General features: G+C 41.9%; 2 protein-coding genes across 22 annotated transcripts; one reads left to right on the top strand and one right to left on the bottom strand.

The window, feature by feature from the left end:
• Window positions 1-14,316: 14,316 nt before the first annotated feature.
• On the top strand, window positions 14,317-27,861 carry LOC112288141 (uncharacterized). 12 transcript variants are annotated; one of them, XM_090254257.1, is made up of 11 exons: window positions 14,332-14,483; window positions 14,644-14,778; window positions 16,273-17,513; window positions 18,453-19,353; window positions 19,719-20,080; window positions 20,627-21,318; window positions 21,584-22,780; window positions 23,351-23,678; window positions 23,892-24,285; window positions 24,386-25,577; window positions 26,118-27,861. In XM_090254257.1, the coding sequence occupies exons 4-11, from the start codon at window positions 18,476-18,478 to the stop codon at window positions 27,315-27,317; spliced, it is 6,243 nt and encodes a 2,080-aa protein (XP_090110383.1). In that variant the 5' UTR covers window positions 14,332-14,483; window positions 14,644-14,778; window positions 16,273-17,513; window positions 18,453-18,475; the 3' UTR covers window positions 27,318-27,861. The 12 variants fall into 12 exon arrangements, with proteins under 12 accessions (XP_090110380.1, XP_090110379.1, XP_024387773.1 ...); XM_090254255.1 differs by having other exon boundaries at window positions 16,123-17,513; XM_090254258.1 differs by adding an exon at window positions 17,645-17,719 and having other exon boundaries at window positions 14,644-17,513.
• A 2,626-nt stretch (window positions 27,862-30,487) lies between these two features.
• Window positions 30,488-44,019, bottom strand: LOC112289086 (uncharacterized). 10 transcript variants are annotated; one of them, XM_090254264.1, is made up of 10 exons: window positions 43,882-44,019; window positions 40,836-42,076; window positions 38,996-39,896; window positions 38,269-38,630; window positions 37,031-37,722; window positions 35,569-36,765; window positions 34,671-34,998; window positions 34,064-34,457; window positions 32,772-33,963; window positions 30,488-32,231 (listed from the first exon to the last, which is right to left on the bottom strand). In XM_090254264.1, the coding sequence occupies exons 3-10, from the start codon at window positions 39,871-39,873 to the stop codon at window positions 31,032-31,034; spliced, it is 6,243 nt and encodes a 2,080-aa protein (XP_090110390.1). In that variant the 5' UTR covers window positions 39,874-39,896; window positions 40,836-42,076; window positions 43,882-44,019; the 3' UTR covers window positions 30,488-31,031. The 10 variants fall into 10 exon arrangements, with proteins under 10 accessions (XP_090110390.1, XP_090110389.1, XP_090110387.1 ...); XM_090254263.1 differs by having other exon boundaries at window positions 40,836-42,226; window positions 43,882-44,013; XM_090254261.1 differs by lacking the exon at window positions 43,882-44,019 and adding an exon at window positions 43,554-43,693.
• Between the last annotated feature and the right edge of the window lie 28,070 nt (window positions 44,020-72,089).

Below are 72,089 nucleotides of genomic sequence, written 5' to 3'. Positions count from 1 at the left end.
TTTTGGATCTGCTGATCTCAATTATTGAAATTGAACGGAGCATTACATTGCTGATAAGTATGTTCCGACTGCTTGCAATTTACACACACTGATGCATAATTGTCACTGGCTCTGGGATTGAAACATTTACTAGCATAATGACTAATCTCTCTACAACAGAAATAACGAAGTGGTCTTCTTGCACCTCCATCCAACATATTGGGTGTCTCCACTGGTATATACTTACTAGGCTTCTTCTATGTAGGATTAGAAAATAATCCTGGTTGTCCCATTGTCAAGGACAAGAACTCGATGAAAGCTAAAGAGTAAGTGAGACTTTTCTCAAAAAAGAAATAGGACAAAATAGAAATATGTATATTAAGAAAGAAACTGGAATGGCTATTGCCAAAATACAAGAAAACTAGAGACCCTTGAAACTTAGACTAGAAGCAAGAAAGGAGTTGACAAGAGTGAAGAGGGCTTCACTCTTGCCTCTATATATACTATCTAACTAGAAGCCACGTGGCGATGTTCTATAAGACCTCCAATATATGTTGACTTTCTAGGCCACATGCCTTTGCTTGCAAGGCAAGTTTTCTATGGATGGACCACGTAGTTAGCTTGTTCTTTAAGCTTCCAACATGTGTGGCACATGGCTAACTTGTTGACCAAGTTTCTAACCTAAAAGTCAACTATAGACTCCTATAAAGTCAAAGCAGCGTCTATGAAGCTTCTAAGAAGCTTCTCTAGAAGATATTACACAATTAACCTACTTTTATCTACTTTTACATACTTTTATCTATTCATATAGGTAATTATATGTATGTCCGTGACATTACCCCCCCTTCTAGGGACGAGTTCCACGAGGAGCGGTGATTATATATTGAGAAAATCTAATATGCGGCGAATTGTATTTGCTACATACTCTGATCTTTGTTCTCTTCGAAGATAGTTGATGGGTCCTCTTAGCCATCGATAGTGTCCCATTCCAGGGCGAGAAGACCACCCTGTTATTTGATCACTGTTGAGGCCTTCATAACTTCCTTCAAATAATACATTTGAAACACCATCAGGAGTCGTTTCTATCTCCAATAATATCACCAAACATCGAGAATCTCTTCCAAGGTCGTGATACCAAACGCGTTGTATCTCACCATCTATTCGAGGAAGAACATGTCGTTCTTGAGGATCTTCATCTCGGTTGCGTCGTCTTGAAGGTTGTGACAATCGTAATGTCTCATCCGGTAAGTCAACAAACGAAGGTTCTTGAGTTGAATCCGCTGGTTGTTGGCTCTCCATCTAATTAGCGTCACAAATGCAAAGAAGTTACAAACAAGGATAGGAATTTGAATGTTATCTTGCCTCAATCTTGTCTCTTTTATAAGAGAGGTTTTCATCTTGGTTTTGATGGATGTCGTTGATGAAAAACTTTGACTTTAGCTGATGCATTTGCTAGATTCCTGGATGGCTCCCATGTGCGCTCACTAATATCATATCCGCGCCAATGAACAAGATATTCTAGCTTATTTCGGCACCGCCTTGAGTCTAATATCTCTTCCACCTCAAATTCTTCATTATTATCTACTTCTATAGGAGGCGGTGGCATTTGTCTTCTTCCTTGTATATCCACTGTCTTATATGGTTCAAGAAGAGACACGTGGAATACAGGATGGATCTTCATTGACTCCGGTAGATGTAACCGATATGCAACTGGGTTGATCTGTTCAGAAACAGAAAAGGGGCCAAGCCTACGATAGTCCAATTTGTCACAAGGTCGAGTGGTCTTGATATTGCGACGAAGTAGCCATACCTTATCACCCACGTTGAGTTGTGGTTGCTCTTTACGATATACATCTGCATTTATCTTTTGTCGTTCTTGAGCTTTCTTCAACTGCGCCTTCATTATTGCATGTAACTCTGACAACCGATTTGCCATATCTTCTGCTGCAGGATTATCAACTTTTGAAAAATCAAAAGTATCAAGTCGTGGATGATAGCCATAATTGGCAAAGAAAGGTGTTTGTTGCGTGGAGGAATGTACCGTATTATTATAAGCAAACTCTGCCAATGGCAGAAGGTTTGTCCAATCATCTTGTTGGTAGTTGATGGTACACCTTAAATACTGTTCCAAGACTTGGTTTACGCGCTCTGTTTGTCCATCAGTTTGAGGATGGAAAGCTGAAGATAGCTTTATGTCCACTTTTAAAATCTTGAAAAGAGTCCTCCAGAATCTCGACACAAATTGAGTTCCCCTATCCGATATGATATCTTTAGGTAATCCATGATAGCGATAGATATTATCAATGAAAAGCTTAGCTGTTTCTTCACCTGTGATAGATTTTGTACATGGCATAAAATGTGCCATCTTGGTGAAACGATCTACTATCACAAATATAGAATCATAAGATCTTGAGTTTGGAAGATCTGTGATGAAATCCATAGAAACAGAAGACCATGGTTGTTCTGGTATAGGTAATGGCTGAAGAAGTCCGTAAGGTCGATGTCGAGGAATTTTTGATCTTGAACAAATATCACATGATTGTACAAAGTCTTTGACTGACTTCCACATTTGTGGCCACCAAAAATCTCTTGATATGAGTTCCAGAGTCTTATTATATCCAAAGTGCCCTGCTGCTGGAAAGTCATGACGTGCTTGAAGAACACGCAAACGTGCTTTTCCTTCTGGAACATATAGGCGTCCTTCAAAATATAATAGATTATTCTTGAACTCGAACTTAGAAGAATCATGAGACTTGGAAGAATTATTCTCGATATCATGAACAAGAGGGTCTGAGGACATACTGGACTGGATTTGCTTGAGAAAAGTTGAATCAACAGTCAATGTTGATTTCACTGCTCGGAGATGAAATTGCTCCGGTTTCAAGAGGACCGTTCTTTGTTGCTCAAAAGCTGCATCTCCTTCTTTTGGTGCAAAATAAGAACGTCTAGACAGGGCATCGGACAAACCTTGTTGTTTTCCTGGCCGATAAGTGATAATGAAGTCGAATCTTGACAAAGACATACTCCAACGAGCTTGACGACGATTCAACACGCGTGCTGACATGAAATACTCGAGGTTCTTGTGATCTGTATACACAGTGACTGGACTAGAAGCGCCTTCTAGATAATGACGCCATTCTTGAAAGGAATCCACGATCGCAAGAAGTTCTTTATCGTGGATCTCATAATTGATCTCGGCTGCTGAGAATTTTCTTGAATGAAAAGCTATCGGATGAAGTTTGTCATCTGTTCCCATTTGTGATAAAACTGCACCCAAGGCAAAATCCGATGCGTCTGTTTCCATAAAAAATACCTTGGAAAAGTCAACACGATATAAGACTGGTGCAGAGACAAACGATGTCTTCAAGGCTTCAAATGCTGCTTCCGCTTCTTGATTCCATTGAAATTTATCTTTACTAGTCAAGCGTGTAAGTGGAGCTGCAACTCGTGAGAAGTCTTTGATGAAGATCCGATAGTAATTGGCAAATCCCAAGAAACATTGGACATCTCTTACAGTCTTTGGAATCTTCCAATCCATGATTGTTTGGACTTTCTTAGAATCCATCATGAGACCATCATTTGAAATGATGTATCCTAAAAAGTCAACTTGAGTAGTGTGAAATACACACTTTTCCATCTTGGCGTACAATCCTGCATCTCTAAGTTTTTGTAATACTTGACGAACATGTATTTCATGTTCTTCAACGTTCTTGGAATAGATCAGGATATCGTCTAGATAGCAGACGACAAAATTGTCTAAGAATTCACGAAATACATCATTCATGAGATGTTGAAAAGCAGCTGGTGCATTCGTGAGTCCAAAAGGCATGACATTGTATTCAAAGTGTCCGTACCTGGTTCGAAACGCAGTCTTCCATTCATCTCCTTCTTTGATCCGTACTAGATTATATGCTCCTCTTAGATCTATTTTTGTATAGATCTTAGCTTGATTTAACTGGTCAAGGAGTCCTGATATCAAAGGTAATGGATACCTGTTCTTGATTGTGATCTTGTTGAGTCCTCGATAGTCAACACACATTCGTAAAGATCCATCTTTTTTCTTTACGAATAAAATTGGAGCTCCTGCTGGAGATTTTGAATGACGTATGAAATTCTTCGCTAAATTCTCGTCAATATATGTCTTGAGTTCAGCCAACTCATCTTGCGATAAACTGTAAATTGGTCCAAATGGTGGCTGAGTTCCTTCCTTGAGATCGATTGAACAATCGTATGGGCGATGCTCAGGAAGAATATCTGCATTCTTTTTCTCAAAAACGTCTTGATAATCCTGATATTGACTTGGAATGCCACTTGAAGTCTTTACGCTTTCAGAAATAGGTGCAGCATAAATAGCAAAAGTTGATCCTTCTTTTGCTGCGTGTATAAACGCTTTTGCACCTATAAGTGCGGGTTTTTCTATACTAGACTCATGGTTTTTTACTTGATTAATAGAACTGTTACTAATGCTCCGAGGAAAATCAAGTTTACGAGAAATCCAATCTATTCGAGGATTATACTTTTCTAACCATGATAAGCCTAAAATTACTGGATTAGAGGGAGATCTAATTATATTAAAAATTACGCAACTACTATGACCATTTATTACTACATCTACAGGAAGTGTTTCGTGAGTTACATCTCCAGAAGACAACGGACGACCATCTATAACTTCTACGTGTACAGGTTTAGTTTTTTGTATTAATGATATTCTATGACATCTAGCAAATTCTTCATCTAAAAAACAAGCTGAGGCTCCTGAATCTATCAAGGCAGAGGCTTTGTAATTATTAGGTCCTAAACGCACATCTATTATAAAACAAGGAGATGGTTCTGAGGAGAGGATAGGACCTTCATTAGAAGTTGTACAAGATTCCAGCCGCACGGTCCCTATTGTAGCTGGACGTACTCGTTTTCCGACATACTGTCTTCTTTCACAGTCGTACTCCTCATTTTGTAGTTACGTCGCTTCTTTGGACAATGTTGAGCAGTGTGCTTAGGTTCTCCACAATATAAGCACAATCCTCCTTGTCGACGACGAGACTTTTCTTGCTCAGTAAGAGGTTTGAAACGTACCGCATCAATTTGCATATCCTCTACTTCCGAAGGTATGTGTTGAGGAGACGTCGGTGTTGCCATTGAATTGTAGTAACGTTGAGGCCCACTTGTACGACTCTCGGATCGAAATTCAAAAAGTCGATTGTCGCACTTCACAGCAAAGTCAATTGCTTGACTCAATGTTTGAGGATCAGGTAAATTAAGCATCAATTTCTTTACCTCATATTGTAATCCGTAGAGAAATTGACTCACAAGTGCGGCATCATCCCACTTGATATCAGTTGCAAGTTGTCGAAATTGCGAAGCATATAATGTTACTGATCGATTGCCTTGTCGCAAAATACGGATCTTGTTGGTTGCAACACGAATTGCATCATGTTCTCCAAACATGGATCGAAACTCCGCCAAAAAAGCCTCCAGATTATCCAATATTGGATCTCGTCGTTCAAGAAAAGATGAAAACCATGACAATGCTGAACCTGAAAGGAGTGTACCAATGAATCTAACTTGTGACCCTGGAGTTGGATAGCTCTGGGGTTGAAGTTCAATTACTAGTTGGACCTGATTGATGAATCCTCGAAACTTGGATCTGGTACCATCAAACTTCTCGGGCAAGGCAACTCTCGGTTCTCTAACACTCGAAGGGTGTTCCATTCTGGGAGAAGGGACATGGTTTGGTGTAGATGTTGAAGCAGCCCCAATCATCTCTATATCTTCACTTCCTACCATTCTTGTTGCTCCTTGTGGTGGTAAATTGAGTTGATGCATCGCAAGCATTAACTCCCTCAATTGCTCTTGCATCTGTGCCATTGCACTCTTCATTTCAACAAGCTCTGCCATAGTAGCACTTAGAAAAGAGAAGATGTCTAATAACGCTCAAAACAAATAGAAGAGAGGAATTGATAACAAAGAAAATACTAAGAACAATATCAGTTTAAAAGAGGGTAATCCGCAACTTCTAATGCGCTTATGTCTTATCAAGAAAAAGGGGTAATCCACTCTTAATCAAGAAAAGACAAAGCTCTGATATTGTAAGTGTACTCTTGTCAATCTGTCAAGGACAAGAACTCGATGAAAGCTAAAGAGTAAGTGAGACTTTTCTCAAAAAAGAAATAGGACAAAATAGAAATATGTATATTAAGAAAGAAACTGGAATGGCTATTGCCAAAATACAAGAAAACTAGAGACCCTTGAAACTTAGACTAGAAGCAAGAAAGGAGTTGACAAGAGTGAAGAGGGCTTCACTCTTGCCTCTATATATACTATCTAACTAGAAGCCACGTGGCGATGTTCTATAAGACCTCCAATATATGTTGACTTTCTAGGCCACATGCCTTTGCTTGCAAGGCAAGTTTTCTATGGATGGACCACGTAGTTAGCTTGTTCTTTAAGCTTCCAACATGTGTGGCACATGGCTAACTTGTTGACCAAGTTTCTAACCTAAAAGTCAACTATAGACTCCTATAAAGTCAAAGCAGCGTCTATGAAGCTTCTAAGAAGCTTCTCTAGAAGATATTACACAATTAACCTACTTTTATCTACTTTTACATACTTTTATCTATTCATATAGGTAATTATATGTATGTCCGTGACACCCATTGGTATAGAGGATATTTGGTTTGATGACGCCAATGGAGTATATTGCTAATACCTCTGCTGCTCCTTCTTGTAGTTCTGGGGGTTTGATGAAGACTCCTGATTAAAATTGGAACTTTGAAAGTTATTGAATGTTTAATTTTGTCAATTAGATCGATTTCCATTCCATCCATACGTATTTCTCATTTGAACTTGATTGACTTCTCACTCAGTCGGTGGAATCATGGTTTGATTACTGATTTGTTGTTGCCTTTGTAAATGCCAACAATTTTGGGTAGGGTACTTTCCTCTACAAAATGTACATTGAACACCCGTTTGTCTAGGTGATGGATATTTTGTATCAAAATGACCTTATCCCTTATAATTATTATAGCATATATTAGGTCTCGTATTAGAAGGCTTATGTCATTTCTCCTTATCTTTAGCTAAATTCAAGGCCAATTCTTCCATTTTCTTTGTTAGATTTAATAACAAGGCTTCATTTGGATCTTTAACAGTTACATTTGTACACAACTTTGACGATGTAAAATAAGGTGTTATTGTTATTGGTGCTATCGCTTGAAGTGGTGTAGCATTAACTGGTTGTTATAACATAACATTCTTCACATTGGAGGCAGCCATTTGTGGATAATTACCCATCGATATATTTTCTGGTTGTATTTTTTGGCTTCTTGAACTTGGAATCATCGTGGCCCCTACTGTTAACAATTGGTCATAATGACATTCTTCCCACACCTTTGCTCGTGCCAACGATGCCTCTACCGTAGCTGGTCGAGCCTCTTTTACAAACATTTTTAATTCTGGTGGATGCAAACTGTTAATTAATATCGACAATATAAATGCATCTGGCATTTGGTTATTTGACCATTTACGAAGTATATTCGTGATCTGGCCATAATAGGATTCTACAGATTTCTCCACAAACATCTTACTATTCATAAAACTTTCTCAAAGCCGATCTTCAAATCCAATTGGTCTAAAATAGGTTAGGAAGGCATTCCTCAAGGCCTTCCAATTGGAAAATCTACCCATTGGTTGCCGAATATACCATTCAAAAGCTGTATCTTTTAAAGTTGTTGGCAACCATCTCAACCAAATGTCTTCAGTTCTACCATTATTAGTCAATCAAGCTATTAAGAATTGAGATATATGGTGATCGAGATCAGAGCCCGTCCAACCACTAAAAGTAGATAATGGTGCCATACTTGTAGTTTGGTCTCCTACTACTCCTATTTGTACTGCAATTGGTACTTCTTGCACTTTCGCGGCCATTGGTGTTATCATTGGTCTCCTTACTATTTGAATCTGAATTTTTTTTCCTTTGGTTTTTCTTAGACCTGCAATTCTTTTTTGTTGTTCCCGTAGGCTATTTCTTATGCATAATCACTCCTATCTTTTTTTTACTTGTCGATTAATTCTTTAATAATCCTCCCCCTCCCCTCTCCCCGTGATTATCACTTATAATCTTTCATTCTTCTCATACAATCAATTTCTAACATTTCATATTGTTATCATTTCCTCGACAACGGCGCCAAAATGTTGTTCTTGTTGTGTTCAAGCTTTAGTATACCAAAGCTATTGAACTAATAGAGGTGGGTTCGAACACGAGGAAAGATTGGTTATATGAATGGAATTTGTTAGTGTCACAATTGATTGTACTCTGGCTATTTGAAATCAATTATCAAACTACAAAATACCAAGGCTTACTACTTCCATCTTGATTCAACGCATAATCCATTGTACGACTATCAATTCAACAATACTTCTCTCAATCACAATTCTTCATAACCAAATAATAAAAGCAAAGAAAACAAAGAGGTAGTACCAAGCTTACCCCGACTTACGACTCTCACAACCTGGCTTCGATGTCTCTTTCCTCAACCTATTTATCCTACCAAGAGATGATCTGCCAGTGAGCGGATTCCAAAGGTTATGACCCTTTAAATTCTTAACCATTTATTCCACTAACAACCTATTGTTACCAACTAAACTGCCTAACCATCAATTTAATTCTCAAGATTATCAATAACCAACTAGTAACTTACCACAAAGTTTATTTGCCTATTCTATAGTACGTTGTCGTGTTGTGGTTCAGCTACTATATGAAAATAATGTAATTATGTACTTAATATATAATTTATTTAGTAACATGGTGAGAGCCATATTAATAGATTTTAGTTGGTTGTAGAATATGATTTGATTATTATCTTGAGAAGAGGTTGTTTAAAAAGATTACTATAGAATTTGTATAACTTTAATTTCTTTTGATAGTAGCTTTTAAGATTGGTTTTGGTTGATAGTAACTTCTAAATATTTAGAATCACCTTTGTTAGACATTGGTGACCTTTGAAAACTTCTTTTGGTTCTTTTATTTGATGTTTAGAACATAAATTATGTAAATCTTATAAGAAAAAGGATTGAAGAAGGATTTTGGTAGAAAAGGGAGTAATTATGGCACCAATATAGATGAATGGAGATGAATGATGAAAATCTCCATTCCTATTGGTCAAAAATCATGACCAATTGGCTTTGAGGAGGCTGCCCGAGGCCATATTAGGGATTAGGGTTAGTTTCTCGAGCCATTCGAGTTTTAAAGGCTCGGATTAGAAGGTTTAGGTTTTTGGCTATAATTTTGGTGCAAGTTTTGTATCATTTGGGGTTTTCATAAAGAAGTTATAGGCGCTCAAAGTTAAGGTGTTAGTTTTGGACCTACTGTCACTCTTTTGGGCATAATGCATGCTTACAAATAGCAATTGAGGATCAGCGATAGCGACTGGAGAGAGCACTTTTGCGGCTATATTTTTTATATATTTCTTACTGGATTCTAAGTTGGAATGAAGGAGTTATTGGATTTTGAAGTCAGTGCATGCAATCTAAGAGTAGTAAGTAAACCGATTTACTAGTGGTTGTCTCTTGAGCTATATCTTGAGCAATTTGACAAGGTTTTGGCTCAAAATTTCAGAAAATGTGTAATTTCATGTTGGTAAACTTTGTGCATAAGTTTTATGACATTTGAAGTTTGGATTTTTGAGATATAAGGAAAATAGTTTTTCGGGTGCTTGTAAATTATTGTTTAGAGTGCCTGCTAGGGTTTCATAGATGCCAAGAGATCGGGAGTGAATTTGTAGTTGGTTTTTTTGTGGTAAAATTTAAGGGTGAATTCTACCTATCTTGCAAATTTGAGATAAACTGAATGGTTAGATCAAGTGTTATGATTTTCTAAAGTTTGGGTAAGAAAATCCTTCGCAAGAAAAATATATTTTGAAGGGATTTTATTATATTTGGAGTTTTATACAAAAATAAAGGAGTTTTGGAAGCTAAGACAAGAATCATATAAAGGTTTAAGCTACACTCTCTATATCTAGATACCCAATGTATTCCCAGATAGCAAATCACGCCATATGACAATGCGACAAATATAATTTGACACATCTTGGACTTTATTAATATGTAATCACCGTTCTTCAAGGAACTCATTCTTAGAAGGGGGGATAATGTCAAAAACATACATATTTATCCTAATAATTATCTAGATAATAAGAATAAGTAGAAATAAATCAAAATAGATAAATATGATAATATCTTGTAGAAAGCTTCATAGAAGCTTCATAGATACTATTTTCTCTTTATACATGCCTATAGGTGATTGATAGGTGAAAACTTGGCCAACAAGGATGCCACATGTCAACATGTTGACCACTTGTAGTAGAAGTTGGACATATAGCACACACCTAAGAAATTTGCCTTGCAAATTAGACATGTATCTTACAAGTTGGAAATATATTAGAGGTCTTATCGCATGTCGCCACTAAAGACTTCTGTCCTAATAGCTGTAGGATTTGATCAATAGGATTAGATATATGAGTCTTGATATAGTATAAGTAATCTATTTCGAGATTGTGAGGCATTACTAAGTGAGGTAGACACATTTTGTACCCTTGTAGCTTAAATTCTTGTTTGGTCTTAACAAATACAAAATCAAGTTTATCACCAAGCCTTGCTTCAATACCTAGATCTTTCAATCTATTGCTATACACTAGCAAAGGTATGCTAGCACTAAAGTATTCCTTTCCTAATGTCTTTGTAATTACTAAACTTTCTAAAAGGATGTGACCTCTTACTATAGACAACAGCTCAGCTCTAACAAACTCCATTATGTGTTCATATGGTAATGAGTTCATAATCATCTCTACTAATGATGAATACATGTGCTTGAAAAATATGCAACTATCTCTTCTGGACACAACAACTCCCTTGTATACCATCTTACGTTCACCAGCTATAAGTCCTATATATCTCTTCTTTATTATTAAAAAGAATATTTCAAACACAGCTTCAAACTCAAGCTTTACAAGTGCAAGAAACTCTTTTGATACTTCATTAGATATACGTACAGCTAATGCTTTACATGACTCATAATACTAAGCAGTATCAGATGTGAACATACACGAGTCGGTATCACCATACACCAACTGTACTAGATATCTGGATGATATGATGCTTGATGCGTACATGAGCATGGATCTACCTATTGTTGTTGTAGACTCTGTACCTTCTATAAATTGTAAGTATGAAGAATTGTGAGTCCCATATGAACCATATACAGAATTAGCTAATATCTTTAGAGGGAGTTGTCTCCTTTCAAGAACTACCTTTTCTATTCCTATAGCCGTACTAGATTGTATCTTAACTTCCTTTCTCTTTAGTATTAATGTCCTTAATAGAGATGGTACCAATCCTAAAGGCTCTTTAGCAAACATGTAAGACTTCTTGTCAAATACTTGCACAATGAAATAAGATTGATTAGAATTTCTTTTAATAAATATTGAGTAGCATATATTATGATTTATTATAACAAAAGGATACAAACTTGAGAAGTCAAGTAAAGAACACCATTTATAAAGTCCAGAAGTAGGATTTGATACTATAGCTCCTTCATACTCAAACTCTTCAAGTAGAGAATCTGTTCTGTCAAATACAACACCTTTGTCATAACATTCTTTGTATAGTTAGGACTTTACTCTTATTTGTTGACCTCTAGTATAGAGATCTCTAATCCTTGTTCTTGCAACAATTGACATTTCTGTCACGCTAACCTATATATTCATATTATCAAACAATGCAATAGTTAGTAATGAATCTATTATATCATATATACTTCTTAATTAAGTAGTATATATAGAGAGAAGAGAGAGGCCTTCCTTACTCTTGTCAACTCCTTTCTTGCTTTTAGTTTAGTTTCAAGAGTCTTATATTTTTTAGTCTTTGGCAATAGCCATTACAATTCTTCTTTGAATATACATACTTTCTTTTATTTTGTCATTTTTTTTTTTATACAGATTCTACAAGTTTATGTATCTTTTCCAATTTGTGTTCTTGACACCAGATTTCAAATCTTGTAAGAATCAATCTATCATCTCCACCTCTGAAGTATTGCTAATTTAGAGATATAAGAACTTGAATTGGGAGACATAAGCTTGCATCGACCTAACTTGTGTAAGATTTCCCAACTGATCTGATGCTATCTTCTTCGCATTGATGGATCAAAATTGATTTTTAAACTCAGTCTCAAATTCCTTCTAGTCACAAAATTTATCTTAAATTCTATAATTTTGAACTTGATGTTATCATCAAATGGCTACAGCATCTCTCAAATAGTTGGCTACATATATAATTCCTTCAATGATATTTGTCTCTAATAGTTAGAGGTATTGTCGCATGTTCAAGAGCCATTGACATACAACTTCTTGTCTTAAACTTCCAAAGTATGTACTACGCTTATTCAATTTCAACTTAGTAGATGTTGACTCTCTTATCTTCAAGGCTTCTATTTGTCCTTGTAAAGTAGTTGTCTAGCTTAAGAGATATTATATTTGAGCCTCCATCTGGGATTGCTCCACTATATCTCCTATACTGTAATTTCTCCGCTAGATTCTATTATTATAATGCCTTTTCATCTCCCAATTGACTTTTAAGAGTATCTTATGATAGCTTCAACATATATCCAATGTGACCATAAGAATTGACCTTGGACTAAAACATAATTATTGATATGCTACCAAAAATAAACAGCCTAATACTCACTTTCATACTAATGAAATATGGCTAGACTATCTCAAAAACCTAAGATCCTTCTAATCCACAGCAATATAAAGCCTTATCACAAAATAATATAAAACAAATTAGAAAAAAATTCAACAAAACTAAACAAACAAAAATAGAACAAAACATATTCAAATAGAAAGAATATACTTTTACTTTAATTTAGAATATATTAAAATAAGTTACAAAAAATATTATAATTAATTTTTAAGTTTTAATTTTGTTATCAAAATGATATACAAAAAATATTTTTTTAAAACAATGAAGGATTTTTATATAAAAAAATATAAAAAATAGCCATGTTAGAATATAGAAGATAATAAAATTTAGATTAAAATATTTTTAAAATAATATTTTTTAGTTATTTTTTAAGTAGAAAAAGAAGAAAATTAATGAACAAGGAAATCCATGTTATCAGGCAATGCAATCTTAAGCTCATCCATCCATTTCCTTGTTAATCCATGTTCCCTAGTTCCTATGTTCTTGTATTTTTTGATTCCCATGTTCCCTTCTTCCTATGTTTTTTAAGTTTCTTGCATTTTCTAATTTCTCTTCTTCACAACCAATCAAAAGACTTCTTTGTCTCTTTATATTATATCCAAGTTGTCTCATATAATAGATATATTTCAATTTTATAGTTAAATAAGTTATAATAGATTATGTTCTTTTAGAAAGAAAACTTTGCATGTAAACTGAATAAAAGAGCTCATTATTAGTAATTTTGGAAAATCTCAAGAAATCATTTTATACATTATACCTTTGTAAATGGTTTGAAAGCACTAGATGGATTTTGAATAAAGTGGTTTCTGAAGGAATTATCCAATACTAGATGGGATATATGGTCAACATTTATTACATTTATAAATAAATTGATAAATAAGAGTATAATATATATATATATATATATATATATTAGTAGACAAGGAGTGGCTATTTTTTAGATATTATGTCAAAGCCTTCCTTGCATACAAATTCAAAAACTTATATGGAACTATATCTTCTAGAAATATTCATTCTTACAACCTTGCAATTTGTGAAAATATAAATATAAACTTACAATTATAACATAAAATGGTTACTTGTCTTAAGTGTGTTTATTTGTATTAACTTTCTATACACATATTTATACAAAAACCCAATAATGTGTGCCACAGAACTCCACAACTTGCAGCCGCAAAGACTCAAAATGGGCACATCCGATGTGGCAAATTCAAGTTAACAAAACAGAGATGGGAATACGAAACAATGCTAAGAATAGGCGAGGGAGTGAGACTACGTCCGACTCTGGAGTCAAACCTCGCCACGGGGCTCATCCACCGCTGCCACGGCGTCGCCACAGCAGTCTGTGACGAATCTGGCCCCTTAACGGCGCCATCCCACGAAGGCTTTGGCAACTGCCGATTGGACTTCGCCACAACGTCATCTTCTCGTCGAATCGCCGACGTGGGGGCGTACCTGGTGGTCGAAAAGTGGAAGAATCCGACGGAGGATCGCCGAAGCCCGCAGCTCTCAAGGTTCCCCCTCCTCCCTCTATCATTAGTCTTGTTTAGTGGTATCTCTGTCTGGCCGAGAATCCAACCATTCCCTTTTGTCGACACACGACGGAGGTAGACCAGCAGCAAGCAACGCCAGAGCTCTTGCCGTCCAGCTACTACCGCTTCCGCTGAAGGTGGTCTCTTTCCGAGTGCGGCGCGGGAGCTAGGATCGTGCCTCGTGTGTGGATCCAGCATCGGACAGGCGCGACTGGCGAGGTTTGTTGTCTTCGCATCCGGATTGATTGTGTTGGGGGTGAGTCCAGGAGTTAGAGTTTCGTTAACCGCGATAAATGTAGTGTCGCCAGACTTGAAACTTTACTGGGGATTTGCGATTTCGTGCGGCTGCAAAGAGGTGGTGGTAATAGGCGTGGAACAGATTGGGCAGGCAGGCAGGCAGGCAGGCAGGTGGGTGGAACTGCGCGTGGGTGGTGTTATTGATGCGGGGAAATACCTGGAGGTGCGCGAATGGTTTGAGACATGGCGAGACGGCACGATGCAGGGGATGATGCAGGTGATGATGCAGGTGATGTTGTGAGATAAAAGTCATCGGTTATAACAACAGAGATCTCGAGTTCATGTGTGGGTGAGGGTGAGGAATCAATAAGGTACACATGTGAAGGTGGTGGCGGCTGACGGGCTTTGACTGCTGATGGTTCTGTTAATGCCTTGCCTTAGTGCCTACGATGTTGTGTTTTGCCCGTTTGTCACTCGCGACCCTACACGCTGCCTACGAGTCATTCTCGCGAACGCGGCCGTTGGTAGCGGTCAAAAACTAGAATTATGCACCATTTGTGTCAGGTCTGGTAAATCTTCCCCGTCCTTCTCCGGACCCATCGTGTTCCGCTTCGAATCTCCATGTCCGACCCCAGAAGCTGACTTCAATTCGCTGCGTAACCTATTATTCACAGCACCGGCAATGGCGCAAGCTATGCATCGGACTCGCTTGCCCAATCTGCCTTCACCATTTATTTTTCATCTCTTCATTCTGCCGAACTCTTTATTTCGGGGAATCAACACTGCTCGGGTGTGGATCTTGGGTTGCGTTGGGCGTGCCTGTCTACATGATTCCGTTGGTAACTCTTCGTCGTGAAGCGCCCCAATTGGCCCTAACCCTGCTTTCCACCACCCCTGTTTCGCGGTTTCGGTACTCTTCCAGGACAGTAGTGTTGCTAGTGAAGATTCCGTAGGTGGGATGTGGTGTGTGCGTGGCGTAATCTCATAATCTTTGGAAGGGGGTACACCTCGGCCGTGGTGATTGGGCTCTTTCTTTCACCCTCGTGAGAACCCAACAAATTAGCTGCAGAGAGGACGATGCGTTGTAGCTTCGTGCATGTGGCCATGGGTTGAACAGCTCGGAAGCTGTAGCGGTGAGGTTAGGTCTTGGAATTGTTATGGCAAGACCCATGCGAGAGTGCGGCCTGCTCAAGGCCTGCAATTCGGGTCAGTGGGCAAGTGGTCCGAATTGCATATTCGAGTGTTGATCTCTGGGTCGTGCATGTGGTGGGGTTTTGTGTCGTGCCAAATCAGTGCATATCCTTAGACTGGAATGGGTCCCACAGGGCTTGATCGAAATTCGCCCCCGTCGTCAGGTCTTTGTGGTGCACCGGCGGACACAGAATTGGGGAGCGCGTAGTGGCAAGGCGTTGCGTTTGCATCTGGTGCTAAGATCTGTGTGACTGCGACTGTATGCTTATGCTGTTCACGGTTCATGGACACGTAGTATTGTAGCTGTGGGATAGCGTCTCGCGTTGAGAGGATGGAGGTTGAACGTGTGGTAGGAGCTGGAAGGACTGTATTGTCTTCATGGTGTGGAATGGTTGTACTGGATTTGAGGGGACAATCTGTTGTATGGCAGCTTCCGTGATAAGTCGACACGGGCACTGAGTTGGAACTGATGAGTCCACGAGCACCTGGTGAACATGTGAAGGGCTGTTGGATTTTGCGCATTGTCTTGGTACAAGTGGGCTCACGGTGCTGGAAGGGGATTGTGGATTGGAGCGTGCAGGAAGGCGTGAAACAGGTGTTGGAGGAATCGGGGAAAAGCGGAATGAGTGCAGGGTGGGTTGTGGCAAGGTGTCGTAGTAGCTTAGGGAAGGAATCAGCTGTTGGCTGGTTTTAGATCCGGCTCATTTCTTGGAACAGGTATCCGTCGATCTCGGCAGAATGCAGCTGTTGACACGAATCGAAGGGGTTGTAATGGATTCCACCTGGTGGAACAGCTGCATTATTACGGACTCTGTATCAGGTGAAAGAGAAAGTTTGAGTAAGGCGTGGGTGCTGCCACTGGTCGTGACTGTTCAGTAGACATAGGACCCAGGGCGTCAAGGCAGCTGCAGCAGGGAATGGGTTTGTTTGAGGGCTGTATTTGAGGGGGCAACGTCAGCAGCGCTTGGATCCCTCGCAACCGGGTGATGTCGCGCAGTTTCTATGAGTTGCATGGCTTGTGGTGTTTACAGAAGTCATGAGGCATGATTGAGTTCCTGCACAGTTGCCAGGACAGCAATCCGGAGACGGGCAAATTTGATGCGGGCATGGTGCGGGTTCTAGGCTGCTCTTGGATACACGCGTCTGATGCAGCGTTGGGAGTGCCTTGCAAGAATGTAGCTTGTCATGGTGTAGGAGAAGGATAGACCTGCATCCAGAGTGGTGAGAAGCAGGTTTGAGTCCCGAGAAGGGGAGGTGAATGAGGGTACGCGTCCTGGATGCACAGGCATTGAGGGAGGAGTGAGCCAGATTGATGACGGAACTTTCGATGTAGGATCGGACCCGGCGCATCGCAGGAGCAACAATGTGTGGTGCAATCCATCGATTGCTGCGATTGTGTGACGAGAGTGAAAATGCGTGGTTGTGGCAAGCCTGAGATGTCAGTGGTTGTCTTCCTTTAGGGTTTGGAGATCGAAGGGGGAACGGCTTCGGGTTGTTGTGGTGCAGCTCTTTTGGTACTCAAGCTGGTTCGACGCGTCGGTGAGTGTGGATGCTTCATCTCGTGGCTAGCGGGTAAGCAATGGTCCAGTGAACGTAGGTGATGTGATGTTGAGGATTACTTGTGCATATGGCAAGAGTGGGAGGGGAAGGGCATTGGAGAGAGGATTCCGAGAGGCACGATTGAGGATGTGATGAGGAACTCGGCATCAAAACTTGGCGGCGACGGTACGGAGGACTTGAGGATGGCACGTTGGGCAATAGCAGGAGGCAGAGTGGTGAATCTCGTGGGTCAACTCTGAGTCGGATTGAAGACAGGCAGAGGTGCGCATCTGGGGCCACATGTTTTGGAAGCTAGGTGCTTGGTAGCAGCTACGGCTGAGTTATGAACCAGGGCTGGCATAGGGCTACGCATGGATTGTTGTCAATGCTTGAGGATGTTCACATTGTTTCAGGACAGGGGCGGATGCAGTATTGGTTGTAGAGGCGGAGGATTCGATACATCTTCGTCGAACGGTCGGTTCGATATGGTGAGCTACGAGGTGGATAGTCACTTCGTGGTGGCAGTTCATATCCAGACCGGCGATTGCAACGTGGGTCTTTTGTCGTGAGGGTGTAGAATACACAACAGATATGTTGTCTGGTGAGTGTCGTGGCGTTATGCTGCACAGAACGAGTAGAATGTCGGAGTGGGGCGGAGGAACTGGGAGGGAAGCATCCTGATGCTTGCGACGTCGATGTGTACACCAGATGGTTGGAGAGTGGAGAGAGAGGTGGGCGGATTATTTAGATTGAGTAGGAAGTGCAAGCGAAAAGCGGATTGGTTCATTATGGCATGAGTGTGGGGCATGCATCAAAGTTACTGCCGAGGGCGGCAGTAGCGTCAGTGTTGGGTTGGCCCTTGGACTCATCAACGTGCAAATGCTCCATCTGGAATGTTTTGTTGCACCCGTTGTGATCTCCCGCAGAAGCACATGCATTGGTAGCTTGAAGTCGAGGTTCTGATACGGTACGCTGGTGTGCGTTGTAAGTGGTATAAACGGGTCGTCGAGCAATGGGCTTGTGGTGGCACTCGGTTTATGTAGAACGTTGACACTCCGCGAAGGATTTTGAAGTATGGTGTGGGCATCGGGTCGTTCCGGTGTGCATTCCGGACAGATTTGTATGGTACTGTAGGGCAGAGCTCGGGGATGGTATGGGCAGACTGTTCCGTGAGTCATGTATGGATGCAAATCAGTAGCTGATGGGAGAATGTCCCTACAGGTGGCCGCACCACACGGCTAGAGATGGACACCACCATCGAGAAGCCGAGCGAGAGTGAGCCAGTTGAGGTTGAGACAGCATGTGCAGTCCAGCGTGGTGACGCTGAAGTGAAGCTATTGAGCAGCAAGTTGGAGTTGGTAGAGCCAGATTTGAAGGTCAGAATTGAGAACGAGAGTTTTCCGGTGAGTCCATCTGTGAGCACCAGTCCGGTTGGAAGCAACCTGCTGCCTTCACGTGCAAGAACTGCTGTGTGGAGGCAAAAAGTCCACTCGGGAGTTGGCGCACCAGTGTTGGCTGGGCAAAGGATTTTGGAATTTCCGAGCCCGGCGATGGTGAGTCAGATCGCTACCGCCATTGGTCCAGGGCAGAGGGTGCCGTACGAGAGCTGTAAACCGGAATCCAGTCCTGCACTTCCAGGGACGCTTCCCGTGGCATATCGGTCGCTTCCTCCTGCGGCAGGGGTTATGGGCTTGACCCCGAACCTTTTGACTCCGTCGCCAAGTATCCTGGTGCCATCTGCGGGGGTGCCACCCTTACCGGCAAGCTTGTCCCTGTATCCACCTGGTTTGCCACTCACTTCAGCGGGGCATCGGCGGATTCCAGCAGCTCTGTCCAATTTGACTTCGGCTGCGGGATGTTCAGACCCTCTGGCTTCGACAAATTTATGTCGACTTCCAGGGAGAACCCCGCAAGCTAATGGGAGCAGCACAAAGGCGCGATCGGAGCACATGTGCCATTCGTCGAGGCAGAGTTGCTCTCAGTATTGCCTTCAGGGATACAAGCTGTGTCTGTGGCACATTCTGGAGGATCCTTCCGCCCCATACAAGCAGTGTGACTTCGCGGAGTTTCCTAGCCGGGAGCGCTGCCGTTTTCCTGTGTCACTGAAGTCCGAGAATACCAGGTGAGAGAGCGAGAGAGAGAGAGAGATAGAGAGGGGGACCCGCGATAGATATCCAGCTGCTCATACTACACATGGATTTTAGCATAAAGCAACTCGGGTGTCTTCATCAGTTGCAAAATGGCCTGGGGTGTCCAGTTTGTGTTGATGAGGTTACTGAATACGGTGCTCAAGTACAACCTTCTCTGGAAGTTGTAATGAACGAAGGAGTTGGTTTTGGAAAGTAGGCACTATCGGTTGATGAGGGACGAGTCCTCAAGCGTGGAAGCGTGATGCTTTCGTGGCTGTGCTTGGGGTGGTGGCGAGCCCAGCAGATGGAGTGGGGTGGCAAGGGCTTTTCTGAGACGTGTGTTGGTGGGATGTTGCAGGTTCTGTCAAATGCACAAGCAGGTGAAGGGGTTTACCATAAATCCTGTGACACTGAAGAACCAGCAAGCCATGGAGCGTCCTCTTTTGGGGGAATTCTCGGTGCTGGTGGTGGCAGCTGCAGTTGCACATCAGATGGAGATAGTAGCGCCTCCAAAGCTTTGGGCTTCAGTTGTGGTGAACCACGTATCAGTGGTTCCACCATCATGTGGAAGTGGGTCTGTGAAGGAGGAATATGGGGCGTCGATGTTTCAGAGATCTATAAGCGGGAAGAAGGTAGGCGCACATGTGCACGGCGATGTGAAGCCCGGGGATGTGCCGTTTGCGCGCACGAATTTGAAACCGGCTGTAAGGAGAGCGCAAGGTCGGTTATATTCTTTGTCATAGATGCGTTGACTGGCAATGTGGGGGTAGGCGAGGCGAATAGGTGAAGCCGCATGAAGTGGTGGTGGGTGGGCGTAACAATTTATTGAGCTCAGTCACGTCGCTGTGGGATTGTCAGTGTGACCTCTTCTGCATGATTTCCTAGAATGTTGAGCAGAGTATTTTCCGGGTACTCGCGATTTAGTTCGGGTAGTACAGTGGCCTGGTTTTTCCATTTTGTGTGTTTTATGTATCTGTGGCGGAAACGAAATCGATTCGGGGCGAGATTGCGTTCCACCGGAAAGGCTGATCCTGTTCTCTGAATGAACTCAAAGTTAGAATGGGTTGTGCATTGTGTGTGTCGTTGGGAATCAAATAGTTGGAATTTGCGAAGCAGTAGACGTGGTGATCACCCTGGGTAGAGGAGTCCACGTGGACAGCCGGTTTGTGTATTGTGGCTTTCCTGGGGAGACTTGATTCGGAGTCGAGCGTTGGTGGTTTTCTTTGTCTGAAGGTGGTGGTCGCTGTCGTTTGGGTGTGTGAGCAGGGGGCTTGCAGATGAAGGAGGATGGGAAAGGATTCGGCAGCGCACAAGGATCCAGCACGAAGGTGTGCGTGGAATGCAACTTAGACAATGGGAGTTGCAGGACAAGCGGTTGTGGATATCAGGATGGCACCTCGATGACCATCGCGCAGTTGAAGGTTGGGCCTGCTTCCACGAAGGTCGCAAGCGAGCTGGAGAATTTCCGTGCCCAGCTAGGGAACCGGCTAAGCAGCCACGGGATCTCTCTTCCGTATACGATGCCCAGTAGTGGGGGGAAGGTGGGCACAGACCAGGGATTGAGTGGTGGTGCTAGAGGGTTCCATCGCAGCGGAAGTCCACATGATGAGAAGCTGATTCGGCCGAGCACTCCAGGGCAGGTTTTCATGAACGGAGGGTGTGCAAAGCGGCGGGCACACGATGCAGCAAGTGTTCCGTGCTTGGTGGATATCGGGCCTGTAGAGCTGAACAGGGTAGGTTTGATGTGCAGTCTGCAGCAGGTTCCAGGGATGCTACAAGGGAAGAGGTCATATGACCAGCTGAGTATCCTGCCGACAGTCGATTTTGGAGGCCTGGACATGGCCACGATGGGAGTGCGGTGTGGGCCTCGAGAGCCTCGAGCTATTCCTGGTTTGGCTATCAAACGCAAGTCTAAGGTGCAGACCCCGAGAGACAGCTCTTCTATGGGTCGAGGCCAGGTAGGTGTTACTCAGGTCCACGTTTGCTGCTGGATTGTAGGATTGGAGTGTGAGCTTATGACGAGTGCCTGAAACGGTGCGAGGAGGAACGTGGATAAGGGGTTGGACAGAGACATGGTTTGTGAGGTATAGAGAAGAGCGAACCGAGTGACGAGTGTGTCCAGTGGCCAGCTGAATAGTCGGTTGTAGATTCGGTTGTTGTACGCATGGTTTGGGTGTTTGCAGTTGATACGTTAAGGTGAAGAGGTTGGATGCTTGTGTGCAGGGGCGAAGGGTGTTCTTCTCGCGATTCGTTGGAGTGAGGAAGCGACCGTGGGGAGCCTATGGGGCTGAGATTCGTACGCCAGAGGGAAAGCGGTTGTGGCTGGGTACATTCACTACGGAGGAAGCCGCGGCTCGGGCATATGATGACGCCGCGAGAATTTTCCGGGGTAAGAGTGCAGTGACGAACTTTGTGCAGGGTTCTGAATTCGACTTCGGGATGAGTTCTCCTTTTGCTATGGGGTCGTCTTCGACTTCTATGGAAGAAGATAATGCGAGTGATGGGTCGGGCGCGAGAATGCGCTCAGCATTGAACATGAAGAAGAAAGATGGGGAGGCAGGAGTTGTGACACTTGGGATCGTGCAGTCGAACCTTGGTAGTGGCGATGGCATGGGGGCGGGGAACAAGATGGATGGTTTTGGTAGTCCTGTGGAAACCTTGAACTTGTTAGGTGGTTTTGGAACGAATGGCAAGGAAAATGTGCAAGCACTGCGCAGTGCATCCGAGGGTCCTGGTCGGACGCCAAGCGGGCATTTGAAAGTCACAAGGGGGGTGGCAAAGGAAAGTTCGAGGCGTAAACAGTCGCAGAAGGTGACAGGTCGTGGAGGGAGTTCGAAGAAGGGCGAGGACTTGGGCGGGTTGAGGTGGCCAGAGGAAAGGCTGGATGAAGGCACGTCAGGACCGGATCGGCTGTTATTGTTGAGCAATTTCGCGATCAGGCATGAAGGGATGGAGATGGAGGAAGGGCCGGATTCTTGTAAGAATGAATCGAAAGAGCAGGGAGCAGGTGCAGGGTCAGGTGTGGCTGGAACGGATTCCGGGGACTCGGACGAAGAGTCGGATGGCCCATCAGATGCGGAGCTGGGACTGGATTCTGCCTCAGGGTTGCGGGTGAAAATGGAGGAGGACGTCGGGGGTAGGGAAAAGTCCGCGGAGCCATTCGTTTGTGCAGAACTGAACGAAGAGGAGAAACAGCAGCTGTTGGAGCTCGGGAAAGCGGACCCCGAGTTTCGGTTGACAGGGGTGCGCAAGTCTCAGTCAGGAAGATTCGAAGCCACGATTTATGACCGCACGATGAGGAAGAAAATATATGTAGGAATGTACAGTTCCATGCTGGAGGCTGCCCGTGCACGCGATCAGAAAGCTCTGGATCTGGGATCCATGTCCACTCTGAACTTTCCCGAGATGAGAGCTATACAGGTGAACCTCTTGTTGTGCAGAATCACGTGGGGAAGGAACTGTTACGACGTTGTGAGTGACTGCGAGTCACATTTGACCACTGGGTAGACTTGGTTTCATCCGTGGCATCATGGTAGTTATGTGGTGTTTAAAAGATCATTCGATAGTTGCACTGCTCCGGCGCGGATCACTGTGGTGTTCGTCGTGAGTGTCTCCGGACATCCTGGTGGTTGCAAAGGAGTGTCGTAGTCGGATCTTGTAAGTAGTGGTGATCAGTTTGGGCGTGAATCACGTGGTACTGAACTTCGTTGGCAGCATGTCCTGGTTGGGCGGTGTTGCATTTTGTAGCAGACTTGACCGATTTGGTGGGCATGCATCTGGGTTTGTCACGTGGGATTGCATAGCGGTACACATTTGTTAAATCGCACACATGGTTTGGGTGCATGGCGAGGGTCATAGGAGGAGGGGTCCCGGATGGTGATTCTGATAGCTTAACGGATTAGAAGGGGGCTGTCTTGGGCAGTGGCGATTCTGTACAGAACAGTGCGGTGTGTATTTAAGGATATGGTGTCACCCGTGTGGTGGTTGCAGGCCATGAGGAATACGAAGGCGGGTGGAGGAGGTAGTAAGAAGAAGTCGAAGGCTGAAGATATTGCGCAGTCGTTTAAAAAGATACGACTGGCTTCGCAAAGCAAGTCGGATACGGACACAAGGAAAGTTCTGAAGCGGAAGGTGCCGGATAGTGAGGAGAAGTCAGAGTCGAATAAAGTGAAATCTTTGAAATGCAAAGCACCGATGCCAAGGTTGGAGGGTTCGGAATTGAAGGCTTTTGACGGGAGTAATGCGATGGAGACGGATGAGGAAGATGCGTTGAAAGGTGAGAAGCAGGTGCCTGCGAAAGCCTCGACAAATTCTCCAGGTTTACTCCAAGCTGGTCGTGTTGGTCTTTGGATGTTGGGATGGTTGCGCATGGGCTTGTGCATGTCAGCTAGTGTTGCGCCTTTTGAGCTGAGGCGTTTGAAGCGATGTGGTGCTGGAAGTGCGGGTTGAAGTACTTGGGGCACAAGTATATGGGTTGTGTGCACATGCATGTGAGGCGCGATACTGACAGCGAATGCATGTGCACATGCAGCAGCTTCAAACAAGAAGGGCGGTGCAGCGAAAGCACCTAGAAGCAGCATAAGCTCAGGGCATGAGAAGTTGGGGGGCGAGGCTGCCGAAACGGCGTCTCACAAGGCGAAGCGGAAATCTGTGGAGTTCCAGAAATCGGAAATGGAGTCGGAGAAAGAGGCTCTGAAACTCAAGAAGCAGAAAGTGGAGGAAGCGAAGGAGGTAAGTACAGCCGTGAAGAGGCGACGTGCCCCTAGCGCGAAGGGCAAGGCAAATGGTGGAGCATCTGGTCAAGAGGCCTGTTCTACTACAAAAGAGGACGGAAAGGACAGCGACGGTGTGAAGCAGGAATCCGGCATGGTTGGTCAAGGAAATCAAGCAGGTCATAGAGCTTCACGGAAAAGCAACATACACAGGTTAGTGTCAAAGTCTGGAGGTTTTGTTTTATTGCTCAGGATGTGCGGAAGGCGTTTTGGTTTTGTGGCAGATGGTGATTTTTGCATTGTATATTTGCAGAGCCTTTGCGGATAGCTTTGTGGAATCTGACTACGCGCGAGTGTACAAGACAACATCAAAGCGGAGGGCCATGCTGGACAAGGTTGGGAGGAAGTCGGACAGCTCCTCTACGATTCCCAGCGCAGAGAAGAGCCCGGCTACTTCACCAAAAGAAACAACTCCGAATCCATCAAGGTCGCGGAGGGAGAGGAAATTTCAAGGGGAGGAGGACGAAGCAAAGGGTAAAAACGGGGAGGAGAGAGGCGGACAAGGTCGCAAGAAGCCGCCGTTGTCGAAGTCAAAGTGCGCCCCTGCACGTGACGAGGAGCAGCAGCCCGCGCGGTCTCGATCAGCGGGGAAGAGCTCGGCGAAGGGGTCTGGGAAGCGAAGATCGCAGCGGAACTTTATGGGAGTGCAAGCAACTCCAAGCGGACGGTTCAAGGCGAAAATCTACGTCCCCAGGACAAAGAAGCATATTTATATCGGGATATACGACACACCCGAAGAGGCAGCTCATGCTTACGATGAAGTAGCCTACCGAAAGCGTGGTGCGACAGCCCCTCTGAACTTTCCGGAAGCATTTCATGCAAAAATCAAAGCCAAACAGCCGATCAAGAAAGTGGTTATCCAGCTGACAGATGCGGGAGACTTTGAGGCGATGTGCTACGACCCCAAGGCGCAGGATTATCATTCTGTGGGCGTGTTTAGTTCAGTAGATGCCGCCCGTCGAGCGGGTGCTCGTGAAGCAGCCACCATGGATTCGGGCAACTCGGAAGCGTCTGGGAGGGATGAAGGCGATGGCGATGGGGATGGGGACGGCGACGGCGAGTCGTGGAGTACGAAGTACGACAGTGGTTTGAAGAGCAAGACCATGACAGGGAAGCACAGCAAGCCTGGTGATGCAGGAAACACGGGTTCGCCTGTCGGGCAGGATGTCGAAGAAGGTGGTTCGGATGAGGATGACGTGGCGGTTGCGGAGCAGTCGCAGAAGGCGTCAGTGAGATCCATGCGGTCGAAGAAAGGAACGTTTGCGCGGGCATCTATGAACAAGAAGGCGAGTCGGCGAGGAAACATGACGCGGCGGGCGGACTTCAGAGGCGTGTATTGCAATGGACACAAGTTCCAGTCGATATATTACAATCCCGCAACCAAGAAGCATACGTATCTGGGCACATTTTTGACTGCGGAGGAGGCTGCCCGAGCTCATGACCAGGTAATGTGCCGCGTGTTGCTAGTGGTGTGTGCAGGAGTTTTGCATGAGGATGCTTCCTCTCGTGTCACGTGGGTTTTGTGGAGCAAAGGAGTCGTTGTTACGTTCACTTGAAAATAGAAGCACCTACTTGGAAGTGTGTGGACACGAAGCTCGGAAAAGATGCAGGTTGCCAAGTTGGATTGCATGCTGGATTCTTCTCGTAGAACCTCACCCCTAAAAAGCGGCTCTCCAATACCGGGGGCGCCCTTGCCAGTCCTGGGATTCTCGTGCCTTATAGCCTCTAGTGATGGAGGTTCCGAGGTACTGGAAGTTCCTCTTTGGAGAATCCCAGATACCGAAGCAAGCCAGCGCTTCCAAGAACACTGAGTGTTGAGAAGCCTCTGTGGAAGTGATGATGCATGGGGGGAATCTATGTTGCAATTAGAGAAGGGGGTGGATATTGGGTTTCGACAGCCAGAAGGTTTCGTATGGTGTGCGTCCAGAATCTCATGTGTCCTTGTGCGTAAACGTGGATGTTGGATTTGTGGATGTGGTGCGTAGGTGGCGTTTGGGCAGTTTGGGGAGGAAGCTAAGTTGAACTTACCTGAAGAAATTGAGACGCTGAGAAGAACTGTTAAGGTGATCGGAAACAACGCAGTTCTGATGAACCGCAGCAAAGCGAAAGAAGCAGAGGAGGATGGCGAAGAGGAAGAGGAAGATGGAGGAGATTCACGTTCTTCTAGTCCGGTTGCTAGCCGAAAGGAGGAGGTGGAAGATGCAGAAGCTCCAGTAGACGGTGACATGGCTGAAGCCGTGGAGGATGAAGAGGAAGAGCGAGGTTCACCCGGTAATTCGCCTTCGAAGCCAAGCCAGATGGGCGGAATTTGGAGCAAGTCCAAGTGGTTCAAGGATGATTGTTTGGACATTGTTTTGAAGAAGGGCAACAGTGGCGAGAACGCGTGTAGTGGTGGTATTCCTGGTCGTAGTGGTGATGTAAAGTCGTCTGAGAAGCCTAGTGCGGGGTCGAAGCTGTGCAGTGGCGAGCGTGGTGGAGGTGCCGAAGATTGGAAGACTTCGGAGCAGGGGAATCGGGAAAAGGGAGGTAGAGATGAATTGCGATTAGGAAGCGACGTGGAAGAGAGAGCGGGGAGGCGAATCTCCCGTCGCAAGATGTATCGTGCAAGTCGCATTGGGACCCCAGGCAGTGTTCTCGAGGAAGTCGTGAGGATTTCTTTGGAGAAGGATAAAATTAGAGAAGAGCAGGAAGGGAAGGATGAGTGGGAAGGGGAGAAAAGTTTGGGTGGAGGGCAAAGTGGGGCCTCGGTGGAGGAAAAGAAGTGTCAAGGTAGTTCCAGCCAACAGGTGTTGCGAAGGAGTCGCAGGAATACCCCTCCGCCGAAAAGCTCAGTCGTGGAAGCTGGTGCCGTGTCAGTGCCTGAGAAGGGCCAGAGTGAGGAGCAAAGCGAGGCAGGGCCAGCCATGCCTTTGTTTGATGCGTTGGCAGGAGAATTCCTGAAGGCGAGTATTGTGTTGGAAACGGCTGAAACTGATGTAGGTGAAGGCCGGCTTCACAAGGAAGGCGAAACATCTGTGACTCGTGCGACACATGAAACTCACGGTGAAGTTGTGAACGGCGACCGGCTTGGGAATGAGGCTTTGGAAGCCCCCGAGGGCGAGATTGGCGCCACGAGAGGTTTGGCAGGGAACCCGGCATCGATGACTTCGAGTGAGAATGCGGGCCTTGCTGACGATGACGCATAGTGGGCAATCGGATGGCATCGTCAGTCAATACTCATGTGAGAGCCCCTCGCGCAGCTTAGGGTGGCGTGATTGTAATTTTCAGAGCGTGGAGGCTGGAGGCAGCATCCCTCACCCAAAGCATTGTGTTGAAGAGTTGGTCTTGGGATCAGCTTGAAGAGAGTCGTAAACGGCTTTGTGCGGTTCTTGAGCTGGAAGCTAGGCTGGCGTTACGGGGATGATCTTGTGAAGCGCTTTGTGGGAGCCGCAGACGTCCAAGCACAGGTCGGAATTGGATTACAAATGTTGGTATACGTGGATTGGGACGTGTGCAGATTCGATCGGAAGAAGGGGTCCTGAAGATTGTACAGAAAGTTGCAGCAGTTTGTGCAGCTGTGATGTGACTTCTAAATTTCCTCTGAGCGAGGGATTACATTGTAAAGATTGGTTAGAGTCAGGTTGTGGGGGTAAGTTTAGGTAGTTGTACACGAAACAGAATTTTGAAGGAATGCGGCGAATGTCCCCCATCACCCATTATTTAATCTATGCTCATTTGGCTACTGCCGTAGCTGCTGCTTTCTGTGCGCTTGGTAGGGTTTATTTTGGCGATTTCGGCTGTGGTTTCTATTGTGTTTGTGGTTTGTGTTTTTATTTGTATATTTAAAGTTGTGGGTTCGTTGTTTCTGAGAAGCTGGGAAAGAGAGTTTAAGGGGCTTTGTTTATAAATTTAGATGGATCATCTACTTCTTTGTAAATTTATGCTTTTCTCTTGTTGTATAAATAATCATTCACCTTGTGCTACATCCACACATACTTTTAATGAATGTTGTAGATTAGTTTGCAATTCAAGCCTAATATAAGTTCATACATATTCCATCTTTTGTCTTCATTAATTTTGCATTTTTTATAATGACATTGTATGTAGCAATCTTGGTACATGCACCATTAGAGCCCACTTGTTTGGAAGATGGCCAAAAAGTAGAAACAATTTGATGAATGAGTAAGTAGGATGAGAATTAGGTTGGGTTATTACAAATCTTAGTACGTTCATGCCTATTCACCCTATGTGCATGATACTTGGTGAACAACTTCCAAATGGTCTTTTTTGTAGTTGTATTGCATTCTTATTATAAAAATGCATCTTAGAAGTTTTGATTGATGTAGATGAAGCAAAAAAAAGAAATGAAATACTTATAAAAAGATGTTGTGATTGCTTACTTTGTAGGGCCTTATCAACCATAGTATGCAATCCAAGACTTACTTGGCCAACTTAGAACTGAGATATAATATGATATTGAGTTAAGAAAGGATCTTGGATATGGCTTCTTCTTAATCATAACTAAGAACAAAAAAGTTGTACAAAGAATCATGATGCATACTCTACATCTTTTTCAATGAGATACATGCATTTTTACTTATAGTTATTCAAGTTTAATCCCAACCATCTAATAGGCTTGAAAATGGTGATCAAGTTTATCTTGAAGAGAGTACCAAAGATACTCAAAAATATCACATAAGATATAGTGCACCATCTGGGAGTTGTGGTGGATAGAGATTATAATTATCCTATCAATGCAAATCAAATGTTTTACATTGCAATTATGTCCAACATTCTATACAAACTTACAATTAATATGACTAATCATGTTATTGGGGTATTATTACACATTCAAGTAGATTATAACCACCTTCTGATATACTACTCATATTGCTTATCTACCTCTGATCTAAGAATGAAGTGCCATGTACTAAGCAAACAAAGGCAAAGAGGTAGTACTGAAGAAAATAAAAAAGAGAACTCAAGTCGAGTGAATCCAACTTTGCCCAAGGAAGTGGTGGATCAACTTACTACAATAGATTAGTAGATATCTTCAAAATTTGAATATATCTCTTTGCTTGTGAGTAATAAAAGTCAAGTGTTGCTAAAGTGGGTTCGCACAATTGATTTTTCAATGATCTTGTGTAAAAAATAACACACTCTAAACTTTTAGAGTGCTTCCAATAAGTCATCTCAAGAGAGATTGAAGCCTACCTTTGATCCAAATTAAAAATCACCACAACTAAAATCATTTATTAAGGTGATTTGGATATTTGAAGCAAAACACTATGGATATGAATCTTCTTCAAATACATCTGAGTTTAATAATATGTATGAATATATTGAAGCTTGGCTTAAATGGCATGATTGCAAGAGCAATGAAGATAAGCTACTACTTGCCCATTGATGCTATATTCTAAGTAACATCATAGATACAAGAATTGTGATGTATAGAGATTATAATTATCCTATCAATGCAAATCAAATATTTAACATTGCAATTATGTATGGATATAGACATATGTAAAAAAGAATTGAGAGTTGATTTCAGCAAAAATATCCTTAAAAAGACAAAAATTAATTCTTAGAGAGGACCAATTGTCAATTTGAGTTGATATTAGACCTAGAGGCACGAATTTATGCATCTACAGAAAACTTGTGATCCTTTTATAAATTAAACTAATTAAACTAATTAAAATTTAATATAATTAAACTTCAACTAAACTTTAAGCAATCACAACATCTTTTTATAAGTATTTCATTTCTTTTTTTTGCTTCATCTACATCAATCAAAACTTCTAAGATGCATTTTTATAATAAGAATGCAATACAACTACAAAAAAGACCATTTGGAAGTTGTTCACCAAGTATCATGCACATAGGGTGAATAGGCATGAACGTACTAAGATTTGTAATAACCCAACCTAATTCTCATCCTACTTACTCATTCATCAAATTGTTTCTACTTTTTGGCCATCTTCCAAACAAGTGGGCTCTAATGGTGCATGTACCAAGATTGCTACATACAATGTCATTATAAAAAATGCAAAATTAATGAAGACAAAAGATGGAATATGTATGAACTTATATTAGGCTTGAATTGCAAACTAATCTACAACATTCATTAAAAGTATGTGTGGATGTAGCACAAGGTGAATGATTATTTATACAACAAGAGAAAAGCATAAATTTACAAAGAAGTAGATGATCCATCTAAATTTATAAACAAAGCCCCTTAAACTCTCTTTCCCAGCTTCTCAGAAACAACGAACCCACAACTTTAAATATACAAATAAAAACACAAACCACAAACACAATAGAAACCACAGCCGAAATCGCCAAAATAAACCCTACCAAGCGCACAGAAAGCAGCAGCTACGGCAGTAGCCAAATGAGCATAGATTAAATAATGGGTGATGGGGGACATTCGCCGCATTCCTTCAAAATTCTGTTTCGTGTACAACTACCTAAACTTACCCCCACAACCTGACTCTAACCAATCTTTACAATGTAATCCCTCGCTCAGAGGAAATTTAGAAGTCACATCACAGCTGCACAAACTGCTGCAACTTTCTGTACAATCTTCAGGACCCCTTCTTCCGATCGAATCTGCACACGTCCCAATCCACGTATACCAACATTTGTAATCCAATTCCGACCTGTGCTTGGACGTCTGCGGCTCCCACAAAGCGCTTCACAAGATCATCCCCGTAACGCCAGCCTAGCTTCCAGCTCAAGAACCGCACAAAGCCGTTTACGACTCTCTTCAAGCTGATCCCAAGACCAACTCTTCAACACAATGCTTTGGGTGAGGGATGCTGCCTCCAGCCTCCACGCTCTGAAAATTACAATCACGCCACCCTAAGCTGCGCGAGGGGCTCTCACATGAGTATTGACTGACGATGCCATCCGATTGCCCACTATGCGTCATCGTCAGCAAGGCCCGCATTCTCACTCGAAGTCATCGATGCCGGGTTCCCTGCCAAACCTCTCGTGGCGCCAATCTCGCCCTCGGGGGCTTCCAAAGCCTCATTCCCAAGCCGGTCGCCGTTCACAACTTCACCGTGAGTTTCATGTGTCGCACGAGTCACAGATGTTTCGCCTTCCTTGTGAAGCCGGCCTTCACCTACATCAGTTTCAGCCGTTTCCAACACAATACTCGCCTTCAGGAATTCTCCTGCCAACGCATCAAACAAAGGCATGGCTGGCCCTGCCTCGCTTTGCTCCTCACTCTGGCCCTTCTCAGGCACTGACACGGCACCAGCTTCCACGACTGAGCTTTTCGGCGGAGGGGTATTCCTGCGACTCCTTCGCAACACCTGTTGGCTGGAACTACCTTGACACTTCTTTTCCTCCACCGAGGCCCCACTTTGCCCTCCACCCAAACTTTTCTCCCCTTCCCACTCATCCTTCCCTTCCTGCTCTTCTCTAATTTTATCCTTCTCCAAAGAAATCCTCACGACTTCCTCGAGAACACTGCCTGGGGTCCCAATGCGACTTGCACGATACATCTTGCGACGGGAGATTCGCCTCCCCGCTCTCTCTTCCACGTCGCTTCCTAATCGCAATTCATCTCTACCTCCCTTTTCCCGATTCCCCTGCTCCGAAGTCTTCCAATCTTCGGCACCTCCACCACGCTCGCCACTGCACAGCTTCGACCCCGCACTAGGCTTCTCAGACGACTTTACATCACCACTACGACCAGGAATACCACCACTACACGCGTTCTCGCCACTGTTGCCCTTCTTCAAAACAATGTCCAAACAATCATCCTTGAACCACTTGGACTTGCTCCAAATTCCGCCCATCTGGCTTGGCTTCGAAGGCGAATTACCGGGTGAACCTCGCTCTTCCTCTTCATCCTCCACGGCTTCAGCCATGTCACCGTCTACTGGAGCTTCTGCATCTTCCACCTCCTCCTTTCGGCTAGCAACCGGACTAGAAGAACGTGAATCTCCTCCATCTTCCTCTTCCTCTTCGCCATCCTCCTCTGCTTCTTTCGCTTTGCTGCGGTTCATCAGAACTGCGTTGTTTCCGATCACCTTAACAGTTCTTCTCAGCGTCTCAATTTCTTCAGGTAAGTTCAACTTAGCTTCCTCCCCAAACTGCCCAAACGCCACCTACGCACCACATCCACAAATCCAACATCCACGTTTACGCACAAGGACACATGAGATTCTGGACGCACACCATACGAAACCTTCTGGCTGTCGAAACCCAATATCCACCCCCTTCTCTAATTGCAACATAGATTCCCCCCATGCATCATCACTTCCACAGAGGCTTCTCAACACTCAGTGTTCTTGGAAGCGCTGGCTTGCTTCGGTATCTGGGATTCTCCAAAGAGGAACTTCCAGTACCTCGGAACCTCCATCACTAGAGGCTATAAGGCACGAGAATCCCAGGACTGGCAAGGGCGCCCCCGGTATTGGAGAGCCGCTTTTTAGGGGTGAGGTTCTACGAGAAGAATCCAGCATGCAATCCAACTTGGCAACCTGCATCTTTTCCGAGCTTCGTGTCCACACACTTCCAAGTAGGTGCTTCTATTTTCAAGTGAACGTAACAACGACTCCTTTGCTCCACAAAACCCACGTGACACGAGAGGAAGCATCCTCATGCAAAACTCCTGCACACACCACTAGCAACACGCGGCACATTACCTGGTCATGAGCTCGGGCAGCCTCCTCCGCAGTCAAAAATGTGCCCAGATACGTATGCTTCTTGGTTGCGGGATTGTAATATATCGACTGGAACTTGTGTCCATTGCAATACACGCCTCTGAAGTCCGCCCGCCGCGTCATGTTTCCTCGCCGACTCGCCTTCTTGTTCATAGATGCCCGCGCAAACGTTCCTTTCTTCGACCGCATGGATCTCACTGACGCCTTCTGCGACTGCTCCGCAACCGCCACGTCATCCTCATCCGAACCACCTTCTTCGACATCCTGCCCGACAGGCGAACCCGTGTTTCCTGCATCACCAGGCTTGCTGTGCTTCCCTGTCATGGTCTTGCTCTTCAAACCACTGTCGTACTTCGTACTCCACGACTCGCCGTCGCCGTCCCCATCCCCATCGCCATCGCCTTCATCCCTCCCAGACGCTTCCGAGTTGCCCGAATCCATGGTGGCTGCTTCACGAGCACCCGCTCGACGGGCGGCATCTACTGAACTAAACACGCCCACAGAATGATAATCCTGCGCCTTGGGGTCGTAGCACATCGCCTCAAAGTCTCCCGCATCTGTCAGCTGGATAACCACTTTCTTGATCGGCTGTTTGGCTTTGATTTTTGCATGAAATGCTTCCGGAAAGTTCAGAGGGGCTGTCGCACCACGCTTTCGGTAGGCTACTTCATCGTAAGCATGAGCTGCCTCTTCGGGTGTGTCGTATATCCCGATATAAATATGCTTCTTTGTCCTGGGGACGTAGATTTTCGCCTTGAACCGTCCGCTTGGAGTTGCTTGCACTCCCATAAAGTTCCGCTGCGATCTTCGCTTCCCAGACCCCTTCGCCGAGCTCTTCCCCGCTGATCGAGACCGCGCGGGCTGCTGCTCCTCGTCACGTGCAGGGGCGCACTTTGACTTCGACAACGGCGGCTTCTTGCGACCTTGTCCGCCTCTCTCCTCCCCGTTTTTACCCTTTGCTTCGTCCTCCTCCCCTTGAAATTTCCTCTCCCTCCGCGACCTTGATGGATTCGGAGTTGTTTCTTTTGGTGAAGTAGCCGGGCTCTTCTCTGCGCTGGGAATCGTAGAGGAGCTGTCCGACTTCCTCCCAACCTTGTCCAGCATGGCCCTCCGCTTTGATGTTGTCTTGTACACTCGCGCGTAGTCAGATTCCACAAAGCTATCCGCAAAGGCTCTGCAAATATACAATGCAAAAATCACCATCTGCCACAAAACCAAAACGCCTTCCGCACATCCTGAGCAATAAAACAAAACCTCCAGACTTTGACACTAACCTGTGTATGTTGCTTTTCCGTGAAGCTCTATGACCTGCTTGATTTCCTTGACCAACCATGCCGGATTCCTGCTTCACACCGTCGCTGTCCTTTCCGTCCTCTTTTGTAGTAGAACAGGCCTCTTGACCAGATGCTCCACCATTTGCCTTGCCCTTCGCGCTAGGGGCACGTCGCCTCTTCACGGCTGTACTTACCTCCTTCGCTTCCTCCACTTTCTGCTTCTTGAGTTTCAGAGCCTCTTTCTCCGACTCCATTTCCGATTTCTGGAACTCCACAGATTTCCGCTTCGCCTTGTGAGACGCCGTTTCGGCAGCCTCGCCCCCCAACTTCTCATGCCCTGAGCTTATGCTGCTTCTAGGTGCTTTCGCTGCACCGCCCTTCTTGTTTGAAGCTGCTGCATGTGCACATGCATTCGCTGTCAGTATCGCGCCTCACATGCATGTGCACACAACCCATATACTTGTGCCCCAAGTACTTCAACCCGCACTTCCAGCACCACATCGCTTCAAACGCCTCAGCTCAAAAGGCGCAACACTAGCTGACATGCACAAGCCCATGCGCAACCATCCCAACATCCAAAGACCAACACGACCAGCTTGGAGTAAACCTGGAGAATTTGTCGAGGCTTTCGCAGGCACCTGCTTCTCACCTTTCAACGCATCTTCCTCATCCGTCTCCATCGCATTACTCCCGTCAAAAGCCTTCAATTCCGAACCCTCCAACCTTGGCATCGGTGCTTTGCATTTCAAAGATTTCACTTTATTCGACTCTGACTTCTCCTCACTATCCGGCACCTTCCGCTTCAGAACTTTCCTTGTGTCCGTATCCGACTTGCTTTGCGAAGCCAGTCGTATCTTTTTAAACGACTGCGCAATATCTTCAGCCTTCGACTTCTTCTTACTACCTCCTCCACCCGCCTTCGTATTCCTCATGGCCTGCAACCACCACACGGGTGACACCATATCCTTAAATACACACCGCACTGTTCTGTACAGAATCGCCACTGCCCAAGACAGCCCCCTTCTAATCCGTTAAGCTATCAGAATCACCATCCGGGACCCCTCCTCCTATGACCCTCGCCATGCACCCAAACCATGTGTGCGATTTAACAAATGTGTACCGCTATGCAATCCCACGTGACAAACCCAGATGCATGCCCACCAAATCGGTCAAGTCTGCTACAAAATGCAACACCGCCCAACCAGGACATGCTGCCAACGAAGTTCAGTACCACGTGATTCACGCCCAAACTGATCACCACTACTTACAAGATCCGACTACGACACTCCTTTGCAACCACCAGGATGTCCGGAGACACTCACGACGAACACCACAGTGATCCGCGCCGGAGCAGTGCAACTATCGAATGATCTTTTAAACACCACATAACTACCATGATGCCACGGATGAAACCAAGTCTACCCAGTGGTCAAATGTGACTCGCAGTCACTCACAACGTCGTAACAGTTCCTTCCCCACGTGATTCTGCACAACAAGAGGTTCACCTGTATAGCTCTCATCTCGGGAAAGTTCAGAGTGGACATGGATCCCAGATCCAGAGCTTTCTGATCGCGTGCACGGGCAGCCTCCAGCATGGAACTGTACATTCCTACATATATTTTCTTCCTCATCGTGCGGTCATAAATCGTGGCTTCGAATCTTCCTGACTGAGACTTGCGCACCCCTGTCAACCGAAACTCGGGGTCCGCTTTCCCGAGCTCCAACAGCTGCTGTTTCTCCTCTTCGTTCAGTTCTGCACAAACGAATGGCTCCGCGGACTTTTCCCTACCCCCGACGTCCTCCTCCATTTTCACCCGCAACCCTGAGGCAGAATCCAGTCCCAGCTCCGCATCTGATGGGCCATCCGACTCTTCGTCCGAGTCCCCGGAATCCGTTCCAGCCACACCTGACCCTGCACCTGCTCCCTGCTCTTTCGATTCATTCTTACAAGAATCCGGCCCTTCCTCCATCTCCATCCCTTCATGCCTGATCGCGAAATTGCTCAACAATAACAGCCGATCCGGTCCTGACGTGCCTTCATCCAGCCTTTCCTCTGGCCACCTCAACCCGCCCAAGTCCTCGCCCTTCTTCGAACTCCCTCCACGACCTGTCACCTTCTGCGACTGTTTACGCCTCGAACTTTCCTTTGCCACCCCCCTTGTGACTTTCAAATGCCCGCTTGGCGTCCGACCAGGACCCTCGGATGCACTGCGCAGTGCTTGCACATTTTCCTTGCCATTCGTTCCAAAACCACCTAACAAGTTCAAGGTTTCCACAGGACTACCAAAACCATCCATCTTGTTCCCCGCCCCCATGCCATCGCCACTACCAAGGTTCGACTGCACGATCCCAAGTGTCACAACTCCTGCCTCCCCATCTTTCTTCTTCATGTTCAATGCTGAGCGCATTCTCGCGCCCGACCCATCACTCGCATTATCTTCTTCCATAGAAGTCGAAGACGACCCCATAGCAAAAGGAGAACTCATCCCGAAGTCGAATTCAGAACCCTGCACAAAGTTCGTCACTGCACTCTTACCCCGGAAAATTCTCGCGGCGTCATCATATGCCCGAGCCGCGGCTTCCTCCGTAGTGAATGTACCCAGCCACAACCGCTTTCCCTCTGGCGTACGAATCTCAGCCCCATAGGCTCCCCACGGTCGCTTCCTCACTCCAACGAATCGCGAGAAGAACACCCTTCGCCCCTGCACACAAGCATCCAACCTCTTCACCTTAACGTATCAACTGCAAACACCCAAACCATGCGTACAACAACCGAATCTACAACCGACTATTCAGCTGGCCACTGGACACACTCGTCACTCGGTTCGCTCTTCTCTATACCTCACAAACCATGTCTCTGTCCAACCCCTTATCCACGTTCCTCCTCGCACCGTTTCAGGCACTCGTCATAAGCTCACACTCCAATCCTACAATCCAGCAGCAAACGTGGACCTGAGTAACACCTACCTGGCCTCGACCCATAGAAGAGCTGTCTCTCGGGGTCTGCACCTTAGACTTGCGTTTGATAGCCAAACCAGGAATAGCTCGAGGCTCTCGAGGCCCACACCGCACTCCCATCGTGGCCATGTCCAGGCCTCCAAAATCGACTGTCGGCAGGATACTCAGCTGGTCATATGACCTCTTCCCTTGTAGCATCCCTGGAACCTGCTGCAGACTGCACATCAAACCTACCCTGTTCAGCTCTACAGGCCCGATATCCACCAAGCACGGAACACTTGCTGCATCGTGTGCCCGCCGCTTTGCACACCCTCCGTTCATGAAAACCTGCCCTGGAGTGCTCGGCCGAATCAGCTTCTCATCATGTGGACTTCCGCTGCGATGGAACCCTCTAGCACCACCACTCAATCCCTGGTCTGTGCCCACCTTCCCCCCACTACTGGGCATCGTATACGGAAGAGAGATCCCGTGGCTGCTTAGCCGGTTCCCTAGCTGGGCACGGAAATTCTCCAGCTCGCTTGCGACCTTCGTGGAAGCAGGCCCAACCTTCAACTGCGCGATGGTCATCGAGGTGCCATCCTGATATCCACAACCGCTTGTCCTGCAACTCCCATTGTCTAAGTTGCATTCCACGCACACCTTCGTGCTGGATCCTTGTGCGCTGCCGAATCCTTTCCCATCCTCCTTCATCTGCAAGCCCCCTGCTCACACACCCAAACGACAGCGACCACCACCTTCAGACAAAGAAAACCACCAACGCTCGACTCCGAATCAAGTCTCCCCAGGAAAGCCACAATACACAAACCGGCTGTCCACGTGGACTCCTCTACCCAGGGTGATCACCACGTCTACTGCTTCGCAAATTCCAACTATTTGATTCCCAACGACACACACAATGCACAACCCATTCTAACTTTGAGTTCATTCAGAGAACAGGATCAGCCTTTCCGGTGGAACGCAATCTCGCCCCGAATCGATTTCGTTTCCGCCACAGATACATAAAACACACAAAATGGAAAAACCAGGCCACTGTACTACCCGAACTAAATCGCGAGTACCCGGAAAATACTCTGCTCAACATTCTAGGAAATCATGCAGAAGAGGTCACACTGACAATCCCACAGCGACGTGACTGAGCTCAATAAATTGTTACGCCCACCCACCACCACTTCATGCGGCTTCACCTATTCGCCTCGCCTACCCCCACATTGCCAGTCAACGCATCTATGACAAAGAATATAACCGACCTTGCGCTCTCCTTACAGCCGGTTTCAAATTCGTGCGCGCAAACGGCACATCCCCGGGCTTCACATCGCCGTGCACATGTGCGCCTACCTTCTTCCCGCTTATAGATCTCTGAAACATCGACGCCCCATATTCCTCCTTCACAGACCCACTTCCACATGATGGTGGAACCACTGATACGTGGTTCACCACAACTGAAGCCCAAAGCTTTGGAGGCGCTACTATCTCCATCTGATGTGCAACTGCAGCTGCCACCACCAGCACCGAGAATTCCCCCAAAAGAGGACGCTCCATGGCTTGCTGGTTCTTCAGTGTCACAGGATTTATGGTAAACCCCTTCACCTGCTTGTGCATTTGACAGAACCTGCAACATCCCACCAACACACGTCTCAGAAAAGCCCTTGCCACCCCACTCCATCTGCTGGGCTCGCCACCACCCCAAGCACAGCCACGAAAGCATCACGCTTCCACGCTTGAGGACTCGTCCCTCATCAACCGATAGTGCCTACTTTCCAAAACCAACTCCTTCGTTCATTACAACTTCCAGAGAAGGTTGTACTTGAGCACCGTATTCAGTAACCTCATCAACACAAACTGGACACCCCAGGCCATTTTGCAACTGATGAAGACACCCGAGTTGCTTTATGCTAAAATCCATGTGTAGTATGAGCAGCTGGATATCTATCGCGGGTCCCCCTCTCTATCTCTCTCTCTCTCTCGCTCTCTCACCTGGTATTCTCGGACTTCAGTGACACAGGAAAACGGCAGCGCTCCCGGCTAGGAAACTCCGCGAAGTCACACTGCTTGTATGGGGCGGAAGGATCCTCCAGAATGTGCCACAGACACAGCTTGTATCCCTGAAGGCAATACTGAGAGCAACTCTGCCTCGACGAATGGCACATGTGCTCCGATCGCGCCTTTGTGCTGCTCCCATTAGCTTGCGGGGTTCTCCCTGGAAGTCGACATAAATTTGTCGAAGCCAGAGGGTCTGAACATCCCGCAGCCGAAGTCAAATTGGACAGAGCTGCTGGAATCCGCCGATGCCCCGCTGAAGTGAGTGGCAAACCAGGTGGATACAGGGACAAGCTTGCCGGTAAGGGTGGCACCCCCGCAGATGGCACCAGGATACTTGGCGACGGAGTCAAAAGGTTCGGGGTCAAGCCCATAACCCCTGCCGCAGGAGGAAGCGACCGATATGCCACGGGAAGCGTCCCTGGAAGTGCAGGACTGGATTCCGGTTTACAGCTCTCGTACGGCACCCTCTGCCCTGGACCAATGGCGGTAGCGATCTGACTCACCATCGCCGGGCTCGGAAATTCCAAAATCCTTTGCCCAGCCAACACTGGTGCGCCAACTCCCGAGTGGACTTTTTGCCTCCACACAGCAGTTCTTGCACGTGAAGGCAGCAGGTTGCTTCCAACCGGACTGGTGCTCACAGATGGACTCACCGGAAAACTCTCGTTCTCAATTCTGACCTTCAAATCTGGCTCTACCAACTCCAACTTGCTGCTCAATAGCTTCACTTCAGCGTCACCACGCTGGACTGCACATGCTGTCTCAACCTCAACTGGCTCACTCTCGCTCGGCTTCTCGATGGTGGTGTCCATCTCTAGCCGTGTGGTGCGGCCACCTGTAGGGACATTCTCCCATCAGCTACTGATTTGCATCCATACATGACTCACGGAACAGTCTGCCCATACCATCCCCGAGCTCTGCCCTACAGTACCATACAAATCTGTCCGGAATGCACACCGGAACGACCCGATGCCCACACCATACTTCAAAATCCTTCGCGGAGTGTCAACGTTCTACATAAACCGAGTGCCACCACAAGCCCATTGCTCGACGACCCGTTTATACCACTTACAACGCACACCAGCGTACCGTATCAGAACCTCGACTTCAAGCTACCAATGCATGTGCTTCTGCGGGAGATCACAACGGGTGCAACAAAACATTCCAGATGGAGCATTTGCACGTTGATGAGTCCAAGGGCCAACCCAACACTGACGCTACTGCCGCCCTCGGCAGTAACTTTGATGCATGCCCCACACTCATGCCATAATGAACCAATCCGCTTTTCGCTTGCACTTCCTACTCAATCTAAATAATCCGCCCACCTCTCTCTCCACTCTCCAACCATCTGGTGTACACATCGACGTCGCAAGCATCAGGATGCTTCCCTCCCAGTTCCTCCGCCCCACTCCGACATTCTACTCGTTCTGTGCAGCATAACGCCACGACACTCACCAGACAACATATCTGTTGTGTATTCTACACCCTCACGACAAAAGACCCACGTTGCAATCGCCGGTCTGGATATGAACTGCCACCACGAAGTGACTATCCACCTCGTAGCTCACCATATCGAACCGACCGTTCGACGAAGATGTATCGAATCCTCCGCCTCTACAACCAATACTGCATCCGCCCCTGTCCTGAAACAATGTGAACATCCTCAAGCATTGACAACAATCCATGCGTAGCCCTATGCCAGCCCTGGTTCATAACTCAGCCGTAGCTGCTACCAAGCACCTAGCTTCCAAAACATGTGGCCCCAGATGCGCACCTCTGCCTGTCTTCAATCCGACTCAGAGTTGACCCACGAGATTCACCACTCTGCCTCCTGCTATTGCCCAACGTGCCATCCTCAAGTCCTCCGTACCGTCGCCGCCAAGTTTTGATGCCGAGTTCCTCATCACATCCTCAATCGTGCCTCTCGGAATCCTCTCTCCAATGCCCTTCCCCTCCCACTCTTGCCATATGCACAAGTAATCCTCAACATCACATCACCTACGTTCACTGGACCATTGCTTACCCGCTAGCCACGAGATGAAGCATCCACACTCACCGACGCGTCGAACCAGCTTGAGTACCAAAAGAGCTGCACCACAACAACCCGAAGCCGTTCCCCCTTCGATCTCCAAACCCTAAAGGAAGACAACCACTGACATCTCAGGCTTGCCACAACCACGCATTTTCACTCTCGTCACACAATCGCAGCAATCGATGGATTGCACCACACATTGTTGCTCCTGCGATGCGCCGGGTCCGATCCTACATCGAAAGTTCCGTCATCAATCTGGCTCACTCCTCCCTCAATGCCTGTGCATCCAGGACGCGTACCCTCATTCACCTCCCCTTCTCGGGACTCAAACCTGCTTCTCACCACTCTGGATGCAGGTCTATCCTTCTCCTACACCATGACAAGCTACATTCTTGCAAGGCACTCCCAACGCTGCATCAGACGCGTGTATCCAAGAGCAGCCTAGAACCCGCACCATGCCCGCATCAAATTTGCCCGTCTCCGGATTGCTGTCCTGGCAACTGTGCAGGAACTCAATCATGCCTCATGACTTCTGTAAACACCACAAGCCATGCAACTCATAGAAACTGCGCGACATCACCCGGTTGCGAGGGATCCAAGCGCTGCTGACGTTGCCCCCTCAAATACAGCCCTCAAACAAACCCATTCCCTGCTGCAGCTGCCTTGACGCCCTGGGTCCTATGTCTACTGAACAGTCACGACCAGTGGCAGCACCCACGCCTTACTCAAACTTTCTCTTTCACCTGATACAGAGTCCGTAATAATGCAGCTGTTCCACCAGGTGGAATCCATTACAACCCCTTCGATTCGTGTCAACAGCTGCATTCTGCCGAGATCGACGGATACCTGTTCCAAGAAATGAGCCGGATCTAAAACCAGCCAACAGCTGATTCCTTCCCTAAGCTACTACGACACCTTGCCACAACCCACCCTGCACTCATTCCGCTTTTCCCCGATTCCTCCAACACCTGTTTCACGCCTTCCTGCACGCTCCAATCCACAATCCCCTTCCAGCACCGTGAGCCCACTTGTACCAAGACAATGCGCAAAATCCAACAGCCCTTCACATGTTCACCAGGTGCTCGTGGACTCATCAGTTCCAACTCAGTGCCCGTGTCGACTTATCACGGAAGCTGCCATACAACAGATTGTCCCCTCAAATCCAGTACAACCATTCCACACCATGAAGACAATACAGTCCTTCCAGCTCCTACCACACGTTCAACCTCCATCCTCTCAACGCGAGACGCTATCCCACAGCTACAATACTACGTGTCCATGAACCGTGAACAGCATAAGCATACAGTCGCAGTCACACAGATCTTAGCACCAGATGCAAACGCAACGCCTTGCCACTACGCGCTCCCCAATTCTGTGTCCGCCGGTGCACCACAAAGACCTGACGACGGGGGCGAATTTCGATCAAGCCCTGTGGGACCCATTCCAGTCTAAGGATATGCACTGATTTGGCACGACACAAAACCCCACCACATGCACGACCCAGAGATCAACACTCGAATATGCAATTCGGACCACTTGCCCACTGACCCGAATTGCAGGCCTTGAGCAGGCCGCACTCTCGCATGGGTCTTGCCATAACAATTCCAAGACCTAACCTCACCGCTACAGCTTCCGAGCTGTTCAACCCATGGCCACATGCACGAAGCTACAACGCATCGTCCTCTCTGCAGCTAATTTGTTGGGTTCTCACGAGGGTGAAAGAAAGAGCCCAATCACCACGGCCGAGGTGTACCCCCTTCCAAAGATTATGAGATTACGCCACGCACACACCACATCCCACCTACGGAATCTTCACTAGCAACACTAGACTGTCCTGGAAGAGTACCGAAACCGCGAAACAGGGGTGGTGGAAAGCAGGGTTAGGGCCAATTGGGGCGCTTCACGACGAAGAGTTACCAACGGAATCATGTAGACAGGCACGCCCAACGCAACCCAAGATCCGCACCCGAGCAGTGTTGATTCCCCGAAATAAAGAGTTCGGCAGAATGAAGAAATGGAAAATAAATGGTGAAGGCAGACTGGGCAAGCGAGTCCGATGGGTTTCCTTTTCCTGAGGCGGTGTTGCTTAATTTTGAAGATTCGCGGGTAGAGGATTAACATGCTTTTGTAGGAGGTTATAAATCTGCTCCATTGCCTTTACTGAGAGAGGTAGGGTATGCAGCTTAGTAACACCGATTCCAGGTGTTGGGTATGGAGATTCGAAGCGGAACAAATTTAGCGCGGAAAGAGACGTAGAGTGTTTAATAGACCTGATACAACTGGGTCATGGGTCTGTACTTGATTACCGCTCCTAACGTCCACATGGGAGTGAACTCTACATCGGCAACATTTGTAGACGTGAGTGACTATTGCCCAGACCAACAACATGAGCAACACAAACCATTTCCTAGAGCCATCAATAGTCAAAGCATCCACACAGCTGTTTCGACTACCGCTCACCTTCTCCCTCTCTCCACCCCTCGTGTCCAACATGACCCCGAGATTCCAAGTGCCATACCCAACGGACCAGTCTCAATCCTTATTATCACCATCACGACCGCCTCTCCCCTGCCATCTCTCCACACACTGAACCTCTCGTAAACTGTGAGATATGCCCCCGTCTTATGTCACCCGCACCCACGCGCAGATCCTGTCACCCGGCTTTTCTCCCACCGCCTAATCCCGCCACCGCCATCCAACCTCACAAAATTGCTGACCTCTCGGAAAGAGTCGTATCCGTCCACTCAACATGAACTGAGGTCTCGGGAGCTCGCACCCCTGGACTCACCCACAACGCCGTCAATCCGGGCGCGAACAAAAACCAAATCTCCCAAGCCGAGCCTGGCAGATGCTAGATCCACCCGGGGGGGCGATCCTAGCTACCGCTGCTCACGAAGCAAAGTCTCCAGCGGAAGCGTTAGCTGGTCCGCAACTGCACATTCCTGGTCGACGCCCCGTCGCCTGCCTGCAAAAAAACAAAGCACTCTACGCCCAGACAGACAAGCAGCAGATGAGATTGATGATAGAGGCGGAGGCGGCTCGGCAGAGCCCCTCCCGTTCCTCCCGCGTGCTGCCATCGACGGCGTTCCCCTCAGGTTTCAGTCTCGCTGAACCTCGCTCCGATGCTCATTCGTTCGTCATTTCTCACGATCACGTCGGGTTTTGGACGAGAAGATGGCCAGTTGCAGGTGGGCTAAGTTAGGCAGGGGTGCGGCGGGGTCCAAGCGCGAGTCGCGAGTGGGTGCAGTTGACGGCAGATTCGTTTTGAGGCTCTCGTGTGCGAGGCAGCAGCGTCGCGATGACTTGAGCCCCGATGATCTGAAGGGGAAAGGACCATTAATGTGGGTGGGTTGGGGATCTGGCGTGTCCTCTGTGTGCTCTCATGAGGCTGGCATTGTCACCATCAGCCCTGCTTTGTCCATCTCTTGTGTTTCTTCTTCTCCGTCTGTGCAAACGTCATATTCCAGAATCCTTGTCTCCTAGCTCCTGCTTCTCTCTTGAACCCATTATCCATGTCTGGGGACCATGTGCTTCTGCCCCCATCTGACAAGTGTCAAGTGCACAATGCATCACACATCATCCAATCTTCATAATTTTCTAAATTGCATTTTTATTGGGTATTTCAATAATTTTACAAGTTTTTTCTTTTCTTTTCTTGTGGAGGAAATGTTTTATCAAGTTTTGGAAATGTATATGACCACACAATTCTACATACATGAGCAGTTTGAGTTTACAGAAGGCTTTGCATGGTTAAGAGCATAGAATGAGGATCATATTTTCATTGAGGCTAACGTACTTTAAAGTGACAGAAAAAGTTGTCATCAAAACTTAACATTGTGATGTGATGTGTTGTGTGTGTGTGTATATGTATATATATATATATATATACACATATATACACATGCATGTGAGTGTACTTATAGCTACATATCTGCAACCACAAAAGTGATTGTATTTTGTATTCATAATCTGTTTTGACATTATTGTATTTTATGATTGTTTTAATTAAATGATGTGTTATTTAATTCTGTAAAAATTCTACACTCAAATTTTATCAAATAATTAAAACCTTGAATTTCGAAAAATAAGTATAGAAAAGAAAAGAAAAGAAAAGAAAAAACAACAAGAAAATTCAATAATAGTTTTCAATTAAAAAGAATATAGTTTTCTTTTAAATTCAAGATAATCTCATAATGTACAATAATTCTTGTACATAATATCCTCAGCATGTCCATTTTTGGCATTCAAAAACTGAGAGCACAAACCCATTATTGAATTTGAAGTAAACAATGCAGGTGATTATTGAATCACACATTTAAATGAACTGTTCAAATCCCTCAAAGGGTAGATTCTTTCAGTAAGACATGAAGTTCATGGTATCAACCTGCATCATTCAAGCATCACACAACATTTAAACAATATTTACTGAAGTACAATATGTTATTTAAAGAATAAATAATTTGAAATGTTTGCCTGAGTTGGCTTAGAAAATGCCTGTGATCTTAACATGATCCTAAACCCACATGTGAGAATCCAAATATTTGAGGATACATTTTACATGATTGGTTTCAAAAAAATGGATCATTGGGCCTCCACAAATATTTGCCATTTTGACCCACTTGTTGGTGATGAACTGAATATCCAAGGATGATTGCAATAGAATCCTTTTGGTGACAGATGGAATTTGGCAAAGGCTTGGAGATGAAGACATATTTATTCAGCCAACACTTTTTCTTCAGGCAGGCTGGAAATGAAACTAGCACAGTACCATATCTCGTGGAATATGCTTTAAAACCAGCACAGTGTATGTATTTGTATGTATGAATAATTATATATTTATCTATTTATTTATTGTGTGTGCGTGTGTGTATGCAAGAAAAAAATACATATATATATATATATATATATATATATGTAATACTCTTAAACACATGGTATTTGATTAAATTAAATATGTCAAATAAACTAACATATTCCACACAGGATTTGTATATAGACAAAATTTCTAATAGTTATTCTAATATTTTTATAAACTTTTTGATTTCTTTTACTTTTCCCCTCAATTCTACAAGAATTTATTCTTTTTGAAAATTTTATTTGAATTTATGTTCTTGAAAATTTAATAACATTAATACACATGATAATAAAGCTTGATATTTTTTTGACAAAAAGACAATAATCTATTTCAGAAGTTGTGGAGTAATCTCTTGTGATTACATATTATTTTAAATTACTAATATTTCTCTTTTCTTTTACTTTTGTTTCTTATATGAAAATTGCCAATATTTTATGATAGAAATAATAATTTTAACATATTAATTTACAACACAAATAAAGATAATGATTCTTGTAATACATTAACTTTGTTTATTAATACGTCTACAATAAGAATGACTATTAAAAAAATACAAATAAAACTAAATCACTTCAGTATATTATACCATAGCAAATCTCCAGTTTAATTACAAAACATCATATAAATATATACTAAAAAGAAAAAGAAAAAGAAAAAAGCCAAGAGGTACTCTTTTTGAAAGTTAAATATTTTTTTTTAAAACATAAATCAAAGAATTTTCATATTAAAAAAAATATTTTAAATTTTAATTAATTTGTAGTTATTCTTGAATGCACATCTTACATTTTATCATTACATTCTATATTAATAATGATTGTACATAATACAGTTTTTAATCATATGCATGTATCTTCTTTGTACAAATATTTTACAATCACTCAATGTCTCTTAGCAGCATGCATAAAATATATCATATGTCTCAATTTAATTTCATAATCTTTTTATACAACAAAAACAATTCCTATTAATATTTTTAAACAACAGTGTTATAACTTTTACATTTAATTTATTCGTATTCAACAACCTGACTTCAATAATCAACTTAGAAGCAAAACTATTCTATCAGTGTACCTTAATTATTGCACGCGCTTGTAAAATCTTATTTTCAATGAGATAAAAGAAATAATTACCAAATTATTTTATGATACAAACCAATCAAATAAATAATTTACTATCTAAGCAATGCTTATATCTTCTGTAATTTTCGTCAATCTGCTAAATTTTATCTTTGTTCATCCTCAATAGTACTAAACTTTTTTGAAAGATACTACAAAAAAAAGAGTAATGGATATAATTTTTTACTATATATAAAAGTGTAGACATTTTAAAGAAACGCATATATATAACCAATAACTATTTGAGTACAAATAGTACATATATTTATAGTCGGTATCAAATAATTGCAACTCATATATTCCACATTATACAAAACATTAATATAACTAAAATCATTTTTAAGAAATTACACATCAATAAAATAATACTAAAATATGAAACCCAATTTTTTTCTTACATACTCCAACATTAGTACAAATACATTGGTTCTTTTTAATTTTGATTTTTGTAATCTTTTATCTTGTTCTCTGAAAATAAATATTATTTTTTAAATTTTCCTTATGAGTACTGTTAATAGACATTTTGATTATTTTTTATTTTTTATATATTTTTTTGTTTTAAATGCACCAGTATTTATTGTAGCAATAATGTTATCAATCAGTGCATTAAAGCATGTCCTTCAATAATTGTTGGGCTTTAAAGTAATCTAAGACTAATGTAACCAACAAACCATATGATTTTAATATTTGGAATTCGAAAATTGCAGAACATGCTTATCGTAAGTGATTTTTAAAATTATCTTACGTATATATATATATATATATATATATATATATACGTTCCTTATTAATTATCATCTTAATGTTCATGTTCCTGATATCTATATTTTTAGTACGATAGTAAATGTATTAAATCATTCATTTTGTCGCAAACGTGTCTGCAACCCCGTATATATTTTCTAAACATCAAAGATCCTTATTTTATCACCATTTAGTTCAAATAAATAATTGTATTTCTTTACAATTTTTTTGCTTATATGGTCTTTTGTATTCCTTAAGAAAATGCCAACATTCTTAAACTCTTAAAATTTAAGCCTTAAGCTTGTTGATATGCTAAATAATAATTTGTAGAATTTTTTTTCTCTTAGAGTGAAATCAATTAAATATATAACAAGTTTTTTCATTCAATTTTTTTATGCTTGATTAGTTTAGGAAGTTACGTAGCACTATCAATGAAGTAGAAAGATCATATTTTATGCAGTGAGTTAAATGAGAAAAATTTAATGAAATTCCCATAAACCATTTACAAATCCCAATGAATTTTCAAAATACAACTAGTGATTCTCATTGCTATATTAAATTTCCTAGCAATGATAGATATACAGGAGTTCAGAATAACCCAATATTAGAAGTGTGAATATATCTATGCTCATACTTTGATCTCGAAGCACATTAAGTACCATAAGCAATATGTAAGACCAAAACCACAACTTTCAATCAGTTAAACAAAATCCTAGTTGCTAAATGGAAAATTGGGTAACATCAAAGGACGATATCATAACTCAAAGATTGTGAATTTGACAACAAAAACGAATCCGCCATTGTGTATACGCTCAGGAATGGTTCCCCATATGATTAAAATTTGCATTAAGACCAAGCAACTCCATTGCACATTCCTACAAGATTTCTGAGGGGATTTAGGGTCACCACAACATTTCGTTCTTAATGGAACATGTTCCACATCCATCCGAAAAGGGAACAGATTATACATCCATCCGCATTACAGAAAGAAGCCATGGCCTTGCAAAATCCTGTGCATCCTACCGACAGCGTTCAGTTTCCAGCCCCCGTCATCCAGTCCGCCGGTGTCGACGACTTCGCAGGATCCTTGAAACGAAGTTCCTTACTTTTTCAAATAACAAAAACCTCATCAGTTTGCCCCCAGCCTTTGCTTGTGAAGTTAAGGTCGACCTTATCTGCAGTGGCACTACAACAACCCAGCAGGTTCCAACGTAAACTGTGGGCCACAAAACTCCTCCTCCTGCATCGGAGACTTGGTGGGATTTAGGAGACTCACATGTCGTTAAATGGCTTCCTCGCCAATTGCTGAAAAGAGTCGAACCTTGTCACAGTGGCGAGGAAATGAGGTCTATTCCAGTTGGTGAGCATGGTGGCCATGCTAGTCTATTTCCAATCGCAGTTTTCTCTGCCACTGCATAAGATTAGGCTGGCCACAAGCTAGCATTTGATCACAAGTTCGAAGATGGGGCCAACTTTTTTCAACTTACAGCTATTAGGGTGGCGAATTCAGGTGCTCGGACGAGTGAATTGTGCAGCCTTGACGGATCTACAAAAGACCAAATTTTGCTTAGGTAGAGGCGCAAGATCGTATAGACTGCAGAGGGGGGGAGGGTGGGGGGGGGGGTGGAATATGTGAAAAATACATCCAGCCTAAGCACTTAGGCATACGATCAGACTCCTCAAAATCCTAAATTTCCTCATTCTACGTCACTTTTTTCGGCCGCGAGTGTTTCTTTCTCTTTGGATCATGTTGAAGCTACACAACCGGTGGCTATGTTCCAGGAGAACACATGTTGGCAGATGTCGGAGAGGGCATCAAACGGGCGGAGTAATATGGGCGATTGGAGCTTCTTCCGCTGTTCAAGGAAGCGCCATTCCCACGACAATTGTCACCTGTCCTCGAAGTTTTGTCCCTGGACGAAGAACTCCAGAGCAACCGAAAAATCCACGATCGCTTGCGCGATAAACTCAACAGCAACTTGCCGCAAGGTCCTGGTGAACATGATGAAGACTCAATTGAAGACTCGATACCCATTTTGGTAGTGAGCACCAATAGTGTGCTCCGAGGAATTCTGAAGGTATCAGAACTTACGTCAAAATCTCTCTCTCGACATACAAGAATGAGGACTGTGTGGACGTGGAAACATTACAAGAGTATGTGAAAGGCGGCTCGGACTGTCACCGTGGAAAGCTTGGAAGCTGATTCTGATCACCACAACGAAAGGCTGAGCAGGCTACCTCTGATCCAGTGGAATCCGAAGTAGGCCCCACAAAACACGAAAAACTAGTGCATCTGAGAGTGTTGACGTTCAGAATTCTCAACAGCATGCTTAGAGCGAGAATAGCGGGACAGGTGTTATAAACTTCTTCTTGTTCTGAAAGGTCAACAGTCGGATCGTTAAAATAAGAAACTTCACATTAAGAACTCTTCGCGGGATTGGTAATTTAAGCCAGAAGGCTTGCTACTGTTTATCATTAACTAAAACCAGAGATTTCCACGATGAAAGGGGGAAACATAGTATCAGAGCTTTTGCACCATTAGCGAGTTACACACTCTGCTAGAGTGACAGTTCCCCAAGTAGGATGCGTTTTCGGAATTGAATCTCTTATCTAGTCAAGTTCTTGAAAAACTTCTCCTGGTCACTGCGAGTGAAGATAGTGTTACAACGTGAAGAAGTCTAGTTCAAACTGGGCTTTGCAGTAGAAGATGAGGATACATATGACGGTGATGATGAAAAAGCAGATCAAATTGCTGGAGCAGTTGAAGAAGATGATGAACCGGTTGAATTAGCTTGACGAAGAGCTAGGTCTAATACTCTAGCTGACAAACCAACCGATCTTCCGCTCACACGCAAGGTTCGAAACAATCTCTGTGAGAAGTCTAAGTTCATACTCACAACCACAGTTAAGAATAAATTCCTTCAAGATTATGATATGAACGTTGTTGCCTTGTGGAACCACTTGAAGGACAAATATGGAAGAGATATTCCCCAAAACATCATCCTACTAGAGAACAAACTTGAGAACACCAAGATGATAGGAGGAATGAAGGAAGAGGACTACTTGCAAACTATGGATGACTAACCGTTGGCTAGTCTAGCCGTTACAGTTCTAGACTGCAAATTGAAGAAAATAATCATCAAAAATCTTTTGCAATCTCGAGGACTTCTTGTCTCCATGTTTGGTCAAAACTTAATTAGACCACCTAAGCCAATGTACATAGACCTCTACAAACACAAGAAAGAAAATGAGTTTTGGAAGATGGCCAAAAAAGACAACATTGTCATCTATAAAGAAGCACTATTTTAAAGCAAGTTCAAATAGTTGCCCCCCTTTTGTAGATGGTGTTAAGGACAAGAACTCAAATAAGATAAATAAACAAGTAGTTATTTGATATATATATCAAAGAAAAATGACAAAATAGAATTAAGAAAATATGTATATTCAAGAAGAAATTGGAATAGCTATTGCCAAAGATTAGAAAACAAGAGATTCTTGAAACTAAACTAAAAACAAGAAAGGAATTGAAAAGAGTGAAGGCTTTTGTGGACTAAAATAAATCTCTACTAATTGAAAGTTTATTCTAGTTTTGAATAAATGAATTAACTATTTAATTCTTAGAAATTTTAGTTCTTATTTAAATCCTAATTAGATCATTCTTTAATCTTCTTAAACATCCAAGTAATCAAATCTAACTTCTACCATTAACTCTCATTTATAATAATAATTCTCTCATAAAAATATTATTCTTTTGAAGGCCTCAATTTCAACCTGCTCATGTCAAAAGAATCTCATACTGGCGATATTATGCCAATTGCTATAGCAATTTGAGGATCAAAATAAACAAGGACAAGGAATGCCTAGTAGGTGCCAATTTTAAACTTCTACTTAGCAATCTATAGTACGATCATGACCACCTACACTAATATTACAACTAAACAATGTTAACCACTCAATTATTGGAATAGTAGATCAGAGACATACCATGCCAACTTGACCATCTACATACCAGCATTTGAAGATGATGAAAACCCATGAGAAATTAGAGGATTGAGGGCTCTTCTCGTAGAAGAAAAATACAACATGTCTCACAGCTTAAGAGTATCACAGTTACCTCAAAATATCTAAAAAATCCTATATAATCCATGGATTTTCTTGATTCTACTTTCACTCGACTCCCATTGTTGCTACCTTCCTTTATAAAACTATTCCAACCAATCGATTCACAAAAAATTACAACTTGAGACTCCTTCATTGGATTACTTTTACTACTCAATACTCTCACTCTTTTTGCAAATTTTGAGTCAAATTCAACCAATCTTTGTTGAAAATTAGCACTATATAGTTGTGCCAAATAAAATTTGAATTCTTCAATAGTTTTACTCCATCTGATTGATACATCAATTCTACTACATTCCAAGCACCGATCATATGCAACAAAAGAAAACTTTCAAGTTTGCTGATTTCTAGAGTGCATGCAACTTAGAGAATGTCTAAAATATCTGAATGTAGTGTGTAATCATGAGACCTTCACTTTTTCAACAACAAAAATAATCTTACATGTGTCCATGTTCTTGCCACCCATGCCAACATTGCTCGTCACAATATGACCTCAATAAATAAACATCAATGCCAAAACTACAATAATACCAAGTGTCGCATCTCCAACGTCAATGCCACTACCAATGCACATTACATAAATCATAAGAAAAAAAATAAGCCTAGTAGGCATATCAATAATATTGCACTACTTCATCAATAAGTAGACCTTGCAACAACGCTTCAATGATCATCAAGAATCTAATGCAGTAAAAGAGTGCCCTCTCCAATCTAAGATGTCATGGACATGAACTAAAAGATGATGCATAAACCAATGAAATCCATATCAAAGAAAGAATGACAAAATAGAAATAAAGAAGTACATATATTTATAGAAAACTAAAATGGCTTATTGCCAAAAGACAAAGAAACTTGAGATTCTTGAAACTACAATAGAAGCAAGAAAGGAATTGACAAAAATGAAGAAGACTTTATTCTTGTCTCTATATATACTATCTAACTAAGGGCTATGTAGTGATGTTCTATAAGACCTCTATTATGTGTTGACTTTGTAGGACACATGCCTTGACTTACAAGGTAATTTTTTTTACGTGTGGGCCACATAGTTAGCTTGGTCTTCAAGCTAACAACATGTGTGGCACATGGCCAACTTTTTGATCACGTTTCTAAACCAAAAAGTCAATTAAAGACACTTGTAAAGTCAAAGTAATATCTATAAAGCTTCTAGGAAGCTTTCATAGAAGATATTATAGAATTAACTTACTTTTACTTACTTCTATTTATTTCTACTTATTTATATAGATAATTACTAGCTTACATGCGTATGTCCTTGACATTACCCCCCCCCCTCCTTTCTAGGAACAAGTTCCATGAGGAGCAGTCATCGTATGTTGAAGAAATCTATGATGCTACAAATTATATTTGCCACATATTGACATCTTTGTTCTCTTCAAAGATAGTTGATAGGGCCTCTCAACCATCGATAGTGTCCCATATTAGGACGAGAAGAATACCATGTTATCTGATCATTGTTGAGGCCTTCATAACTTCCTCCAAATAAAATATTTGAAACACCGTCAAGAATTGTTTCTATCTCTAATAAAATTACCAAACATCGAGAGACTCTTGCAAGGTCATGATATCAAATGTATTACATTTCGCCTTCTATTCAAAAAGATATGTTTTTCTTGATGATCTTCATCTTGATTGCATCATCTTGAAGGTTGTAACAATTAGAATGTCTCGTCTGGCGAGTCAGCAAACAAAGGCTTTTCATTCAAATCTACTAATTATTGGTTCTCCATCTCCTCAGAGTCACAACTACAAAGAAGCTACAAACAAGGATTGAAAGTAGAATGTTATCTTGCCTACATCTTATTTTTTTTTTCTAATGAAGATTTTCATCTTGATTTTGATGGATTTTGTCAATAAAAAGCCTCCATTGTCTTTGCTGCATTTACAAGATTCTTTACTAGCTCTCATATGCGTTCACTAATATCATATCCGCACCAATAGATAAGATATTCCAATTTATTTTGGCACTGCCTTAAATCTAGGGCTTCTTCTACTTTGAACTCTTCATTATTGTCCACTTCTATAAGAGGAGGAGGAGCTTGTCTTCTTCTTGGTATGTCCATTGTCTTGTATGGTTCAAGAAGAGATACATAGATTATTGGATGGATTTTCATTGACTCCGGTAGGTGTAAATGTCAAGGACAAGAACTCGATGAAAGCTAAAGAGTAAGTGAGACTTTTCTCAAAAAGAAATAGGACAAAATAGAAATATGTATATTAAGAAAGAAACTGGAATGGCTATTGCCAAAATACAAGAAAACTAGAGACCCTTGAAACTTAGACTAGAAGCAAGAAAGGAGTTGACAAGAGTGAAGAGGGCTTCACTCTTGCCTCTATATATACTATCTAACTAGAAGCCACGTGGCGATGTTCTATAAGACCTCCAATATATGTTGACTTTCTAGGCCACATGCCTTTGCTTGCAAGGCAAGTTTTCTATGGATGGACCACGTAGTTAGCTTGTTCTTTAAGCTTCCAACATGTGTGGCACATGGCTAACTTGTTGACCAAGTTTCTAACCTAAAAGTCAACTATAGACTCCTATAAAGTCAAAGCAGCGTCTATGAAGCTTCTAAGAAGCTTCTCTAGAAGATATTACACAATTAACCTACTTTTATCTACTTTTACATACTTTTATCTATTCATATAGGTAATTATATGTATGTCCGTGACATTACCCCCCCTTCTAGGGACGAGTTCCACGAGGAGCGGTGATTATATATTGAGAAAATCTAATATGCGGCGAATTGTATTTGCTACATACTCTGATCTTTGTTCTCTTCGAAGATAGTTGATGGGTCCTCTTAGCCATCGATAGTGTCCCATTCCAGGGCGAGAAGACCACCCTGTTATTTGATCACTGTTGAGGCCTTCATAACTTCCTTCAAATAATACATTTGAAACACCATCAGGAGTCGTTTCTATCTCCAATAATATCACCAAACATCGAGAATCTCTTCCAAGGTCGTGATACCAAACGCGTTGTATCTCACCATCTATTCGAGGAAGAACATGTCGTTCTTGAGGATCTTCATCTCGGTTGCGTCGTCTTGAAGGTTGTGACAATCGTAATGTCTCATCCGGTAAGTCAACAAACGAAGGTTCTTGAGTTGAATCCGCTGGTTGTTGGCTCTCCATCTAATTAGCGTCACAAATGCAAAGAAGTTACAAACAAGGATAGGAATTTGAATGTTATCTTGCCTCAATCTTGTCTCTTTTATAAGAGAGGTTTTCATCTTGGTTTTGATGGATGTCGTTGATGAAAAACTTTGACTTTAGCTGATGCATTTGCTAGATTCCTGGATGGCTCCCATGTGCGCTCACTAATATCATATCCGCGCCAATGAACAAGATATTCTAGCTTATTTCGGCACCGCCTTGAGTCTAATATCTCTTCCACCTCAAATTCTTCATTATTATCTACTTCTATAGGAGGCGGTGGCATTTGTCTTCTTCCTTGTATATCCACTGTCTTATATGGTTCAAGAAGAGACACGTGGAATACAGGATGGATCTTCATTGACTCCGGTAGATGTAACCGATATGCAACTGGGTTGATCTGTTCAGAAACAGAAAAGGGGCCAAGCCTACGATAGTCCAATTTGTCACAAGGTCGAGTGGTCTTGATATTGCGACGAAGTAGCCATACCTTATCACCCACGTTGAGTTGTGGTTGCTCTTTACGATATACATCTGCATTTATCTTTTGTCGTTCTTGAGCTTTCTTCAACTGCGCCTTCATTATTGCATGTAACTCTGACAACCGATTTGCCATATCTTCTGCTGCAGGATTATCAACTTTTGAAAAATCAAAAGTATCAAGTCGTGGATGATAGCCATAATTGGCAAAGAAAGGTGTTTGTTGCGTGGAGGAATGTACCGTATTATTATAAGCAAACTCTGCCAATGGCAGAAGGTTTGTCCAATCATCTTGTTGGTAGTTGATGGTACACCTTAAATACTGTTCCAAGACTTGGTTTACGCGCTCTGTTTGTCCATCAGTTTGAGGATGGAAAGCTGAAGATAGCTTTATGTCCACTTTTAAAATCTTGAAAAGAGTCCTCCAGAATCTCGACACAAATTGAGTTCCCCTATCCGATATGATATCTTTAGGTAATCCATGATAGCGATAGATATTATCAATGAAAAGCTTAGCTGTTTCTTCACCTGTGATAGATTTTGTACATGGCATAAAATGTGCCATCTTGGTGAAACGATCTACTATCACAAATATAGAATCATAAGATCTTGAGTTTGGAAGATCTGTGATGAAATCCATAGAAACAGAAGACCATGGTTGTTCTGGTATAGGTAATGGCTGAAGAAGTCCGTAAGGTCGATGTCGAGGAATTTTTGATCTTGAACAAATATCACATGATTGTACAAAGTCTTTGACTGACTTCCACATTTGTGGCCACCAAAAATCTCTTGATATGAGTTCCAGAGTCTTATTATATCCAAAGTGCCCTGCTGCTGGAAAGTCATGACGTGCTTGAAGAACACGCAAACGTGCTTTTCCTTCTGGAACATATAGGCGTCCTTCAAAATATAATAGATTATTCTTGAACTCGAACTTAGAAGAATCATGAGACTTGGAAGAATTATTCTCGATATCATGAACAAGAGGGTCTGAGGACATACTGGACTGGATTTGCTTGAGAAAAGTTGAATCAACAGTCAATGTTGATTTCACTGCTCGGAGATGAAATTGCTCCGGTTTCAAGAGGACCGTTCTTTGTTGCTCAAAAGCTGCATCTCCTTCTTTTGGTGCAAAATAAGAACGTCTAGACAGGGCATCGGACAAACCTTGTTGTTTTCCTGGCCGATAAGTGATAATGAAGTCGAATCTTGACAAAGACATACTCCAACGAGCTTGACGACGATTCAACACGCGTGCTGACATGAAATACTCGAGGTTCTTGTGATCTGTATACACAGTGACTGGACTAGAAGCGCCTTCTAGATAATGACGCCATTCTTGAAAGGAATCCACGATCGCAAGAAGTTCTTTATCGTGGATCTCATAATTGATCTCGGCTGCTGAGAATTTTCTTGAATGAAAAGCTATCGGATGAAGTTTGTCATCTGTTCCCATTTGTGATAAAACTGCACCCAAGGCAAAATCCGATGCGTCTGTTTCCATAAAAAATACCTTGGAAAAGTCAACACGATATAAGACTGGTGCAGAGACAAACGATGTCTTCAAGGCTTCAAATGCTGCTTCCGCTTCTTGATTCCATTGAAATTTATCTTTACTAGTCAAGCGTGTAAGTGGAGCTGCAACTCGTGAGAAGTCTTTGATGAAGATCCGATAGTAATTGGCAAATCCCAAGAAACATTGGACATCTCTTACAGTCTTTGGAATCTTCCAATCCATGATTGTTTGGACTTTCTTAGAATCCATCATGAGACCATCATTTGAAATGATGTATCCTAAAAAGTCAACTTGAGTAGTGTGAAATACACACTTTTCCATCTTGGCGTACAATCCTGCATCTCTAAGTTTTTGTAATACTTGACGAACATGTATTTCATGTTCTTCAACGTTCTTGGAATAGATCAGGATATCGTCTAGATAGCAGACGACAAAATTGTCTAAGAATTCACGAAATACATCATTCATGAGATGTTGAAAAGCAGCTGGTGCATTCGTGAGTCCAAAAGGCATGACATTGTATTCAAAGTGTCCGTACCTGGTTCGAAACGCAGTCTTCCATTCATCTCCTTCTTTGATCCGTACTAGATTATATGCTCCTCTTAGATCTATTTTTGTATAGATCTTAGCTTGATTTAACTGGTCAAGGAGTCCTGATATCAAAGGTAATGGATACCTGTTCTTGATTGTGATCTTGTTGAGTCCTCGATAGTCAACACACATTCGTAAAGATCCATCTTTTTTCTTTACGAATAAAATTGGAGCTCCTGCTGGAGATTTTGAATGACGTATGAAATTCTTCGCTAAATTCTCGTCAATATATGTCTTGAGTTCAGCCAACTCATCTTGCGATAAACTGTAAATTGGTCCAAATGGTGGCTGAGTTCCTTCCTTGAGATCGATTGAACAATCGTATGGGCGATGCTCAGGAAGAATATCTGCATTCTTTTTCTCAAAAACGTCTTGATAATCCTGATATTGACTTGGAATGCCACTTGAAGTCTTTACGCTTTCAGAAATAGGTGCAGCATAAATAGCAAAAGTTGATCCTTCTTTTGCTGCGTGTATAAACGCTTTTGCACCTATAAGTGCGGGTTTTTCTATACTAGACTCATGGTTTTTTACTTGATTAATAGAACTGTTACTAATGCTCCGAGGAAAATCAAGTTTACGAGAAATCCAATCTATTCGAGGATTATACTTTTCTAACCATGATAAGCCTAAAATTACTGGATTAGAGGGAGATCTAATTATATTAAAAATTACGCAACTACTATGACCATTTATTACTACATCTACAGGAAGTGTTTCGTGAGTTACATCTCCAGAAGACAACGGACGACCATCTATAACTTCTACGTGTACAGGTTTAGTTTTTTGTATTAATGATATTCTATGACATCTAGCAAATTCTTCATCTAAAAAACAAGCTGAGGCTCCTGAATCTATCAAGGCAGAGGCTTTGTAATTATTAGGTCCTAAACGCACATCTATTATAAAACAAGGAGATGGTTCTGAGGAGAGGATAGGACCTTCATTAGAAGTTGTACAAGATTCCAGCCGCACGGTCCCTATTGTAGCTGGACGTACTCGTTTTCCGACATACTGTCTTCTTTCACAGTCGTACTCCTCATTTTGTAGTTACGTCGCTTCTTTGGACAATGTTGAGCAGTGTGCTTAGGTTCTCCACAATATAAGCACAATCCTCCTTGTCGACGACGAGACTTTTCTTGCTCAGTAAGAGGTTTGAAACGTACCGCATCAATTTGCATATCCTCTACTTCCGAAGGTATGTGTTGAGGAGACGTCGGTGTTGCCATTGAATTGTAGTAACGTTGAGGCCCACTTGTACGACTCTCGGATCGAAATTCAAAAAGTCGATTGTCGCACTTCACAGCAAAGTCAATTGCTTGACTCAATGTTTGAGGATCAGGTAAATTAAGCATCAATTTCTTTACCTCATATTGTAATCCGTAGAGAAATTGACTCACAAGTGCGGCATCATCCCACTTGATATCAGTTGCAAGTTGTCGAAATTGCGAAGCATATAATGTTACTGATCGATTGCCTTGTCGCAAAATACGGATCTTGTTGGTTGCAACACGAATTGCATCATGTTCTCCAAACATGGATCGAAACTCCGCCAAAAAAGCCTCCAGATTATCCAATATTGGATCTCGTCGTTCAAGAAAAGATGAAAACCATGACAATGCTGAACCTGAAAGGAGTGTACCAATGAATCTAACTTGTGACCCTGGAGTTGGATAGCTCTGGGGTTGAAGTTCAATTACTAGTTGGACCTGATTGATGAATCCTCGAAACTTGGATCTGGTACCATCAAACTTCTCGGGCAAGGCAACTCTCGGTTCTCTAACACTCGAAGGGTGTTCCATTCTGGGAGAAGGGACATGGTTTGGTGTAGATGTTGAAGCAGCCCCAATCATCTCTATATCTTCACTTCCTACCATTCTTGTTGCTCCTTGTGGTGGTAAATTGAGTTGATGCATCGCAAGCATTAACTCCCTCAATTGCTCTTGCATCTGTGCCATTGCACTCTTCATTTCAACAAGCTCTGCCATAGTAGCACTTAGAAAAGAGAAGATGTCTAATAACGCTCAAAACAAATAGAAGAGAGGAATTGATAACAAAGAAAATACTAAGAACAATATCAGTTTAAAAGAGGGTAATCCGCAACTTCTAATGCGCTTATGTCTTATCAAGAAAAAGGGGTAATCCACTCTTAATCAAGAAAAGACAAAGCTCTGATATTGTAAGTGTACTCTTGTCAATCTGTCAAGGACAAGAACTCGATGAAAGCTAAAGAGTAAGTGAGACTTTTCTCAAAAAAGAAATAGGACAAAATAGAAATATGTATATTAAGAAAGAAACTGGAATGGCTATTGCCAAAATACAAGAAAACTAGAGACCCTTGAAACTTAGACTAGAAGCAAGAAAGGAGTTGACAAGAGTGAAGAGGGCTTCACTCTTGCCTCTATATATACTATCTAACTAGAAGCCACGTGGCGATGTTCTATAAGACCTCCAATATATGTTGACTTTCTAGGCCACATGCCTTTGCTTGCAAGGCAAGTTTTCTATGGATGGACCACGTAGTTAGCTTGTTCTTTAAGCTTCCAACATGTGTGGCACATGGCTAACTTGTTGACCAAGTTTCTAACCTAAAAGTCAACTATAGACTCCTATAAAGTCAAAGCAGCGTCTATGAAGCTTCTAAGAAGCTTCTCTAGAAGATATTACACAATTAACCTACTTTTATCTACTTTTACATACTTTTATCTATTCATATAGGTAATTATATGTATGTCCGTGACAGTAAATGATATGCAACTGGATTGATTTGTGCAGAAATATGAAATGGTTCAAGCCTTCGAAAGTCCAACTTGTCATAAGGACGAATAGTCTTGATATTAGAATGAAGTAACCATACCTTGTCATAAATGTGAAATGGTGGTTGTTCTTTTTGATAGACATCTGCATTGATCTTTTGTTGTTCTTGAGCTTCTTTTAACTACACCTTCATTGTTGGATGTAGCTCTAATAAATAATTTGCCAAATCTTTTGCCATAAGATTATCAGCTTTTAAAAAGTCAAAAGTATCAAGTCATGGATGATAACCATAATTGGCAAAGAAAGATGTTTGTTTTGAAGAAAAATGTACCATATTATTATAAGCAAAATCTGCCACTAGCAAAAGATTTGTCCAATTATATTGTTGGTAGTTGATGGTACAAATTAAATACTACTCCAAAACTTGATTAACACGCTCCGTTTGTCCATCAGTTTGAGGATAGAATATCGAAGCTAATTTTATATCCACTTTTAGAATCTTGAAAAGAGTCAACCAAAATCTTGATACAAATTGAGTTTCCCTATCTAATATAATATCCTTAGATAATCCATGATAGCAATAGATATTGTCAAGAAAGAGCTTTGCTGTTTCTTCACTTGTGATAGATTTTGTACATGGTACAAAATATGCCATCTTGGTAAAATGATCTACTATCACAAATATAGAGTCATAAGAACCTGAGATTCGAAGATCTATGATGAAATCCATAAAATCAAAAGACCATGATTGTTCTAGAATAGGTAATGGTTGAAGAAGTCTGTAAGGTCGATGATGAGGAGTTTTTGATGTTAAAAAAATGTTGCATGACTAAACAAAGTCTTCCACACCTTTCGACATTTGTGGCCACCAAAAATCTCTAGATATAAGCTCCAAAGTCTTGTTATATCCAAAATATCTTGTTGTTGGAAAGTCGTGACATGCTTGAAGAATATGTAATCATGCTTCTTCTTTTGGAACATATAATTGACCTTTGAAATAGAATAGATTATTTTTGAACTCAAACTTAAAAGTATCTTAAGGCTTAAAAGAAGGATTCTTGATATTTTGAACAAGAAGATCAGAAGACATACTTGATTGGATTTGTTTTACAAGGGTTGAATCAACAGTCAATGTTGATTTCATTACTTTAAGATGAAAATGCTTTGGCTTCAAGAGAATTGTTCTTTATTGATCAAAAGATACATCTCCATCTTTTGATGTAAGATAAGAACGTCTAGATGTCAAGGACAAGAACTCGATGAAAAAATAATTCAGACAAGTGAGCCTTCACTCAAAGAAACGCAACAAAATATAAATAAACAAGTATGTATATTGAAAGAGAAACTGGAATGGCTATTGCCAAAAGACAAGAAAACTAAAGACCCTTGAAACTAGACTGGAAGTAAGAAAGGAGTTGACAAGAGTGAAGAAGGCTTCACTCTTGTCTCTATATATACTATCTAACTAGGAGCTACATGGTGACATTCTATAGGACCTCCAATATGTGTTGACTTTGTAGAACACATGCCTTGACTTACAAGGCAAGTTTTTCTACATGTGGGCCACATAGTTAGCTTGATCTTCAAGCTAACAACATGTGTGGCACATGGCCAACTTGTTGATCACGTTTCTAATCCAAAAAGTCAATTAAAGACACCTATGTAGTCAAAGTAGCATCTATGAAGCTTCTAGGAAGCTTCCATATTAAATACTATAGAATTAACTTATTTTTATCTACTTTTACTTACTTTTACTTACTTCTACCTATTTGTATATGTAATTACTAACTTACATGATTATGTCCGTGACATTATCCCTCCTTCTAGGGACGATTTCCACGAGGAGCAATCATCATATGTTGAGGAAATCTATGGTGCAACGAATTGTATTCGCCACATACTCTAAACTTTGTTCTCTTCGAAGATGATTGATAGGGCCTCTCAACCATCGGTAGTATCCCATACCAGAGCGGGAAGACCACCCAGTTATTTGATCATTGTTGAGGCCTTCGTAACTTCCTTCAAATAGAATATTTGGAACACCATCAGGAGTTGTTCTTACCTCTAGCACAATCACCAAACATCGAGAGTCCCTTTCCAAATCGTGATACCAAACGTATTGTATCTTGCCATCTATTCGAGGAAGAACATGTCGTTCTTGAAGATCTTCATCTCAATTACGTCGTCTTGAAGGTTGTGACAATCATAATCTCTCATCCGACAGGTCAACAAATGAAGGCTCTTGAGTGGAATCTACTAGTTGTTGGTTCTCCATCTCTTGAGCGTCACTACTATAAAGAAGCTACGAACAAGAATTGAAAGTAGAATGTTATCTTACCTAGATGTTGTTTCTTTTATAAAGAAGATTTTTATCTTGATTTTGATGGATGTCGTCGATGAAAAGCCTCCATTGCCTTTGCTCCATTTGCAAGATTCTTCATTGGCTCTCCATGTGCGTTCACTAATACCATATCCGCACCAATGGACAAGATATTCTAATTTATTTTGGCACTGCCTTGAATCTAAGACTTTTTCTACTTCAAACTCTTCATTTTTGTCGATTTCTATAAGAGGAGGTGAACTTGTCATCTTCTTTGTATGTCCACTGTCTTGTATGGTTCAAGAAGAGACACGTGAAATACTGGATGGATTTTTATTGACTCTAGTAGATATAAACGATATGCAACTGGATTGATTTGTGTAGAAATAGAAAATGGTCTTAGCCTTCGGTAGTCCAACTTATCACAAGGACGAGTGGTCTTCATATTGCGATGAAATAGCCATATCTTATCACCCAAGATGAATGATGGTTGTTCCTTTCGATAGACATCCGCATTGACCTTTTGTTCTTCTTGAGCCTCTTTTAACTGCGCCTTCATCGTTGCATGTAGCTCCGATAAATGAATTGCTAAATCTTTCGCAGCAGGATTATCAACTTTTAAAAAGTCAAAAGTATCAAGTCATCGATGATAACCATAATTAGCAAAGAAAGGTATTTGTTTTATAAAAGAATGTACCGTGTTATTGTAAACAAACTCTGCTAATGGCAAAAGAGTTGTCTAATCATCTTATTGGTAATTAATGGTACATCTTAAATATTGCTCCAAAACTTGATTAACACGCTCCGTTTATCGATCAGTTTGAGGATGGAATGTCAAAGATAGTTTTATATCCACTTTAAGAATCTTGAAAAGAGTCCGCCAAAATCTTGATACAAATTGAGTTCCTCTATCTGATATAATATCCTTGGGTAATCCATGATATCAATAAATATTGTCAAGAAAGAGTTTAGCTATTTCTTCACCTGTGATAGATTTTGTACATGGTACAAAATGTGCCATCTTGGTAAAACGATCTACTATCACAAATATAGAGTCATAAGAACCTGAGATTGGAAGATCCGTGATGAAGTCCATAGAAACAGAAGACCATGGTTGTTCTGGAATGAGTAATGGCTGAAGAAGTCCAAAAGGTCGATGACGAGGAGTTTTCAATCTTGAGCAAACATCACATGATTGTACAAAGTCTTTAACTCCCTTCCGCATTTGAGGCCACCAAAAATCCCCAGACATCAGCTCCAAAGTCTTATTATATCCAAAATGTCCTGTTGCTAGGAAGTCGTGACGAGTTTGAAGAACACATAAACGTGCTTTTCCTTCTCGAACATATAGGCGTCCTTTAAAATAGAGTAGGTTGTTCTTGAATTCAAATTTAGAGGGATCATGAGATTTAGAAGAATTTTTCTTGATATCATGAACAAGAGGGTCTAAAGACATACTTAACTGGACTTGCTTAAGAAAAGTTAAATCAACGGTCAATGTTGATTTTATTGCTCGAAGATGAAATTACTCCGGCTTCAAGAGAATCATTCTTTGTTGCTCAAAAGCTACATCTCCTTCTTTTGGTGCAAGATAAGAACGTCCAGACAAGGCATCAGACAAACCTTGATATTTTTCTGGTTGATAAGTGATGATGAACTCGAATCTTGATAAAGACATGCTCCAACGAACTTGACGATGATTTAATACGCATGCTGATATAAAATATTTGAGGTTCTTGTGATCTGTATATATGGTGACTGGACTGGAAGCGCCTTCTAGATAATGATGCCATTCTTGAAAAGAATCCACAATTGCAAGAAGTTACTTGTCGTGGATCTCATAATTGATTTCTGCTGCTGAGAATTTTCTTGAATGAAAGGATACTGGATAAAGTTTGTCATCTGTTCCCATTTGTGATAAAACGACACCCAGAGCAAAGTCCGATGCTTCTGTTTCCATAAAGAATGCTTTGGAAAAATCAACACGATACAAGATTGGTGCAAAAACAAACGCTATCTTCAAAGATTCAAAAGTAACTTCCGCTTCTTGATTCCATTGGAGTTTGTCTTTACAAGTCAAACGTGTAAGTGGAGTTGCAACTCGAGAGAAGTCTTTGATGAAGATCCGATAGTAGTTGGCAAATCCCAAAAAATATTAGACATCTCTTACCGTTTTTGGGATCTTCTAGTCTATAATAGTTTGAACTTTCTTAGGATCCGTCATAAGTCCATCATTTGAAATGATGTAACCTAAGAAATTGACTTGAGTAGTATAGAATATTCACTTTTCTATCTTGGCATAGAGTCTTGCATCTTTTAATTTTAGTAACACACGACGAACATGAAGTTCATGTTCTTCTGGATTCTTAGAAAAGATCAAGATGTCATCTAGATAACAGACCACCAAATCATCCAAAAACTCTCGAAAAACATCATTCATTAGATGTTGAAAAGCTGCTGGTGCATATGTAAGTCCAAAAGGCATGACATTGTATTCAAAATGTCCATACCTAGTTCGAAACGCAGTCTTTCATTCATCTCCTTCTTTGATGCGTACTAGATTGTATGCTCTCCAAAGATCTATTTTTGTATAGATCTTAGCTTGATTCAGCTGATCAAGAAGTTCAGATATTAAAGGTAGTGGATACCTTTTCTTGATGGTAATCTTGTTGAGTCCTCGATAATCAACACACATCCGCAATGATCTATCTTTTTTCTTCACAAATAGAATTGGAACTCCTGCCGGAGATTTAGAATGGCGTATGAAATTCTTGGCTAGATTTTCTTCAATATACTCCTTGAGTTCAGCCAACTCATTTTGTATTAAACTGTAGATTGGTCCGAATGGCAGTTGTGCTCCTTCTTGAAGGTCAATTGAGCAATCATAGGGACGATGTTCCGGGAGTGTATCCGCATTCTTTTTTTTCGAATACATCTTAAAATTCTTGATATTAGCTTGGAATGCCACTTGAAGTCTTTTCACCAGTAGAAACGGGTGTGGCATAAATAATATATGGTGATTCTTTCATAGCAGCATGCAAGAAAGTTTTTGCACCTATGAATACGGGTTTAATTGAACTGGACTTATGACTCTCTACTTGATTAACTACACTGTTAGTTATACTTTTAGAGAAAGTAAGAGTTCAGGAAATCCAATCTATTTGAGGGTTGTATTTTTCTAACCACAATAAACCTAAAATGACTGGATTAGAGGGAGATCTAATGATATTAAATACTACAAAACTATTATGACCATTGATTATTACTTCTATAGGAGGGGTTTTGTGAGTAATATCTCCAGAAGACAATGGACGACCATCTATGACTTCTACATGAACAGGTTTAGTTTTCTTTACTAAAGATATGTTATGTATTTTAGTAAATTCTTCATCTAAAAAACACGCTGAGGCTCCTGAATCTAACAAGGCAGAGATTTTGTAATGTTTAGGTCCTAAAATAATATTTAATGTAAAACAAGGAGAGGGCTCTGAGGAGAGAATAGGACCTTTACCAGATGTTGTGCAAGGTTCCAGCCGCACGATCCCTATTGTAGCTGGACAAACTCGTTTTTCGACATATTGTCTTCTTTCACAGCCATTCTCTTCATTTTGTGAATACATCATTTCTTTGGACAATGTTGAGCAGTGTGCTTTGGTTCTCCACAATATAAACATAATCCTTCTTGACGATGACGAGTCTCAGTAAGAGGTTTGAAACGTACTTCATCAATTTGCATATCCTCTACTTCCGAATGTATGTGTTGAAGAGGTGTTGGTGTTGCCATTGAATTATAGTAACGTTGAGGTCCACTTATACAGTTCTCAGATTGGAATTCAAAAAGGTGATTGTCGCACTTCATAGCAAAGTTAATTGCTTGACTCAATGTTTGAGGATCAGATAAGTTGAGCATTAATTTTTTTACCTCATAATATAATCCGTAGAAAAATTGACTAATAAAAGCAGCATCATCTCACTTGATATCAGTTGCAAGTTGTCAAAATTATGAAGGGTACAATATTACTGATCGATTGTCTTATCATAAAATATGGATCTTATTAGTTGCAACACAAATTGCATCATGTTTTCCATACATGGATCGAAACTCTGCTAGAAAAGCTTTTAGATTATCCAATATTGGATCTCGTCGTTCAAGAAAAGATGAAAATCACGATAGTGCTGAACTTGAAAGAAGCGTACCAATGAATCTAACTTGTGATCCTGGAGTTGGATAACTTTGGGGTTGAAGTTCAATTACAAGTTACACTTGATTGATAAATCCTCAAAACTTGGATCTGGTGCCATCAAACTTCTCGGGTAGGGCAATTCTTGGTTCTCTAACATTAGAAGGGCGTTCCACCATAGGAGAAAGGACATGGTTTAGTGCAGATGTTGAAGCAGCTTCAACCATTTCTATATCTTCACTTCCTACCAATCTTGTTGCTTCTTGTGGTGGTAAATTGAGTTGATGCATCGCAAGCATTAACTCCCTTAATTGCTCTTGCATTTATGCCATTGCACTCTTCATTTCAACAAGTTCTGCCCTGATAACACTTAAAAGAGAGAAGATGTCTAATATCGCTCAAGACAAATAGAAGAGAGGACTTGAGAACAAAGAAAATACTAAGGACAATATCAGTTTAGAAGAGGGTAATCTGCAACTTCTAATATGCTTATATCTTATCAAGAAAAAGAGGTAATCCACTCTTAATCAAGATTAGATAAAGCTCTGATATTATAGGTGTACTCTTGTCAATCTGTCAAAGAAAAGAACTCGATGAAAAAACAATTCAGCCAAGTGAGCTTGCATTTAAAGAAAGGTAACAAAATATAAATAAACAAGTATGTATATTGAAAGAGAAACTGGAATGGCTATTGCCAAAAGACAAGAAAACTAGAGACCCTTGAAACTAGACTGGAAGCAAGAAAGGAGTTGATAAGAATGAAGAAGCCTTCACTCTTGTCTCTATATATACTATTTAACTAGGGGCTATGTGGTGACGTTCTATAGGACCTCCAATATGTGTTGACTTTGTAGAATACATGCCTTGACTTACAAGGCAAGTTTTTCTACATGTGGGCCACATAGTTAGCTTGATCTTCAAGCTAACAACATGTGTGGCACATGGCCAACTTTTTGACCACGTTTCTAATCCAAAAAGTCAATTAAAGACACCTATGAAGTCAAAGCAGTGTCTATGAAGCTTCTAGGAAGCTTCTATATTAAATATTATAGAATTAACTTACTTTTACCTACTTTTACTTACTTCTACCTATTTATATATGTAATTACTAGCTTACATGATTATGTCTGTGACACTAGAAAGGACGATTAACAAACCTTGTTATTTTTTGGATCGATATGTGATCTTGAAATCAAATCTTGATAAAGACATGCTCCAACGGACTTGGCAACAATTCAAAACCTATGTTGATACGAAGTACTCAAGATTCTTGTGGTCTGTATATATGGTGACTAGATTGGAAGCGCCTTCTAAATAATGACACCATTCTTAAAATGAATCCATGATTGCAAGAAGCTCTTTGTCATAGATTTCATACTTAATCTCGGCTGCTAAAAATTTTTTGGAATGAAAAGCTAATAGCTAAAGTTTATCATCTCTTCTCATTTGTGATAATATGACACCCAAAGTAAAATCTAATGTGTCTGTTTTCATAAAAAATGTCTTAGAAAAGTCAATATAATATAAAATTGGTACAAAAATAAAGGTCGACTTCTAAGTTTCAAAAGATGCTTCAACTTCTTTGCTCGACTCAAGTTTATCTTTGCAAGTCAAATGTATAAGTAGGGCTACAATTCGAGAGAAATCTTTGATGAAGATCCGATAATAGTTAACAAAGCCCAAAAAGCATTGGACATCTCTTATCATTTTTAAAATCTTTCAATCTATAATCGTTTGAACTTTCTTAGGATCCATCATAAGTTCATCATTTGAAATGATGTATCCTGAGAAGTCAACTTGAGTAGTATAGAATATATACTTTTCTATCTTGGCAAAGAATCTCACATTTCTTAATTTTTGTAACACATGATGAACATGAAGTTCATGTTCATCTGTGTTCTTAGAATAGATCAAAATATTGTCCAAATAACAAACAACAAAATCATCTAAAAGCTTTCAAAAAATATCATTCATTAAATGTTGAAAAGCTCCCGCTGCATTTGCAAGTCTAAAAGGCATGACGTTGTATTCAAAATGCCCATACCTAGTTCAAAACACAATCTTCCATTCATCTCCTTCTTTAATATGTATTAGATTATATGCTCCTCATAGATCTATTTTTGTGTAGATCTTAGCTTGATTTAGTTGATTGAGAAGTCTGGATATCAAAGGTAGAAGATACTTATTCCTGATGGTGAGCTTATTGAGTCCTCGATAATCAAAACATATTCATAATGATCCATCTTTCTTCTTCACAAATAGGATTGGAGCTCTTGTTGGTGATTTGGAATGGCGTATGAAATTCTTGGCAAGATTTTCTTTAATATATTCCTTGAATTCAGCCAATTTATTTTGTGATAAACTATAGATTGGTCCAAATGGTGGTTGTGCTCTTTTTTGAAAGTCAATTGAGTAGTCATAGGGGTGATGTTTTGGAAGATTATCCACATTCTTTTTCTTAAATACATCTTGAAATTCTTGATATTGGCTGGGAATGCAACTTGAAGTTTTTGCATCATTAGAAATAAGTGTGGTGTAAATGACATAAGGTGATCCTTCTTTTGCAACATGCAAGAAAGTTTTTGCACCTACAAATATAGGTTTAATTGAATTAGACTTATGACTCTCTACTTGATTAATTTCACTCTTAATTATCTTTTAAAAAAAATCAAGGGTATAAAAAATCCAATCTATGCAAGAATTATACTTTTCTAACCATGATAAATCTAAAATGACTGGATTAGAAAGAGATCTAATTATATTAAAGTTTATGCAACTACTATGACCATGTATTACTACATCTATAGGAAGTGTTTCATGAGTAACATTTCCAAAAGACAACAGACGACCATCTATGGCTTCTACATAAATAAGTTTGGTTTTCTGTACTAACGATATTTTATGACTTTTAATAAATTCTACGTCTAAGAAACAAGCTGAGGCTCTTGAATCTATCAAGATGAAGGCTTTATAATTATTAAATCCCAAACGTACATTTATTATAAAATAAGGAGAGAGTTTTGAAGAGAGGATAGAACCTTTATTAGAAATTATACAAGATTTCAGCCGCATGGTTCGTATTGTAATTGGACAAATTTGTTTTTTGACACATTGTCTTCTTTGAAAGATGTGCTCCTCATTTTGTGATTTTGTTGCTTCTTTGGATAATGTTGAGTAGTGGGTTTAGGTTCTCTACAATATAAGCACAATCCTTCTAGACGGCAATGAGTCTTTTCTTCCTTGGTAAGAAGTTTAAAATGTATCACATCAATTTCCATATCCTCTACTTTTAAATGTATGTGTTGAAGAGATGTTGGTATTGCCATCAAATTATAGTAATGTTGGAGCTTATTTATACAACTCTTAGATCGAAATATAAAAAGTCGATTGTTGCATTTCACAGCAAAGTCAATTACTTGACTCAATGTTTGAGGATCAAGTAAGTTGAGCAACAATTTCTTTACATCATATTATAATCCATAGAAAAATTGGCTAATAAGTGCAACATCATCCCACTTGATATTAGTTGCAAGTTGTCAAAATTATGAAGCATATAATGTTACAGATCGATTGCTTTGTTACAAAATATAGATCTTGTTGGTTGCAATACAAGTTGCATCATGTTCTCTATACATGGACCAAAATTCTACCAAAAAAGCCTCTAGATTATCCAATATTGGATCTCATCATTTAAGAAAAGATGAAAACCTCAATAGTACTGAACTTGAAAGAAGTGTACCAATGAATCTAACTTGTGATTTTAAAGCTGCATAGCTTTGAGATTGAAGTTCAATCACAAGTTATATTTGATTGATAAATCTTCAAAATTTGGATCTTGTACCATGAAACTTCTCAAGCAAAGTAACTCTTGATTTTCTAATACTTGGAGCATGTTCTACCATAGGTGGAAGGACATGATTTGGTGCAAATATTGAAGTAGCTCTAATCATCTCTATATCCTTACTTCTTGCCATTCTTGTTGATCCTTGTGGTGGTAAGCTAAGTTGATGCATTGCAAGCATTAACTACTTCAATTACTCTTGCATTTGTACCATTCCACTCTTCATTTCAACAAGCTCTTCCATAATAATACTAAAAAAAAATATCTAATACCACATAAAATAAGTAAAGAAAGAACTTGAAGATAAAGAAAATAATAAAAATAATATTAGTTTGGAAGAGGGTAATCCACAACTTCTAATATGCTGATGTCTTATCATGAGAAAGGAATAATCCACTCTTAATCAAGACAAGACAAAGCTCTGATATTATAAGAGTATTCTTATCAATATGTCATGGACATGAACTAAAAGATGATGCATAAACCAAAGAAATCCATATCAAAGAAAAAGTGATAAAATAAAAATAAGGAAGTATGTATATTTAAAAGAAACTAAAATAGTTTATTGCCAAAAGATAAAAAAACTTCAGACTCTTGAAACTAGACTAGAAGCAAGAAATGAGTTAACAAAAGTAAAGAAGGCTTCATTCTTGTTTATATATATACTATCTAACTAGGGACTATGTAGCGATGTTCTATAGGACCTCCATTATGTGTTGACTTTGTAGGACACATGCCTTGACTTATAAGGCAATTTTTTCTACGTGAGGGCCACATAGTTAGCTTGGTCTTCAAGCTAACAACATATGTGGCACATGGCCGATTTGTTGACCATGTTTCTAAATAAAAAAGTCAATTAAAGATACCTATAAAATCAAAGCAGTGTTTATGAAGCTTCTAGGAAGCTTTCATAAAAGATATTATAGAATTAATTTATTTTTACCTACTTCTAATTATTTTTACTTATTTATACAGGTAATTATTGGCTCACATGCGTATGTCTGTGACATAAGATATCATAAGATACTAAAAGACAATCTATATGTAGTTGCACCCACTAGAGAGACCACTCTCCAACACAGGAGACCACTTTCCAACATAGCTCCAACATAGTTCTTACTTCAATTTTGGAGATTCCAACACTATTGCATTCTTGAAAAAAATACTACAATTAATTATACTATTGTCAAATTTAGGATTAAAAAGGCATTGAAAAAATTGAAGAAAGCTTCATTCTTAGCTCCATATATATTATTTAACTAAGAGCTACATGACTATGTTCTATAGGACCTCTAATATATATTGA

Source organism: Physcomitrium patens, chromosome 11 (assembly GCF_059467195.1).
Source record: "Physcomitrium patens ecotype Gransden chromosome 11, ASM5946719v1, whole genome shotgun sequence".
NCBI classification, from domain to species: Eukaryota; Viridiplantae; Streptophyta; class Bryopsida; order Funariales; family Funariaceae; genus Physcomitrium; species Physcomitrium patens.
This window is presented reverse-complemented; position numbering and strand designations above follow the sequence as displayed.

What these genes read in the sequence shown, in the direction of transcription:
- LOC112288141 (XM_090254254.1), top strand. Translation starts at nt 18,476, where the DNA reads ATGGACACCACCATCGAGAAGCCGAGCGAGAGTGAGCCAGTTGAGGTT. An exon ending in CTTCTATGGGTCGAGGCCAG is followed by an intron (nt 21,319 to 21,583) that starts GTAGGTGTTACT and finishes GCTTGTGTGCAG; the next exon opens with GGGCGAAGGGTGTTCTTCTC. An exon ending in AGCCTCGACAAATTCTCCAG is followed by an intron (nt 23,679 to 23,891) that starts GTTTACTCCAAG and finishes GTGCACATGCAG; the next exon opens with CAGCTTCAAACAAGAAGGGC.
- LOC112289086 (XM_090254264.1), bottom strand. Translation starts at nt 39,873, where the DNA reads ATGGACACCACCATCGAGAAGCCGAGCGAGAGTGAGCCAGTTGAGGTT. An exon ending in GGCTGTAAGGAGAGCGCAAG is followed by an intron (nt 37,723 to 38,268) that starts GTCGGTTATATT and finishes GTGTGTGAGCAG; the next exon opens with GGGGCTTGCAGATGAAGGAG. An exon ending in CGGAAAAGCAACATACACAG is followed by an intron (nt 33,964 to 34,063) that starts GTTAGTGTCAAA and finishes GTATATTTGCAG; the next exon opens with AGCCTTTGCGGATAGCTTTG.